General features: G+C 33.0%; 5 protein-coding genes across 6 annotated transcripts; 3 read left to right on the top strand and 2 right to left on the bottom strand.

Annotated features, from left to right (window-relative positions):
• Positions 1–25,369: 25,369 nt before the first annotated feature.
• Positions 25,370–28,742, bottom strand: LOC112281865 (uncharacterized). Of its 2 annotated transcripts, XM_024518836.3 has the most exons (4): positions 28,198–28,742; positions 27,111–28,052; positions 26,522–26,941; positions 25,370–26,412 (listed from the first exon to the last, which is right to left on the bottom strand). In XM_024518836.3, the coding sequence occupies exons 2-4, from the start codon at positions 27,996–27,998 to the stop codon at positions 26,317–26,319; spliced, it is 1,404 nt and encodes a 467-aa protein (XP_024374604.1). In that variant the 5' UTR covers positions 27,999–28,052; positions 28,198–28,742; the 3' UTR covers positions 25,370–26,316. The 2 variants fall into 2 exon arrangements, with proteins under 2 accessions (XP_024374604.1, XP_073389342.1); XM_073533241.2 differs by lacking the exon at positions 28,198–28,742 and having other exon boundaries at positions 27,111–28,179.
• Positions 28,743–51,761: 23,019 nt separating this feature from the next.
• Positions 51,762–57,347, top strand: LOC112281917 (LIM domain-containing protein HDR3). The gene is made up of 13 exons (XM_024518954.3): positions 51,762–52,394; positions 52,995–53,162; positions 53,318–53,524; positions 53,694–53,934; positions 54,081–54,231; positions 54,426–54,561; positions 54,788–54,871; positions 55,014–55,133; positions 55,287–55,502; positions 55,730–55,792; positions 55,899–56,014; positions 56,165–56,223; positions 56,356–57,347. Exons 3-13 carry the CDS (start codon positions 53,339–53,341, stop codon positions 56,625–56,627), a joined length of 1,644 nt encoding a protein of 547 aa, XP_024374722.1. The 5' UTR covers positions 51,762–52,394; positions 52,995–53,162; positions 53,318–53,338; the 3' UTR covers positions 56,628–57,347.
• A 655-nt stretch (positions 57,348–58,002) lies between these two features.
• On the top strand, positions 58,003–59,972 carry LOC112281925 (uncharacterized). Its single transcript, XM_024518966.3, has 2 exons — positions 58,003–58,233; positions 58,583–59,972. Exon 2 carries the CDS (start codon positions 58,597–58,599, stop codon positions 59,287–59,289), a length of 693 nt encoding a protein of 230 aa, XP_024374734.1. The 5' UTR covers positions 58,003–58,233; positions 58,583–58,596; the 3' UTR covers positions 59,290–59,972.
• Positions 59,973–62,196: 2,224 nt separating this feature from the next.
• On the top strand, positions 62,197–63,945 carry LOC112279890 (uncharacterized). The gene is made up of 4 exons (XM_024514663.3): positions 62,197–62,594; positions 62,776–62,844; positions 63,060–63,153; positions 63,506–63,945. The coding sequence occupies exons 1-4, from the start codon at positions 62,571–62,573 to the stop codon at positions 63,634–63,636; spliced, it is 318 nt and encodes a 105-aa protein (XP_024370431.1). The 5' UTR covers positions 62,197–62,570; the 3' UTR covers positions 63,637–63,945.
• Positions 63,897–67,987, bottom strand: LOC112279804 (uncharacterized). The gene is made up of 3 exons (XM_024514568.3): positions 64,762–67,987; positions 64,502–64,633; positions 63,897–64,357 (listed from the first exon to the last, which is right to left on the bottom strand). Exons 1-2 carry the CDS (start codon positions 67,291–67,293, stop codon positions 64,511–64,513), a joined length of 2,655 nt encoding a protein of 884 aa, XP_024370336.1. The 5' UTR covers positions 67,294–67,987; the 3' UTR covers positions 63,897–64,357; positions 64,502–64,510.
• Positions 67,988–72,089: the final 4,102 nt, after the last annotated feature.

The following is a 72,089-nucleotide window of genomic DNA, read 5'->3' as shown; positions in this document are numbered from 1 at the left end:
TTTAATAGAAATTCTACTAGAATGTCTACTTGAAGTTTCTTTTATAGTTTTAAATTTTTTGCTCTCATTCTCTATTAAACCAAAATAAAAAATAAAAATAAAAAACTCCAATATTTTCCACCTCAAGCTCTTTACGTCAAGTTTACCAAATATATCATATTATGTGAAATCTTGCTTAAAAATGTACTTGGCACTTGGTTGTAGATGATAAAAGAAATTTGTAATAAGTCCTAATAATTCTAATAGAATCATAAATTAATTATAATTAAAGCTTAATAAGTATAATTGAATATTAATTAAGTCTAATTAAATTTTTATATAAATTATTAAAAAAATACAAGAAATTCTAAAGAATTCCTAAAAAAAATCATAAAAAATAATAAAGAAATTCTAAAGAAATCTAAAACAAATCTATACAAAAAAAAAAAAAAAAAAAAAAAAAAAAAAAAAAAATCTCTAAAGAAATCTATAAGAATCTTAAAGAAATTCTTATGAAATTTTAAAGAAATACTAAAGAAATATAAAATAAATCCAAAAGAAAAAAATAAAAAATAAAAAATAAAATCTTTAAAAAAATCTAAAAAAAAACTTAAAGAAATCCTAAACAAATCCCAAATCCTAAACAAATCCTAAAGAAATCCCAAATCCTAAACAAATCCTAATTAGAGCCTACATCTTGAATCAACTCTAATTAAATCCTATATCCTAAATCAAATTCTAATCAAATTTTAAATCTTAAATCAAATCTTAATCAATCCGTACAAAAATTCTAAGCAAAATCTAATCAATTCAAATCAATTATAGGATAGTTTTAGAACCTCAATATTTATTGACTAAATCATTGATCTTTCTTAAAAATTTATAAACCTCTTAATCTCTTATTTAATAACAAGCATAATAAATTTTAAAAAAAATCAAACTTACAAAATGGAAGAAATATGTTATAATCCACTTAGGTATCAACCGACCTTCATCTTTGTCCTTAATGTTGTTCTTCTAAAAAAAATAACTCTTAATTGAACCATTAACTTGATTTCAAATTTTAAATAAGTCTTAGATTTAAGTCAATTATTAGTACCAATAAAAATCACCTCAATTCAAATGGAAAATTATTGCAAAACTTAAATAATCTTATTAGACCTAAAAATCTAATTTTTAAGATCCTAATCTACTAGAACTTCAATAACCTCTAATCCAATCATTTTATTAAGCTCAAATTCAAAAAATATATTTAGCAAAACTATATTTATAACTCCATAAAATTTCATTTGTAGATCTGATATAAGATTCATGAAATTTTTCAAATTATAAATCCTATTTTATTTTATAAAATCTAGAATCATCCAAAATAATCCTGATTTTGAAAAGCTCTTACAAAGTTATTACAAATTCAAATTACTTGAAATCAATGCTATAAACAATTTTATAAAGTCTTCTTTCAAATATTATTCATCAATTTACAATAAAATCTTGGAATTTTTATAGATACATGATTTTGTGCTTTGAGATCTGATTTTAATCAAATTGACAATTGGTCCTCTTTGAATATCAATTTTTGATAATTTGAAGTAACTTTTGATTTAATCTATTTTTAATTTTTTAAAAATTTATTGCTATGAATTAGAAGGATATTAGATCTTAGAGGTAATTTAATTGTATTTTATTGATATTAGAGTAAGTATTAGTATATTCTTTAGTAATATATTGATAGCCATCGTCTAGTTAGAAGTCAATTGTTGTAATTATGTTAAGTACTATTTTGAGGCTACCACAAGCTACTTTTAAGAAGTCAATTGAAAGATGAGAAGAAATTATAGTAGCAAAGTTTAATAAGGAAATTATAACATGAAAGACATGGCAAAGCAATCTTATATAGAAACTCAAATATAATACTTTTTAGGCTAGATAGCTACTGCGCAAGGACAAATGCAAGCCTTTAGGATAAGAGAGTTGGCATTTATTAGATTAAAATTAAATAAGCATGATACATACTTTAGAACTTCAAGGCAAGAAGATGTATGCCAATGGCTCTTCAATATCTGACAATACCTCCAATTATCTAAGATAAACACCACCAAAGAAATTATGTATGTTGCCAGCTATTTGAGAGATGCAGCAACCATTTGGTGGCAACATCAAGCTAAAAGCTTTGGAACTTAAGATAGATTTTATGACTAGAAAGAGTTTGAGACCAAGTTTAAGAATCAATTTTGGCCCATCAATGTGAAAAAGATAGCAGACAATCAATTGGCTAATCTTATACAATTCTAATTAGTGCAAGATTATGTCTCCTGATTCAAGTTTCTATATCTCTAAGTTGATAATATTTTAAAGGTAGAGATGATAGATTAATTCATACAAGGAGTGAAACTTATATTCCACTGAGAGGTGGATTTAAGTGATTCTAAAATATTTGAAGATGGAATTAAAATTGCAAAGAAGATCAATACTATAGATTTCAAAAATCATAGAAAATGACTTATAGCACAAAGTCCTATGCAACTATCCAATACTATGACATAACAACCAATACCAATAGAGATTAATGCCTTGCAAAGATTATTGATATTACAAAGATGAAAAATATTGGCACAAGAGGAATTGTGTTTTTATTATTGAGATCAAGGCTACTAGATTGGAGATTGTCTAAAATGTCAAAATTTAGGCACCAAAAAATTAAGGTGGATTTATAATCTTGAGATTCATCAAGTCAATAACAAAATATAGTAGAAAAGTGACGCTTCTTAGTAAAAGCATCAATAGCAAGTACTAAGCAAATTTGTTGAAGATGATTATATCTTGAAGTTGGTCAAGAAGATCATCTATATGTGAAAGTAGATATGCATTCTTCATAGTTTGTTCACTAGTGCCTCAATAATTGATGAAAAGCTTGAGTCTACCATCTTTTTAGATACAAAGAATATAGGTTCTTCCTATGGTGACATATTTTTTTGAATTAGGCTCTTCTCCAAGAGTTCATCTTATGTTTTTTATAACTCTTCAAGTTCATTTGGTACAAGGTGATAAATTTTCCAACTTACAAGTTTGATCCTAGGCAATATTTCTATTTAAAAAGAGGCACTTTAATCATATAGCATGCCATTAGGTAAGTTGATTGGAAAGACATTTTAATATTTATATATAAATTGCTCTGTTTGTTCTATTCCTTTAGTTATCTTTTCCATCAATGATATAAGATTTAAAACCACCATATATAATGGTTGTTTATATAGAAATATCATCACCTCACCGCCTCTTCTAAAATGACTATAGAGTTTAGATCCATCAACACCAACCTAATGCAATACTTCCATCACTTCTCTTTTAGTCAATTTGAGCTCTTCTAAAATTGGCACCCTCTCTTTCTCCTAATCGACAACTTTTTTTTATTGATCTAAATCTACTCTTATGTTCTACAACCAATAACATTATTTTGCTATAATCATCACCTTCTTCATCCTAGATTCTTCTACTCATCTTATAAAATTAAATCATAATTTGATTTTCTATACAACTTTGATACAAATTACTATTCTATCTAGCAATTCTCATTTCTCTCCAAGCACAAACTTTCTAAACAACATACATATCCCCGACCAAATCATCCCTACCTTGACTTCTTTGCTTATTATCTACCACATCTTGTGCTATTTTGCTTCACTACCCTTGTTAATTTCCTTCTGTTCATATTTTGGTGCTTCATACCTCATCCGCCCAATACTATTGACATAACTTACCTAGTCGAAAATTGTCTAGACCAAAACATGTATAGCTTAGACTGGTTTACCAAAATAAGTCATCAATCTGTATCTATGTATATAAGTGTGTTTTTTTTTTTTTTTTTTTTTTTTTTTTTTTTTTTTAAATTTCCAATACATTCTTATGAGAGATTATTAGGAGCTCTTTTTGGAAGTTTTTCTTATTCTATTCTTTCTTAGAAATAATATGTTCAATTTTTTTATTATTTTTAATATATTTTTTTTAATTCTAAAAGTATAAATAATATATTTTTTATTATTTATTCCTTTCTTCACTACTTTATAAATATGACACTACTATCTCATTTAATCTAATTTTAAACTACAATCATTTCATCCACCATTATAATTGTATTCAATTCTTAATACCTATATGAGACTTTCTTTTCAATAATTTATCCTACTTAATTATGTTTAAACTTTTTTTTTTAATTTCATTATTTTATTCTAATATTTATTCTAGTTATATTATGAGTTATAAAATTTGGCTCACAAATAGATTGGATTGATATCCAAGGATCAACTATTTGTAGATAAGGTCAAAATCAAACCTCTAGTTATTAAAATGGCCATCTATGACAAAGTAGAAGAGCATTTGAAGGTTGCTAATAGGAATTTGTGAGTTAGCTTTAAGCTTATTTCAAAAGTGTAAGGTTTTTTTTTTGTAGGATTTAGAATGATTTTGTAATTATTGTTCAAAGTTAGAATTTTTATCAGTGACTTAAGATTTATGCAGTACAATTAGGGCTAGCACTCTCAATTAGTTCGTGCAATTGTTGTTATATTTATTATTCAAAATTTGATAGTACTTAGTTGATTGAATGTGCTAAGTATATGTAAAATTTTGTATTAATCTAATGGTGAAATTGAGAGATATCTAAGTTTTGATACAAGAAAGTATAAGAAGTTGGTAGTTTAGGGTTGGATAGGATTTCTATTATATTTAAAGATCTACAAGTTGGATCAAGGAGAAATCTGGCATGGTAGTAGAAGACTTTAATATCAAGTTATGTACTGATTTTGAATTGAAGTTAATAGTTGGAGAAGGAGAAATCACTATTGGAACATCTACATCAACTTTTAAGTTCGCAATCAAGTGACATCAATACAGTTTTTGGAATTTTTCTAATAATTTGTAAGTTGAATTGAATTGATTTTTTTAGAGCATGTAGAACACTTGTAGTGTCACTTTTATGCAAAATTTTGCACTAAGTAGATGGTCAAATTAAGAGTTACATCTTACTAAAATTCATTTATTAAGATTAGGACTTATAAGGAGAAATCAAAATTACCTAATTGTAAAAGTAATAAGGCAATTGGAATTTGAATATAGTTGAAATTACTAAAAAGAGTGATTTTGAGCACTTTATATTAGCTCTAAGCACTTTTGAATTGAAATTCAAATTGCATTCTTCTTATATGGGTGAAACCGATTAGGATTCCTTTGATATTTGTAAAACACAACTTCACCTTCTACAGCTACGTGCTTGATGCATTCTCAAAAAAGACAATACATATTATATTTATGCTCTTATAAGTCATGCTAACATAAAAAACTATACAACATAATATTACTTAGATTATTGCAGCCAATTTTATTACCATAACTATGAATCTCACTACATGTTTTTTATAGACACTTTATAATTATACCACTGTTGTTATCTTTGTGGACCAACTCTCAAAGCAACTTCACTTAGTTGTAATACGCTTTGATATTGATATCCCAATACTTGCATAGATCTTCTTTGATATTGTCTTTTATCACCATAGATTACGTTGTGTCATCATTTCAAATTAGAATCTACACTTCACAAGAAGTTTTTGGCAAGCTTTGTTCAAGCTACTAGACACACGGCTTGTAATATCAATGGCCTTTCATCCTCAAATAGATGGATAAATAAAGCATACAAATTGAACCTTAGAAGATATGTTATGGATATTTATGGTAGTTCATCATAATGACTAAGATGAATATTTGATATCCTTGGAGTTTTCTTATGATGATAATATTCAAAGAAGTATCAATTATTCACCATTCTTTTTTAATACCAAATAGCATCTCATTACACCAATAACTCTTTATTGTCCTATTGACATCAACAACCTGATAATAAAAGAGTTTATATAATGGCTTACAATGGCCTTGCAAAAGGTACAATATTAATTTTTTATCATACAAAATTGATAGATGCAATATGCAAATAACTACTAACAATATAAGATCCTCTAAGAAGGTGACCATGTATTACTCTCTAATGCCAACTTTCTACTTGCTACATCAACCAAAATCCATAAATTAGCACCTCGATAGGTTGAATCTTTTTACATTTTTGTAGTCATTTTTGATGTTGCATGTTACCTTAAGCTTTCACTACATATTTGGGTCCATCCAATCTTCCATGTTTTGTAACTCAAAAAATTTCATACTCAGCAAAGGTGCTTTTTAGATCAACGCCAACTACCATCACCACTAGTTATAATTGATGATTAACAAAAGTATGGAGTGGATGGCATTTTGAAGCATCACTATCTTTATCGTTGTCATATTATGTTGTCGTGTTGTAACATGACCATATAGTGAAAGATAGAAATATAGATCTTATTATAGAAGAGTCAAGTTAAAAGAAAAAATAGAAAAATATGAATAAAAGATAGAAAGGTAATAAAACTTTTAGTAGTAATGCTGCCTTTTTAGGAAAAAATAGCTTCTACTTACTTTATAGAGCCAAAAATAAGGCAAAATATGGTAGATTGGAAAAATAAATGATATAGACATCTTTAGAAAGAGGTTAAGAATAAATTCTAGCAAAAATTACCTAAAAAAACTAAATATTGATATCCAAAGAGGGTTGGTTATCAACTTGGGTTGAAATCAGACCCTAAGGCACAAAACCAAGTACCTACGGCAATTGAGGGACTCTTTTGTAGGTTGAAGAGTAGGATTAGAGAAAAAACTTAATAAGGTTTCAATGAGCATTAGTTTTGGATGATTTGGATCTGTATTGACTTTGTAAGAGCTTTGCAAAGTCAAGGTTTGTTTTGGATGACTTGGATTTTGTGAAATAAAATAGGATTTATATTTTGGATGATTTCAAGAGTTTTGTGATAGATCTATGGGTGAAATTTTTTGGACTAATGGTTATAGTTGTATTCAATATGTATTGTAAATTTAAACTCGATCTAACGGTTGATTTGAGGATTATTGAGGTTTAAGTGAGTCAAGGTCTCAAAAAGTAGAATTTTAGGTCTAGTAAGGATTTTTAAGATTTCTTGCAATCTACTAGTTGGATTGGAGTGAAATTTTTGAGAGATAATATTAGACTTGTTTTTTTGTGTGAATGAAAATTTTGAGATCAATCGAATGGTGAAAAGAAGAGATATTGGCTCTAGAAGATTAGCATCAAGGTTAGAGAAGGAGGCCAGCCAATACCTAAGCATGTTTTTGAGGTTATCATCAATTTGGTAATTCCGATCCTTTTCAAAAAATTTGTGCTTGTTTTCAACTTAGTTTTTAAGAAGTGTGAAAAATTTAAGTTAAGATCAACAGTTCATTCATTAGTTATTGAGGTTTAATTTTTTTGTAGAAATTACTAGGATTTGGTTATGATATTGATTTAGAATTAGGATTTGGTTAGGATTTGATTTAGGATTAGGGTTTGATAAGGCTTTGATTTAGGATTAGGGTTTGATTTAGGATTAAGGATTTAGGATTTTTTTAGAGTTTGATTTAGAATTTAGGATTTGGTTTAGGATTTAAGGTTTGGTTAGGATTTGATTAGGATTTGATTTAGGATTTAGGATTTTATTTGAGTTTATTTAGGATTTAAGATTTAGTTAGTTTTTGGCCTAAAGTTTGAATGAAGTCCAATAAGATTTCAACTAGGATTAAATTAAGATTGAATTGAGATGTATTTGAGATATGTTTGTAATCATTCTAATATTTCTTTAAGATTTCTTATTTTTTCTTTGGAATTTCTTTGAAGTTTCTCTGAATTTGATTAAAGCTTATTTAGCATTATTAGTGTTCTATTAGAATTAGGATTTTGTTGTTGCAATTTTCATTCTACCTTCTACAGCTAGGTGCCCGAAGTATTACGACAATGTGGCATTTGGCTTGAAAATGCACTAGACACTTAGTTGTAGAAGATAAAAGAAAAATTGCAACAATAAGTCTTAATAACTCTAATATATTCTTAAATAAATTAAAATTAAAAATTAGCAAGTATAATCAAATATCAATCAAATTCAATCAAAATTACAAAGGAATTATGTAAGAAACACAAAGTATTCTTAAAGACCCTTTAAAGGAATTATAAAGAAATAACATAGGAATTCCAAAATATACTAAAATAGAAATCTTAATCAAATATTAAAATAAAAACCTTAATTAAATCCTAGTCAAATCCTAAATAAATCCTAATCAAATCCTAATCAAATCTTAAATAAATCTTAACCAAATCCTAGTCAAATCCTAAAAAAATCCTAATCAAAACCTAATAAAATCCTAAAAAAAATCTAATCAAATCCCAATCAAACTCTAATCAAATTCTAGTCAAATTCTAATTAAATCCTAATCAAATCCTAACCAAATCCTAACCAAATCTTAATCAAATCCTAACCAAATTCTAACCAAATCCTAATCAAATATTAATCAAATCCTAACCAAATCCTAATCAAATCTTAACCAAATTCTAATCAAATTCCAATCAAATCCTAATCAATCATAAATAAACCTTAATTAAATTTTAAACAAATTTTAATCAAATCCTAGTCAAATCCTAATAAATCCTAATCAAATCCTAAAAAAACCTAAATAAATCTTAATCAAACTCTAATCAAACCCTAAACAAATCTTAAACAAATCTTAAATAATCCAAATAATTTCTACAGCAAATTTAAATCTCAATAACCAATGAATGAACCATTGATTTTAACTCAAATTTTGCATAGCACTTCACAATTAAGTTGACTACAAGTACAAAGTTTTGAAGAAGATCAAACTCACCAAAAAGAAGATCGACCCTAATATTTCATTGGATATTGACCAGCCTCCTTCTTCAATCTGAATGTTAAATTTTCAGCATCAATATCTCTTTATCAAACAGTTCAATTGATTTCAAATTTTTTATATATATAAAAAAATAAGTCTACTACCTACATGTATAATTTTTACTCCAATTCAACTAATAGATTGCAAGAAATATTAGAAACCCTAAATAGGCCTAAAACTCTATTTTTCAAGTCCTCGATCCACTTAAACCTCAATAATCCTTAATCCATTTCTTTGATGCAACTCAAACTCATAGCATGTATTGAATACATATAAATCTACAAACCTTCAAATTTTCATTTATAGATCTTTTGCCTAACTTACAAAATTCTCCAAAAAGTATTATCCTTTTTATTTCACAAATCTACAGTCATCCAAAACAAATTTCAACTTTACAAAGCTCTTACAGAGTCAATACAAATCCAAATCACCTAAAACCAATGCTCATTGAAACTCTATCAACTTTGTTTATAGATCCTACCCTCCAATCTCCAAAAAAACCCCAAAATCATTGTTGAGGCTTGGTTTGTGCCTTGGGGTCTGATTTCAACCTTGGTTCATAACTAGCCTTCTCTAGGTATCAATATCTAGTTTTTTTAGATAATTTTTTCTAAAATTTATTCTTAACTTCTTCTTAGAGATATTCATATTATTTATTTTTTCAATCTACCTTATTTTTCCTTATTTATGGCCCTACAAAGTAAGTAGAAGTCACTTTTTTAGAAAGGCAGCATTACTAATGAAAGTTTTACTAACTTCTTATATTTTATCTATATTTTTTTTTATTTTATCTTTTAACTTGTCTCTTCTATAATAAGATCCATATTATCATCTTTCAGCATATAGTCATGTTGCAACATGACACCATGGCAATTGATGTCCACAATTTCAGTACAAAGTCCTCAAGAAAGATTATTCCATCTTCTATACAAACATGGAAACCTGCACAAAACTTCACCTATTGTCAAGAAATAATTTGGAGATACCATCAAGAGCCGAATAAAGATGTTCCATATTAATGGAAGAAGATTAACTATAATGAGATATGGATAAGATATTTGTACTATCAATGCATAAAAATAGGTAGTAAGAACCATATTTGAGGAATTTTTAGAAGAATTTTTAGAAGTTTTTAAAAGTTTTTAGAATTAAAACTAGGTTGTGGTCTATAAAGGATCTAACATAGAATATTCTAAAAAAAATTATGGTGGTTATCTAAGTAGGGCTTACTATTAAAAATATTCTAAAAAATTCCAAGATGGTTGAAAAAAGTATAAATAAGACTAACTAAGGCCATTTGGATAGCCAATCACGTATAGTTTTGGTCCCTTTTTCTTAGTAAAGTTTGATTTTGTACTTTTATATTCAATTCTATTTTATTCTCTTTTGTTCTATTCTACTTTTTATGTTTTATTTTATTTAATTTTTTTTAATTTTGTATTGGTCTATATTTTCCTATATTATAAAAAAATTTATATTACTTTGGATTGGAAGGATCTTAGATCTTAAAAATAATCTAGTCTTGTTTTACAAACTCTATCTATTATGATATTAGTTACAATGAATACGGATTATAAGAACCTCAAGTATTTAATATTGGTATGTATTTTGAATTCTTGTCAAGCCTTTTGGAGCATGTCTTTATTAAGATTTGATTTTAAGATTACTTATCAATCAAAAAAATAACAAGATTTGTGAGATGTCCTTTTTAGATGTTCTTAACTTACACCAAAAAAAAGAGATGCAGCTTTTGATTAACAAAGAATAATTTTTTTGAAGTCATAACATTTTCATCTTTGAGCAATAACATCAATATTGACTATTGATTGAATCTTTGTTAAATAAATTCAATCAAGTATGTCATCTAATCTTTTTGTTTATGATATTAAGAAAAATTCTTCTAAGTTTCATGATATTTTTAGATTTAAGTTTTAAAATAATCTATTCTATTTTAAGAAAAAATTATATATTTTAAAAAATAAAGCATAATTGCATATTTTTCAAGTTCATTATGACTTTTCAACAGTCGGTGATTTTGGATATAATAAGACTTTGGAACTAATGTCAAAAGATTTTTAGTAGCATCAAATGTGGAAGGCAATTAAAGACTTTGTAGAATAATGTGATATTTATTCAAGATTAAAAACTCCTTGGCATCAATCTTATGGACTTCTTCAGCCATTACTTATTCCAAAACAACCATAGTTTTTTATTTTTATAGATTTTATGACAAATCTTTTAATCTCAAGTTTGTATGATTTTATATTTATAATAATGGGTTATTTAATCAAGACGGCTAATTTTTTACTATGTAAAAAATATATCATAGGTGAAGAAATGACTAAAATTTTTTTTAATAATATCTATCTCTATCATAGATAGGAAGATTTAATTTATATCAAGATTTTGAAGAACATTTTTTAAGATTTTAAAGATGGATACAAAGCTCTCTTTGGCTTTTCATCCTCAAATTAATGGACAAAAAAAGCAAGTGAATCATGTTTTAGAGCAATATTTGAAGTGTACCATTAATTATAATTGAGATGATTAGATAATTATTTTTCCATCAACAAAGTTTGCATACAATAATTTGATACATTCTTCTATTCATTAAATATCTTTTTTTGCCAATTATGGTTATTATCCACAACTTAATACTTTTGACTTTTTAAAAGTTAATAATGCTATAATAAAAGATTTGACAAATTATTTGTCAAAACTATATACAAAAATGAAGGCAAAATTAAAAGAAGCTTAAGAATGATGAAAGATCAATGCGGATGCCTATTGCAAGGAACAACCACAATTCAAAGTGAATGACAAGATATGGTTATTTCATTGTAATATCAAGACTACTTATTCTTATAATAAGTTGGACTATTATAGACTTGGACCTTTTCTTATTTGTGAATAAGTCATTCTTATTGCTTATCAAGTATATCTATATAATTTGAATATTATATTCATTTCTTATCGGAGTCTATTAAGATCCAATTCATATTCCACATCTTTCTTTTTGAGCTATATAAGATAGTAAATCTTTGGAGAAGAAGACAAATGCCACCTATTCCTATAAAAATGGATAATAATCAAAAGTTTAAAATAGAAGAAGTCTTAGATTTAAGGGAGTGCCAAAATAGGTTGAAATATCTTATTTATTGGTAGGAATATGATATTAATAAATACACATAGGAGCTAATAGAGAATCTTTCATATGTAACAAAGAGAATTAAGACTTTTCATCCATGACATCTATCAAAACTAAGATAAAGAATTGTAAGATCTATGAAAGATGATAACTACTCCTTGTAGAATTTGTCTCTAAAAGAAGAGGTAATATCATGGACATACACATTTATTCCAATAGTTACTGACTTGATTAGATAGAAATAAGTAAATATAAATTAATTTCATAATATCTTCTAAAAAAGCTTTCAAGAAGCTTCATAGACATAGTTTTGACTTTACACATATTTATAATTGATTGATAGGTTAAAAACTTGATCATCAAGTTAACCACATATCACATATTGTTGTATGGTGTGATTTATAATCTGAAAATATATGAAGTATTTAGCTATAGAAATTTTAGTTTTAACTTATTTTCTAAGCTCTAATAAGTGATTTATTCCACCTTTAACTTGTATATAAAGTCTTGCCTTCCAAAATCTCTTTAATTTTTATAAAAGCTCAAAATATAATAAAACCTTTTTAAAACTTTTTTTTTCCTGAAATTTACAATCGTGTATCTCTTGATTCAATTGTTCAATTTCTTTCAAATTTTTATATAACATAGTTATTATCCTTAAAATTTACTATAAAAAAATAAACTGTAAATTTATTATCAATCTTTTGGCATCTTAAAATTCTAAGTATTCTAAAGCCTTACTTATAAGTATCCAAGCACTATTTTCTTTATATCTTAAAAATCCAAAACTCAAATGCCACAATATTTGTAAATAATATTTATTAACATGATTATATAAATTCTTAAAAATATTTAACCAAAAACTTGTCAAATTTCTCAAGATATAGCTCAAAATACAACCACTAGTAAATTAGATCACTTACTATCCTTAGATTTCAATTTTTGACTTCAACTTCTTATAACTCCTTTATTCCAACTTAGAATTCATCAAGCAATATGCAAAAAGCGTAGCCAAAAAAATGCCTTCTTAAATCCTAGTCACCAATCTTTCATTGCTTTTGAAAGCGCATGTTATGTCCAAAAAAGTGACACTGGATACAAAATCTATACCTTAACTTTAAGCATCTATATCTCATTTATAAAAATTCCAAATTATTCAAAAAATTTACCAAAACCATAGCTAAAATCTTGACCTTACGAAATTTAGCCTCCAAAGTTCAAATGGCCTTGAAAGAGTAATTCTAATTGCTAATATGGCCTTAGATAACTTCCTTGAAGTCCATTGGGTATGATTTTTGGCCAATAGGAATAGAAATTTTCATCATTCATCTCCATTCATTTATATGAATAACCTAACTTTTCTTTTTGCTACCAAGACCTCTCTCCAATTCTTTTTTTAATAAGTTTTATATAATATATATCCTAAATAACAAATAAAAGAAACAAAATAAAACTTCAAAGGTCACCAATGTCTAACAATGGTGACTTTAAATATATAAATATTACTATCAATCAAAATTAATCTTAAAAGCGACTATCAAAAGATAATAAAGTTATGTAAATTCTAATAGTAGTTTTTTTAAATAATATCCTTTTAAAGTAATAATCTAATTATACTCTACAACCAATTAAAATCCACTAATATAATTCTTATTATTTTACTTAGTAAATTATATATCAAATATATAAACACAATATTTTCATATGGTAGCCAAACAACAACTTGAAAACATGTTAATAGCTTATGAAACAAGCTGACTATATGGCACACATATAAATAACTTGTCTTGGAAATTAAGACATATGACTAAAAAAGTCAACACATATTGGAGGTCCTATAGAAGATCATCATCTAACTTCTAATTAAAGAGTATATATAGAGGCAAGAATGAAGCCTTCTTCATTCTTGTCAATACCTTTGTAGTCTTTAGTTTTGTTTTTAAGACTTTCTAGTCTTCTTGTTTTTGGTGATAGCCATTCTTGTTCAATATATTAACATCTTTGAGTGATTTATTAGTCTTTTTGAATAACAAGAGAGTATATTGAGATTTGTTTTATTGAAATTCATGTCCTTGACATCTAACTGCATGGTCATTATTGTAGTTAGAGAAACTCATTTTTTGATACATTCTTCTCTTTGGCAACCAAGCTCTTCATTTTGTAATAACATTGCTTCTTCAAATAATATTGAAGAGTGTGCTTGGATTTTTTAAAATATAGGTAGAAACCTTCTTAGCTATAATGAATCTTTTTTTATTCAAAAAGAAGTTGAAAATGTATCCTGTCAATTTACATAGGCTCTACCTTAGATGAATAAGCTTTTGAAAATTTAGAAGGTATTGCCATGACATGACTTATATCTCTTTACCCAAATCTTTATTTTAAACATCTTTTAAAGAGTCGGTTGTTGCATTTAATGACTTGAGCAATAAACTGCTTCAATGAGTGAGCTCTTTGCATCGTCAACAATAAATCTTTGATATTAACTTTTAATATATATCAAAATTGATTAATAAGAACTTTATCATTCCAATCCATGTCACAAATTAGGTTCTAAAATTCAACAACATACATGGTGGCAAAATTTGACATTTGTTGTAAAAATATAAGTTTGATCTCTATTAACTTTTTTTAATCACTTTTTCTAAATATAATTATAAATATTTCTAAAAATAAATTAAAATTATAGAATAGTTTTGAATCTTTTTTTATCAAAGATACAAGATAAGAAAGAGCACTTCCAAAGAAAAGTGCTCATATAAATCCAACTTAAGTAAATCCATTAAAATATTAAAAATGATGTAATTTTATATAAAGCTTTATTTATTATAAAAATTGTCAAAACTTTGATCTTCTTCCATCAAATTTCTTAGACATACTTATCCTTGCCTCTCTTATACTTATATTAGTAAGACTTCTTAGATTTAATTGTAAACTTAATCTATTTGCTTGTCTAAAATTTCATAATTTTTTGGTGTAAACTTTGAACTTCGAAATTGATATCTTGTATAGGCATAGGAATAATAACTCCATAATTCATATTAAAAATATATGAGATTTCTACTTTAAGAGTATTAAAAAGCTTGTAAAGAGCTACAATTGTTGTAAATATCTTCTCATTTTTATTAAGAATAGTATTTTTAATTTTTTTTTCATAAATAATTCAAACAAATTCAAAAAATAAAATTAAAGGATGATAATTGGCAAACTCTAATATCAAATAAAAATTTTCTCAAAAAAAGTAATCATCTCTTTAAGAAAAAAATTAATGTTAAAAACTATAAGTTAATTTAAAGGTAGATAGTCTTCAACCTTCAAAAATACAATAATAGAAGTAGAATAATCTACTTACTTTTAAAGCAAAATAAGAACAATGAATTAGAATTCTTGTTAAATTTTCAAAGACATGAATCTCAAAGAATTAAAACATCAATACACTCTTATATCACTCAAAAAATCTAAAAAATCACTCAAAGATGGTATATTATTAAATTAGAATGGCTATTCTCAAAGACAAGAAGTCAATAGTTTATAAGCTATTGATTTATCTTATTTTTTGTTTTTTTTTTTTTTTTCTTTTTTTTCTTTTTTTTTTCTCCCAATGTTATTGAAATATCTTTTGTGGACAATTTATATGGAGTCGCCTCATAAGCCTTGTCTCCTTGACTATGCTTCTTAAAAGAATTTTCTTAACTTGTATCATCAAAATTTTTTCTTTTCTTTTCTTCTATCAAGGCTTCATGTTGACTCTTAGCAATATATGTATGAACTAAAATATCTTCTACAAGTATTAGGGACCATATACAAGACAAGAATTTAAGACCAAGAAATGGAGTTAGCTTGACATTAAAACAATAATTAGATTTAAGGCAAGAAAGTCCTTGCTAAATCACAAGAAATGAGTTGTCAAGATTAAGGATTCTCTTAGCCTCAACTCCTATATATACTTGGCCCTAGGAAGCTTCTTGAGAAGTTTTTATGAGGCTTAAGAACAAAGCAAGCCTAAGATCCTTCTTCGGCAACTTCCTAAATCATCTAAAGTCTCCTAAAATCTTTCAAGATTTCCTATGACCTTCTAGAACTTTCTTAGAATCTATTGGAACCTTTTGGAATCCTCTAAGATCTACAAGATGCTTCTTAGAACCTTCTAAAACTATCTAGAATCTTCTCAAACCTTCTTCAATTGTATGTCCATGACATCACCTCTTCTTCTAGCTTTAAGGTCTCTAAGAAGTAATGTTGATGCAAATCAGTATATGCGCAAGAAGTTGAAGATCTATCGCATGATATCCGTAATATATTCTATTTGTTTTTTGTAAGGCAAATGGTTCATAAGTCTATCTAGCCACCAATAGTACCCCAAGCCTTTTACTTATAACCAAGCATGAACTTCAGTATCTTTGTTATAAAATTGTCATATAAACATTCCTTCTGCATGTCCTTCATAGGTAAGTTCTACTTCAAATATAATTATCAGCAACCTATTGCTAGGTATCCTTCAACATCTTTATGGTTCAAGCAGTTCATTATCTTGGACTCATCTTTGCTATTCATGATGTTAGTGATGATAGTATCTATCTCTTAAATATCCATATCACATAAAAATAGGTAAGACCAAAAGAATATAAATAGGCTATGATTATGAACTCAAACTACTAACTTATATTGTTCTAAACATTTGAAAAAATTGCCTCTTCAAAGGTTGCCTCCTCTCCTTCTTTATAAAGCCAAGAATTAAAAATCTTCATAGTAAAGCCATCTTACTAAACTATTGTTCTTTATTTTGCCACTTTTGGTCTAAATTGATGGAACTTTTAAACCTTAATTTATGCATTTATAAGATTGCTAGTTGGTTCCCACGTGCTATTGTTGATATCATATCTATGCTAATGGATCAGATATTCAAGCCTCCCATATCTTATCCTTGAATCTAATACATCTTCTACCTCAAATTCAATCTGATCATTGATATCAACCATAGGAAGTGGTAGTTGTCTTTGATCTCATATATTCGATTCTTTATATCTTTTCAAAAGTAAAATATGAAAGACTAAATGAATCTTTATAGATAAAAGTAACTCCAAGCAATAAGTTACATTATTGATTTGGTTCTCAATCACAAATGGTTTCAACCTTCAGTAGTCCAACTTATTATATGGACTCTTCATTTTTATATTGCGCCAAAGAAGCCACATTTTGTTACCAACTTAGAATGGAGGATATTCCTTCTTTAATTCATCTGCCACTAGCTTATAACATTGTTGAGTTCTTTCTAGATGAATCTTTATGGTTGCTTGAAGTTCGGCCATCCTTGTAGCAAATCCCTCTGCTGTTGGATTTGCCAACTTTGAAGTCTCTATCATATCCAACTTTGGATGATGACTATAATTTGAATAGAATGGAATTTATTACGTAGCTACATGGATTGTGTTGTTATATGCAAACTATGCCAATGACAAGTAGGAAGTCTAGTTTTCTTGTTGATAGTTGATGGTGCATCTCAAATATTCCTCAAGAATTTAGTTGACCTACTCTGTTTGGCCATCAATTTGAGGATGGAAGGTAGAAGAAAGGTTGATATCAACCTTAAGAATCTTGAAGAGTATCTTCCAAAACCTTAATACAAATTGTGATCCATGATTCAATACAATATTATTTGATAACTTGTAGTAACAATAGATATTGTCAATGAAGAATCTTACTATCTTTTTACTAATATTTGATTTCTTACAAGATATAAAATGTGAAATCTTGGTCAATCAATCAATAACTACAAAAATAGTATCAAATGAGCATGATGGTGGTTCAAGGTATGAATGTCTTGATAATACAATTAATAACTTTTGTTGCTTCTTGAGTCGATACGTGATGCAAAAGTCAAAACATGATATAGATATATTTCAACACACTTGGCGATGGTTCAAGACTTAGGTTGATATGAACTATTTAAGATTCTTGTGATCTATATATATAATCATCTGATGAGAGGCACCTTCAAGAAAGTGGTGCTATTCTTGAAAAGAATCGATTATGGCAAGTAGCTCTTTATTATAGATTTTATAGTTGATTTCTACAATTGAGAATTTTCTAAAATAGAATGCAATTGGGTGAAATTTTCCTTCTCCATATTGTAAAAAAACTACTTGTAATGCAAAGTCTAAGGCATTAGTCTCTTTAAAGTAGGGCTTGTTAAAATTTGGATGTATCAAAATTAGAGCTGTTGTGAAAGCATCTTTTAAGCTTTGAAAAGCTTTCTCTGCTTCGGGATCCCAATCTAAATTATCCTTGTATGTCAACCATATAAGTGGAGCAATGATCTTCGACTAATTTCTAATAAAAATCCTATAGAAATTAACAAATCTAAGAATAGATCACAACAAAGTCATCAAGATGCTCGTAAAATATATCATTCATTAAGAATTAGAATATGACTGATATATTGATAAGTCCAAAAGATATGACATTGTATTCAAAATGTCCATACTTGGAGCAAAATGTTGTCTTTGATTCATCTCCTTCCTTAATGCATACTAAGTTATACATATCTTATAGATCAATCTTTATAAAGATCTTTGCTTGGCTAAGTTGATCAAAAAGTCCAGATATCAACTGCAATGGATATTAATTTTTTACCGTGATTTTATTAAGACCTCAATAATTAAAAAACATCCATAAAGATCCATCTTTTTTCTTTACAAATAACATTGGAGCACCAGTTGGTGACTTGGAATGTCAAATAAAATTCTTAGCCAAATTTTCATCAATGTACTCTTTTAAAGTTGCAAGCTCATTTTGAGATAAATTGTAAATGGATCCAAATAATGGTTGAGCATCTTTTTAAAGGTCAATCATACAATCATAAGGGCCATGCTTTGGAAAGATGTCTACATTTTTTTTTCAAATATATTTATAAAATTCTTATATGCCTTTGAAATTATTGTTGTAACAACCATAAGTTTCGATTGTAGATTTGCGTAGACAGCAAACGTAGTGCCCTGTTTCGCCACCCTCATAAATACTTTAGCTTCAATAAAGAAAATATTGTTTAAGTGTTAGAAGTTTTTTTTTATAGATTTAGAGGTTCTATAATCTACTAGAAGAAATTCCAACTTTCAAGATACCCAATTTATCCATAGATTATATTTTTCAAGCCACAAGAGTCCTAAAATGACTAGACTTGATGGTGATCTAATGATGTTAAATACTACTTGGCTACTACAGTTATTGAAGGTTATTTATAATGAAATCATCTCATAAAAGATGTCTCCAAAGGATAAAGGTCGACCATCTATTACTTCTACAAGTATAGCTTTGGATTTTTTGACTGTACAGATTTTATGTGATCTAGAAAATTATTTGTTAATAAATTATGTAGAGGCTTCTGAGTCAAGTAATGCATGACATTCTAGTTTTGTGAGTCCTAATTATACAAGTATAATAAAATAATAGGAAGGGCTAGTATAGAGTACAAGATTTTTTTTGATTTGTGATAGTGAAGAATCTAGCGACATGGTTTCTAATGTGGTTGAATATCCTTATTTTTCTGCAAAGCTTTTGATGATGTGGTCACACTCATCATTTGATATGTACGTTGGTATTTTTCTAAACAATTATTAACCTTGTGGTGAGGTTTTTTATAATATAAGTATAGGCTAAGTTTCCTTTGATGTTTTTTTTTATTCAAAAAGAGGTTTGAAGTTAATGGCATCAATATATATATCTTTTGCTTCCAAATGCTCATTAGGATTGGATAGTGAAGAAGCTGCAAAATAATTAGTGTATATATGTGGCATAATTGAAGAACATTTATCTTGTCATTATTGAAATAAATAGTTATTGTACTTCACAGCTTAACTAATGGCTTTATTGAGTATGTGAGAATTTAACATAGACAACAATAAGTCTTTAACAACGTCTCTTAATCCCCAATAAAATTGGTTCATCAATACATCTTCTTTCTAATTTATATCACATACTAATTGTCAAAAATTTGAAGCATACATTGATGTAAAAAAAATTCCTTATCAAAGGCTTCAAATGCTAGTTATTGAAGAACAAACCTTATCATATTTACCAAATTCTACCAAAAATTCTTCAAAATTGTATTATATATGAGAATTCTTTTCAAATAATAGAGCGAGCCAAGATAAAACTTGACCTGAGAGCAAGGTTCCAACTAAACCAATACGAGATACTTCAATTAAATATTTTTGAGATTAATGCAAGGTGATTAATCATACTTGGTTTATAAAGCCATAAAATTTTGAGTAGGTGCCATCAAACTTTTCTAGAAGGCTAATCCTTAGTTCTTTTGTTATTATTGTTGTTGTCAGAACATTATCTTAAGTAGATGCACCTCCCATGTTTCTTGAAGCAGATATAGTCATTTAAAAATTTGGAACCTTTATTGGCATTTAATGTAGTGATTGAAGCACTTTGACTCTTTGACCATTATGTATGGTTATATATAATTCTTCATTCTGATTCAATAAAGTCTTTGTTCTGATCCTCAATGTATCAAGAGCATTTATAATATAATCTAACTTGATCTCTTTGGAGTCTTTTATATTGACTTTTTCACCTTCTACTATAAAAATCAGAGAAATATATACATTTAAAAGAAAAAAAAACTTAATCTATGGTAAAAAAATAAATAAATAAATAAAATAATATTAAGAAAAGAATAATATTAGTCTAGAAGAGGGTAATCCACAACCTCTAGAATGCTATAGTACTTTAAAGAAGAGAATTAATTTACTCACTACAAAAAAAGACCAAGCTTCCAATATTATTTTATAATAATTTTGACAAACTATTAAGGACCATATATAAGAAAAGGATTCAAGATCAAGAAATGGAGTTAGCTCCATATTTTTACAATAACTAGATACAAAGCAAGAAGGTCCTGACTAGACCACAAGAAGTGAGTTATCGAGATTGAGGATCCTTTCAGCCTCAACTCATATATATACTAGGTCCTATGAAGCTTCTTGAAAAGTTTTCATGAGGCTTGAAAACAAAGCAAGCCTAAGATCCTTCTTTGGCAACTTCCTAAATCATCTAAAGCTTCCTAGAGCCTTTCAGGATCTCCTATGTCCTTCTAGAATTTTTTTAGAATCTACTAGAATCTTTTGGAAACTTTTGGAACCTTTTAGGATCTATAAGAACCTTCTAAGAATCTTTTAGAACCTTCTTGAATCTTCTTCAATTGTATATCCATGACAACAAGATTTTATGAATTTATTATACCATGTATTATAATTATGGCTTTTAAAAAAAAATTAAGGTATTTTTCTTTTTTATATTCTAAAAATGAAAAAAATCTAAAATCCACTTATTTTTATATTTCTATCAAAGTCATTAACTATCTTAGCTCCATAACTTGTACTTTTTTGTGTTGCTATTCTATGTTCTATTAAAAAGTCTTGAATCAATGCCTTCATATTTTAGTTGCTAAAATTGGTTTAAAAGAAGTCTCTTATATTCTTTAATCCCACCTTTCTATCTTTTCAAAAAATAATTCTTTATTGTATCATGTTATTTAATTCATTACAATTCTTCCTAATATGAGAAGCATTATCACATCAAATACATCTTTGTATATACCCTTGTTTAGAAATAGTCTTCAAATTATTTGTAGAAGTTTTTTTTTCAAGTCTTGTAGGTTTGATTTAAAGATCTTACATCCTATGTATAATTTCTTCAATTGTCATATCTTCTTTTTTTGATTTAGATACAAGAGATTAAATAATAAACATTGTTGGTAGTATTGTATGCACTTGAATTTTAGATGATTTTACTATTCTTAAAATATTTATCTTATCTTTTTTTCTTTCTTTTTTTTTTTGCAAGAAAATCTACAACAACTTCAACATTTTTCCATTTTGTTGTCAATCCTTCATCTTCTTCTTTGTTTTCAAAAAGAAATTCTAATTTTTCTTATAATTCTCAATTAAAAAATTGAAGAAATAATTCAACCTTATTTAGCTCTAGTATTAATTTTTCCACCTTTTATAATTAAGAATACTACCATTCAAACTTTCTTAATAGCTCTATTGCTTGTAAATTCTTATTGGGCTACTCAATCCATTTTAGAAATAATTTCTTAGTAATACAATCAATATCTTTTAAGAAATATTTGTCTTTTAATGTATGTAAAAATATCTCCTATAAATTTCTATAATGCTTCATAATAGATATAAAATATTTTCTTATTTTTAGTACTATGACAAGCTCAAATAGCTTAAACATCTTCTTTTCAAAAATCCAATTTAATTCTATTTCTCATACATAATATCTTAAATACTTTGAAATGTTTCTTTCATTAAATTGATCAACTTTTTTAGCCACTACTTATAATGCTTTGGTTGCCAAAGCTTCTTTGCAATTATTGCTTTGTTGTTGCTGTATAAATAATGTAAAAGCTTAAAACTTACTTGTAATGGTTGGATCTATATACTTAGCTTGTCTTTCAATAAAAACTCTATTAGAAGCTCTATTTATAACTTCACTTGAAGCTCCTTCCATAACTCCTTCAAATCTCTTTCTTTCTTTTTCTATTAAATCAAAATAAAAATAAAAAAACTTAAAGACCTCCTATCTCAAGCTTTTATGTTGAGTTCACCACTTATATTGTATTACATGTATTCTTGCTTAAAAATGTACCAAGCACCTAGCTATGGGAGATAAGTAAAAATACTACAATAATTCTACTAAATTCAATAGAATCCAAAATAAACTTTAAGTAATCGTTAGATATCCTAATCAAATTTTAATTAATCCAAATAAAGTTTTTTTAAAAAATACAAAAGAAACACAAAGAAGCTATAAATTAATTTTAAAAAATAATAAAAAAATATTTTTAAAAAAAATCTTTAAAAAATAATAATAATTTTAAAGAAATATTAAAAATAAAAATCTTGAATAAATCCTAAGTAATTCTTAAATAAATCCTAAATTAATCCTAATTAAAATCTTAATGAATCTTAATCAAATTTTAGATTAAATTCTAATTAAACCTTAATGAAATCCTAAATCTTAATCAAATTTCTTACCAAATCCTAAAAGAATTCTAAATCCTAATCAAATTCTAAACCAAAACTTAATAAAATTCTAAATCCTATTCTTAGACCAAATCCTAATTAAATCTTAATCAATTTCAAATAAAATTTGAAAAAAATCCAAAATAAATCTTAATAAATTACTTTAATTATTTGAAATTTCAATAAATATTAATTGAATCATTGATTGTAACTAAAATTTCATCCAAACTTCAATTGACAAGCAATTATTAAATATACAAAGTTTGAGAAGAATCGGACTTACCAATTACAAAAAAAGCTCTCAAAACTTCTTAGTTGTTGATTACCCTCCTTCTTTGACTTGAATGTTGATCTTTCAACAAAGATTTCTCCTTGTTGAACTATTATATTGCTCCAAAAATTGAATTGTGTAAAGGTATTTAAGTCTAAATTACTCTCACAAATTTTTTCATTAATTAAATTAGAAAATATTTCGACATTGCAAAATCCCTCATTGACTCAAAATTTCAATTATCTGAGACTATAAATTTCTAAAACTCTTATATTTTTTAATCTAATTATTTGATTGATCTCAAATTTTTCATATAAATTTACAAAAAGTATAATAAAAAATTACCAAATATTTACTTGTAAATATATTAAAAAATTCATAAAATCTTCAAATTTATAAACTTATTTTTATTTCAAAATATAAATCCATGGAGTATATCATTAATTTTGAAAATCCCTCAAAACCTCAATATCAATCCAAATGATATGAAACTAACTCTCTAAAATCTTTTCACAAGTTTTTTTCCTAATTCCACTCTTTAATTAACAAAAAAATGCCAAGGTGGCTATAGATGTATAAATTTGTGCCTTAAGATCTGATTTCAATCTTAGTTTATAATTGATCCTTTTCAGATATCAATTTTAGGTAATATGAGATAAGTATTTTTTAAATCTAATATTATTTTTAAAGATGGATATATTATTTATTTATTTTATTTACTTTAATTTGAGGCATTAATGCTCTTACAAAGTAAATAGAAGTTTCTTCTATAAAAGATAATATTAAGATTAAAAAATTAACCATCTTCCTATCATTCATCTTTATTTTTCTACTACATCTTTCTACCAAGATTTTTTATAAAAAAATCTATATTTTTATTTTTTACCATGTGATTATGTTATCATATGACTCTACAATCTCTAATATCAAATGAAAATTTTGAAAAAGAGAGGTAGTTCACTTTTTTTAAGAAAAAAATTATTATTATGAAACTAAAATGTTAGATTGAAGGTAGATAGTCTACAACCTTCAAAATACAATAAAAAAAAGTGAAATAGTCTATTCACTTCTAAAAATAAGATAAAAATAATAAGTTAGTAGTCTTATCAAACTATTAAGGATATGAATTTCAAAGAATCAAAAACTCAATAAACTCATATATAATACAAAAAGAATAGATATTTATTCAAAATTAATACAATATTAAAATTAGAATGGCTATTGTCAAAGACAAGAAGACTAAAAAGACTTAAAATAAGATTAAGGACTAAAAAAGCATTAAAAAGGATAAAGAAGGCTTCACTCTTGCCTCTATATATATTATTAACTAAAAGCTATGCAGTGACATCCAATACGACCTCCAACACATGTTCAATTTACAAGATATGTGTCTTAACTTATAAAAATAGGTTTCCTATATGAGTACCATATTATTAGCTTGTACGACAAGCTATCCACATGTACAACACATGGCTAACTTGTTGGCTTAGTTTCTAACCTATCAATCAACTATAAACATGTATAAAATCAAATACACATCTATGAAGCTTCTAAGAAGCATTACCAAAAAATATTATCAAATCTATCTATATTTACCTTCTACCTAGCACTTCTTATCTAGGTATATATATATATATGTCTATGATACTAAGAAGTAGGGCTCAAGCTGTCAAAGTATGAGAAGTCTTTGTTGCATCATAAGTAATTCTATGTATCTATTATATTAATGAGGTAGAGCATTAAGGACCAAGGTCAGTATATAGTCAGTCCACTCCACTTGTACTTATGTGAGTTTATCAACTAGGTCTGCACAAGAAGTCCTTCATACCGATGTCTAGGAATAACCGTGTGTTGAATAGACGGTTCAGGAGGTCATTCTTGCTAAATTGGTTAGTGGAAACCATCATGGTTTTTAGAACTTCCTACAGAGAGTGAAGGTAGCATTCTGATTTGATCTCCGTGAACAAACTGAGATGCAGAGAAAGGGTGAGGATTACCTTGGTGCTCTACCGATTGCTTCGCTCTTTTGGTGATTGTCTCACGACTGAGGGCCACTCTTCTTTGATGTAGCGCCATAGTCCCTCCCTCCTCAAGACATGTTCTATTATAAAGCTCCAGATACTATAGTTTTCTTCACCTGTGAGCCTACATTCAACGGGGATGAGATTGGCATCGCTAGCAATGGTACGAGGAAAGAATGAATGAGGAGAGGTGGTTACCTGCAATGGATCTGCTGGTATCGAGTCAGATTGCAAGGCAGGTGTAGCAGTCCTAGGTGAGGCAGGTTCTGGAAGCTCTGAATCTGAGCTCATGCCCAGAAGTGCACGAATGGGATGTCAGGAGGAGAACCAGCTGACACCATGAAAAAATGGAAATATATTGAATCCAATAGCACCGGGAACTCACGGTGATACTGTGTAGAATCACACACACAGACACTGAGCTCCTCGAGGACTCTCGTTTATACTAGCCATAGGCTATAATTAGTTTACCCTAAGACCACGTCAGCGCTAACTGAATTGTCCCTTGATACTGAGAACAGGGTTATTCCAACAGATTTAGCCTGAAGCAGTACATTCAAGCTGTTGTTACATAATTTTAAACACACAAAATCCTAGCGATTTAATCAGAACTTTACACTTGCGTAGTTTTGCGTCCTCAGATTGGAACACTTAATTTCAGAAGATGTTGGAGCCATTTCCATGCACACTGAATTTCCTGTAGAGGGAAATTACTGATGCGTGTATCTGTTTACTCGACACTACATTCATCACACGCATGAATTTCTGTTTGAGCTAGAAGAGTTTCTAGACACTCCCTGGAAACCTCGTATCTGAAATACAATTGTTCTATTTCCAATAAGATAACTTATGCAAGTGCTTCCGTAATCCAGTCGCATGGACACTGTAACGTTAGACTGGAGAACACACCACATCTCATCCGGTTCGAGGTTCCAGATATGATCCAGTATTCAGTCCGCAACACTTTTGCCTCTTTGGCCAATTCTTGCGTCAAAAGCATAGTGAATGGAACGAGAAAATCTGTCACGCTGCTTCGATTTCGCTGGACGAGAAATTGTTGATAACAATCTGCAGAGCTGTGTGCAGATCGTCACCTATAGCCTCCGCAACCTGACTTGCCTGTCGTTCGAATTCAAACGTTATTTTGCACAATTAGCCACGACGCTTCTATTACAATTTACATTCAGCAAACACAATGACTTCTCTTGAAATAAAAAATAATATTTACCTCCACTGATAGGGAGTATGCGGTTGTGTTGTCCCGGGAGTTAACGGCAATACTTAACACGTTTAAGTTGTAGCTATCGAGAGTCGCAATGATGTGTGTTAGGAGGCATAGCTGGGCAGGAGCAGTGATGGTGACAAAGAGGTGGTGACCGCAGATATGGATGGCCACGTTGTTGCCCAGGAAAGAGGCCAGGCAGGAAGCGCTGCCCGGCGGAGGTAAGGTGGTCACAGCCGTCAGTACAGAGGCATCACTCGTGTGATCCACACAAGTGAGGCCATGGGCTGAAAACGCTTGGGAAGATTTCTGGTGCAAGTTGCGTGTCGTAACCAGTCGGTCGCGTCGCCTCGAGAGCATTTCCAGCTCCGCTTGCAGAGTTCGGATGTAATTTACGATGTCCAAAACAACGGTGGACTTGTCGGTCTGCAACCCACAAAGAAAACGCTCCGCACTCAGTCATTAGACCATGTGCGAGCTCGAGATTCGACACTGAATATAACTCTAAGGATGATCGCATGGATTTCTGATTCACTTCAATGTCTTGAAAGCCTAACAGCCAACTTGTTAAGGGTGCAAGGAGTTGAAGTCTCACTTTGACAGACTGGTGAGGGAGTAGCGCTCGCATAGTTGTGTATAATTGGTTCATGGAGCGGCGTCGCTGCCTCTCTGACCAGATATGACTCTTACGTTGCGAGACTACATTGCTGAGCACGGCTTGAGCGGTTCTCTTCGGAATCATGTGTCTTCTGCCTTTCTTCGGCGCAAGTTCCCTTCGCCTACCACTGGTTGAAATGTGGTGTGCAGGCCGATTACTCTCTCCACCGGATTCAAAGGTTGTCGTTGAGTAGGGATATGTTCGTTTCGGGGCAGGACCTAGGCAGTGATGTCGAGATGCTTGAGCCGGGCCAGAGCTCGGCAAATTCGTGATGACTTGATCAGATGGTTGGCACCAGGTCTGCCTTAAGTCGGATCCATCCTGTTCGTGAACGAAACACGTCACCTTGAAATCTGCCATTTGATCATCAGCTTGTTTAGATGCCTGTTCCATGGGGGGATCACCACGCACAAACGACAACGCTCTGTGTCCCAGAGTTACGCCTTGGTTCAGTTCCAGGGAACCTGGAACAACGTTGTTGGCATTTTGCATTTGTGGTGGAAATCGGAAGGTCGATTCGGCACTTAGAAAATCACCACATGAGGTCCTTCTCCCTGGCTGAATATCCCGATCGATGAGTGGTAGAGGAGGTGTCTGGCTCTGCTGCTGCGGAAAGCAGGGTAGGCAGTTAAGGTGGGTAACATTGTAGCCGACCATACGACATAATGGCTGTGGTTTTCTCAAGAAAGAACCACTGGAACCATGATCACGATTGAAGAAGAAATCGTCACCGACTGGTTCACGCATTTTGCTCTGTTGCTCTAACCGGTCGGGGAACACATATCCAGTGCTGAAACTCTGCATGCCTTGCTGCTGATCATACATCACGAGGCTGAGTCTGCAAGGATGCACTATTCAAATGCAACTTTTCTGCAGAATCTGGAATAGTTGGAAAACCAGAGGATATTTTAGTCGACTAAACATTATCTCCATGAAAATCTGAAACTGCTTCGCGCACATAAATTCAACGACATCAAGAGAATTACTCCGCACTCAAACTTACACTACTGATTGGATGCATTACCGTTGGACATAAGAAACCAATGAGGCTCAAGCCGCAAGACATGCTTTTCCTTCACAAGTGCTTCTGATTACTGTCCAACAGAGGGCCAACCGTTGTCATCCCCAACTTGATAAACCTGCAAGATAGCATCATCATCATAAGTACTCGTGATTTCCATTGTCTTCTATTCGACTTGCAAATTGTAGAGGCGGGTCTATCACATTCACCCTCTTTTGCTTTTCCTTCATGCTGTCTGCAAGGTAATTAGTCTGAAATCATAAACTTCTAGAAAAATGTAACTCAGATTCCTTGTCCAAATCAAGTGATATTTCTGGACGACTATTTCATGCACGTAACACCATGTTCGATCCTTCGCTATTGTCAAATTAGTAGTCATAGCCACAAGTTCGACCTGCATTGTTACACATGATAAGAAAAGTTCAGATAAACGACTGAAACAATGGTTCGAAGGCGGCATGGTGTACGATTTCGCAGTGCTTATACTACACCCAATTTTTCAATAAAGCACAGCTAGAGTTATATTCAGGAATTATAAATTTATTTACTTGAACTATCCATATTATTATTAGCAATCGTATTATTATCATTATTTTTGCTAGTATTACTGCTGTATGAAAATTATTTTAAAATTCTTCACATTCACTACAGCAGAAGCAGAAAAGAGTATAAAATAAAAACTTGTAGTATTACCAGAACGTGCTCTGCAGAAATACGATTGATGTCACCTTCAATTGCAGCTCCTTCAGCGCCTCTGTCGGTAAATAAAAAGCTAAAACTAATAAGCCGTGCGTGCTACTATGTTCACTGCGTCGAACGACTGCAGTAGCATATTCACGATAGAGAGACACCGATGTCGACGGGGCCCAACCATGCATACGCAGATGCTTGTGCTTGACACCATTGGCTCGCAAGCCTTCCAGGTTTACGACTTTAGCCCTGGCCCAGGTCTCTCAGTTGGTTGGACCCTCTTCACTGTATTAAACTCGAAATGGCCAGAAGCACTGTATACCTGATTTCTGGAACTGAAACTTCAAATCGCGCTACCGACGAACTCCAGAGAATCTCTCTTACTGTCTCAAACTCGACTACCTTGTTCCATTCGCTCCACTTCCAAGCTATACAATCTTTTCAAATTGTGCCTGGGCGGAAGCGTGTCCTAAAACTAGCTGATCCAATTCATTCCGAAAGCTACCATCATTGATTAGTGCTACAAATTCCACTGCGCTGGCAGCCGCGTGATGGACGTATCCTAATCTCATAAATTGCGGTTGGGATAAAAATTCTGCAAGCATGTACTAGACTTTCTGGAGCAGTAATGGGTCCAAGTACTGCGAAAGTTCTGGCCATAATTAGTCACTGCAGGTGCAAGTGCTGCTAGTCGACACATCACCTGCACACACTGTGTCCGGAACCGATTCCATAAAAATTTCCCAAAAGCCGGCAATTACTGGATTAATTAAACCTAGCCGACGGCCTGGTCATCGTAACTCCGGACCTTGCGACAACAGCCTGCAATAGAGGAGTGTGTAAGGGGTATAATGGACATGCGGTTGAAATATACTTTCAGACCACAAAGCTGATCACTGTAATGCCTATTAGGCATCTTCCAGTTCCTTCAAGCCGGTTCGATCAGTACCCACATCTGTGTTGCCGCTCTGGGTTCAGATCAACAGCGCTCGGTTGTGCTAATTGACGCTGTACCATGTACAAGCACCGCCGAACTGTAAAGAACCAGTCCACGTGGATCTGATCTGGTGCGATGAGCCTCCACATGTGCTAAGAATTTATTCTAGCAAAATAAGACTATATTAGTATCTTTTTATATAATAGAATATTATAATTTTAAAATATTTTAAGATTTGATAATACATTATAATTGAAACTATGTACATATTGATATGCTTAGTATATTTAGGAGAATGTTAAATAGACCTAGGTTTTTACTAAATCGACCTATCTATCATGAAGAATATGGTAATTATGATAAATGTGGTTTTAGATCTAGTATAAAGAAATAGATGTAGAGGTCATTTGTTTTTCATGATAGTTAAGATGGATGGATTAATTTAATAATAATATAAGTCTATTTAATATTCTCTCATATATATTTTTTACATAAGGCTTATATTAGAAAGATGATTTTTATTATATTTTATAAAAATCATTAGTAATAGATTTTGTAATTTATATATTAAATATTTAATTTATTTGCCTTCTTACATGTCTAATTATTTTAAGACTTATTAAACACATTTGAAGTTTTAAAATCAATTCAATAAAATGCATGTATTTGAGAATAATGAATTTATTTCTTTTTCTACTTAAAATTAAGATTTAAACAAAAACTAATAACTTGTTTTAAAGAAAAAAAAATCTTTCTAGCAAATTAGAATTTCAAGGAAAATTTATTTTTATAAGTACTTCCTAAACTTATAATAAATTATTTATTAAATTTAATTGTTAATTATTAATTTAATCAAAATTTATTTTTAAGTCTAAAAATATTATTATTAACAATAAATTAGAATATAAACAAGTTTACTTTAAGTTACTTAAAATTTAATTATGATTAGTATTATCTTTCCAAAAATACTACTATTATATATCTTTAAACATGTGCATCTATTTGTTAACATTTAAAGCATAAGAATAAATTATATATATATATATATATATATATATATATATATAATTTTATAATTTTATAATAAATATTATAATAAATATTTTTAAAAAATTAATATAATATTATCTAATTATTTGAAATTAAATTGATATTATTAATAAAATTATAATAAAATATTATTAGAATGTTTGTAGGAAAAATAATAAGATATTTTTTGTGGCCACTAATTACTTTGGATAGGTTTGATGTTTTTTATACTTTCTTTAAAGTATTAGAAAAATTATAATTACATACATGTACACAATCAAAAGGTATGTTTAAAGAAAAAACTACATTATATATGACTTGATTAAGAGTTTTATAATTATAGTATTTTTAATTATATATGAATAATTATAATTTAAACTTAGCATGAAAAATATTGTCTCAATAAATTTAAATTCAAAATATATATTCAAATTTAAATATAATTATAATAATAAAAAATAATAATTTATCATTCATTTTCATAAAAAATGATTCATTCTATTTCTAAAAAATAAACAATTTAGTAGGTGAATTGCAACAAATTTAGCATAGGATTTAATTTTCAATCCAATTATTTTTTCAATCCATTAAATTATAAATCATAATTATTAAACCTAATTTATTTATAATATTGATTTATTATAATAATTTTTGTTTTTTTTTAAAAAAAAATTAATGCATGTTTATAGCTTTCAAAATAAAGTCACAAATGATATTGTCATGATTCACAAAACTCACTAATTATTATTTAGATTTGAATATGTAATTATTAAACTTGTTCTTAAGAAAATCAATTTGTGCATGTATACATATTTGACATTTACATGCTCAAATCTAAAATTTTATAGCTATAAAACACTAATAAGTTTAAAAGTTTTTGAAATATTTTGTTTTTAAGAAGATTGACAGAATATAAATTTATAGAAATAATCGCATTAAATTATTAAGACATATTACTAATGTATTTCGATTAATTTTTGACAGTAGGTTTAATTTTTTTCGATTATTGGTCTTCTTATATCAATTAATGACCATATCAAATACTCTAAGAATTATTGTACCTTTATTTTTATATTCATTAGTAATAAATATAATTTTAATTACTAACAGACTTTGAGACACTTGCTTTGCTTTAGATGTAATATCTGCAAGTAAGCTCCCAAACAATAATAATATGCAATTTAAGAATAAATCACATTGCAATGTTGCAAATAAGATTCATTTAAACAATCTCCATTAACATTATAAAAATAATATTAAAACCAATGTAAAAAAAAAAAAAAAAAAAAAAAAAAAAAACACATACATGCAAAACAAATTAGATATAAATATAACATATTTAGTGATATAAAACAGATTTTTTGATCAATTTTTTGCTATAAATAATAAACTTGAATTTAAAACCAAAGGTTTTATTTAAATATTTTTTCAATTTTACACATATTTATAGATAAATATCAAATTTACACTAATGGAATATATTTTTATAGAATGTAACATAATTGAATCATCAATACATAGAAAAAAATTGGTACAAATTTATACTAACAAAATACATTATATTGATTTATGAAATTAGATAAATATTAAAGTATAATTACTATAGTGTGAAAGAGTAGATTTTTTAAAAGTACTAACATACTACATCTGAATTCTAATATTAAATTCGTCTTAAATATGAATAGTTTTAAAATTTTATAAAAACTGTCTGTAAATATTAACAGTTCGATAAAGATGGAATATATATATATATATATATATATATATTAGAAATTATTCGATTAACCCTTGCCCTTGGGAATATTAAATTGACCTAAGGTTCCTTTTGACTGCCATAAATAGTCCAAAAAGATTGATTCTCTAACAAATGAGGTCAGGATCCTTAGTACAACTTTTGTGTTTTATTATTTGATTATGCAAGATGAGCTCTAAATCAAATTGGTGTATATTAAACTAATAATTGGTAAGGAGAAAGATTTGAATGTTGTTGTCCATTGAATTCACATCTCTTTCATTTTATCGAATCCAAGAAGAAGTCCTAGAGATTAAACTATTAAAATTAGCTGTCACCATAAGATTTAGGTGGGTCAACTTAATATTACCATATATATATATATATATATAAATGTTTGAACTACATAAACAAACATATACAAAAAAAATCATGAAAAGACGACTCTTTAGTGTATGTATAAATGGTTTTATTTCATGTTTCAAAAAAAGTATAATTGAATTCACACACAGGTGTTTACATTGTGAAAACCCTTCTTTTGGCCACGAAAATTCCAACTAAGAAACGTTGGGAGCGTTGGAATTTGACAAGGGCGAACAGGCAAGTTCCCGCAGAACAGTTCCTTTTCTGCCATTCATCGACTTATTCATCCATCTATCCACCATTTATTTCATTCGTTAATCCTTGTAGGAGGAGAATAGTCATTTGCTCCAAGACGGGGAGACCACCACTTATTAGAGATTAGGGCCTCCAATCAAGGCCCATTATGGGATGGATAATGACCCCCTGCCCGTGGAATATGGATGAATGAATAAATGGATAATTGAATGAACGATCTTGTCCTTCATTTACGATTTGACCCATTCCAGTGAAAGAATCGTATTCGATGCATAAAGATGACGACCTTATGATTAATTCTTATATCATAGAATCATATCAGTAGTAAAATTCTGATTTGAAGAGTTCAAAAATATTCAAAAGAAAATTTGCATTAAGTGTTGTTGACAAGGTAGTTCACGAGTTTGGTTCCTTAGATAGATAATTTAATGTTTCAGCATCTAAATGTAATGGAAAAAGGAATACTTTTTTGATAGATAGTTTTGAATATTTAGTTAAAAATTGTGCATACGACCAGAAACATGAAGATATTATCAAAAAAACGTAAGAGCTTGAAGCACCATTCCAATGAATGACATTTGATGAATTTTACACTGAAAAAAGAACGTGCTTGTGTATATGTGAATATAAAGGAGTGAAATATATTATACTAACTACTTATTTTTTTAATTAATTTTTTCTTATTAATTTAATTCACTTATTGTATTTTCTATAGAAGGTTTATATTATTAGGTTTGCATTATTAGGTTAGAAATTATACTTATAAGAATTCAAATGTAAGGTGAAATGAAATAATTTATTTTTTTATATAAAAGAATCTAAAAATCATATATATTTTATTATTTTAATTTGGATGGAAAATATATAATTTTTTTTTTCAAATTAAAATAAATTATCATCTACAATAATCAACTTTGACATTATAATTAGGTTCTTATTCTAGTCAAAGTAAGTAAAAGTAGATAGATTATACAGTATCTTATATATAAGTTTCTTAGAAGCTTCATAGATGTAGATTTAACTATACATGTATTTATACATGATTGATAGATTCAAAACTTAGCCAATAAGTTGGTCATGCATTACATATGTTAATCACTTGTAGTACAATTTAACCATATTACATATATTTAAGAAACTTCTTTTGTAAATCAGATATATATCTAACAAGTTTGACATGTGTCAGATATCATATAGAATGTTGCCATGTAGCTTCTAATTAGATAGTACATACAAATGCAAGAGTAAGGTCTTTTACACTCTTGATAATATATTTTTTGTTCTTATCCTTATTTCAATAGTCTCTAGTCTTTTTTTATTTTGTAATAACCATTCTAGTTTTTATCTTATACATATTTTTTATTTGTCTATTTTTTTTAAGTGTCACAAGAGTGTATTTTTTTTATAATTTTTTTGTTATAATTCATGTCTTTGATAGTTTGATAAGAGCCTTAATTTGATATTCTTATTTTTTTTAGAAGCGAGTAGATTATTCTACTTCTTTTGTTGTGTTTTAAAGATTTTTGACTATCTACCTTTAAACTAATATTTTTTTTGTATATTTAATATTGATTCTTTTTTTAAAGAAAGTAGATTTTTTTTTTGTAGAAATTTTTATTGAATATTAGAGGTTGTGGATTATCTTATCTAATTTGACTTAAAGATTTGTTAAAATATTCTATTATAGAAATAAAAAGAAATATTATAGATGCTATATTTTGTGGAAGTAAAAAAAAAAAAAAAAAAAAAAAAAAAAATGCAACTATTACAAATCTTTGAGGCCATGAATTTCACATATTATTAATATCAACCATAAAAGTACTATATATTATGGACATGATAGACAATTTTATTTATCTTAATAAGAAAATTTAAATAGAAGTAAATAAAGTAAGTAAATTTAATAATACTTTGAAGATAAGCTTCTTAGATATAGATACAAATTTGATTATATATATGTCTATAGGTAATTAATAGATTAAAAATATATCAATATGTTAGCTATTCTTGGTACAAGTTGACCATGTGGTACATATAAAAAACTTATCTTACAAGTTAAATACTTCTTTTGTAGATTGGACATGTATTAGAAGTCCTATAAAATACTATTAAGTAATAATTGTTTAAATAATATATATGGAGGTAAGAACAAGGTTTTTTTAAATCTTATTTATTAATTTTTTTTATTTTTTTATTTCAAGAGTTTCTAGTCTTCTTGTCTTTAGAAATAATTATTTTAATTTTGTGTCAAGGACATAAATCTCAAAGATAGAAAATCTCAATACACTCTTATGTTACTCAAAAAGACTAAAAAATTACTTAAAGATAATGTAGTATTAAACTAAAATGACTATTGCCAAAGACAAGAAGACTAGAAAGTCTTCAAAGAAGATTAAGGACAAGAAAGACATTGACAAGAATGAAGAAGGCTTAATTCTTGCTTCTATATATACTCTTAACTAGGAACTATATAGCAATGTCCTATAGAACCTCAAAAATGTGTTGACTTTGTAAGAAACAAATCTTAATTTGCAAGGCAAGTTTTTCATATATGTGCTATATAATTAGCTTGTTCTATAAGCTATCAAAACATGGTTAATTTGTTGACCAAGTTTCTAACCTACCAATCAATTACAAACACATGTAAAGTCAAAGCAGCATTTATAAAGCTTCTAAAAAGCTTATCTAAAAAATATTATGAAATAAATTTATTTTTATCTACTTCTATTTAATTATATAGCTAAATATTAGAATAAATATGTATATTCATGATATTATCTCCTCTTTTAGGAATAAATTCTATGAGGAGTAATTATCATATATTGAAGAAATCCAAGATATGGCAAATTATTTTTGCCACATAGTTTGATCTTTCTTCTATTTGAAGATGATTGATAGGTCCTCTCAACCTTTGATAATTTCTTATAGAAGAATGGGAAGACTATTCTAGTATTTGATTGTTGTTGAAGCCTTTGTAACTCCCTTCAAATAAAATATTTGAAACTCTGTCACAAGTTCTTCTTATTTCTAATAAAATCACAAAATATTTAGAATTTCTTCCAAGGTTGTGATACCAAACATGTTTTATCTCACCATCTATTTGAGAAAAGATATGTCATTCTTAAGGATCTTCATCTTGATTATTTAGTCTTGAAGTTTATAACAATCACAATGTCTAGTGTAGTAAGTCAACAAGTAATAGTTCTTGATTTGAATCTATTGGTTGTTAGTTCTCTATCTTTTTAACATTACAAATATACAAAAGTTATAAACAAGAGTAGAAGGTAGAATGCCATCTTCCATAAAACTTATTTCTTTTATATCAAAGATTTGTTATTCTTCATTTTGGTTTTTATGGATGTCGTCAATAAGAAGCGCCAATCTTCTTTATTGCATTTCTAAGTTTCTTTACTAGCTTCCATGTGTATTCACTAATATCATATCTGCACCAATAAATAAGATATTCTAATCTATTTCAATGCTGCCTTGAATTTAAGACTTCCTCTACTTCAAATACTTAATTATTATCTATTTCTATAGGAAGATGTGGCATTAATCTTCTTCTTGAGATATTCACTATATTATATGATTCAAGAAGAGACATGTGAAATACGGGATGTATACAATAGTCCAACTTGTCACAAGAATGAATAGTCTTGATATTGTGATAAAATAGCCATACTTTGTTACTCACAATGAATTGTAGTTGTTCTTTGCAATAGGCATCTACATTAATCTTTTGTTATTTTTTAGCTTTCTTTAATTGCGCTTTCATTGTTGTATGTAGCTTTCACAAATAATTCTTTTGTCATAAGATTATCAATTTTTAAAAAGTTAAAAATATCAAATCATGGATGATAATTATAATTAGCAAAGAAAGATATTTATTGAGTAGAAGAATGTATCAAATTATTATATACAAACTCTACTTATAGCAAAAGAGTTGTTCAACCATCTTGATGATAATTGATAATTTACCTCAAATACTACTTTAGAACCTGATTCATCTGTTCTATTTATCCATAAATTTGACGATGAAAAGTCAAAGAGAGTTTTATATCTACTTTTAGAATCTTAAAAGGATTTTTTAGAATCTTGATATAAATTGAATCTCCCTATCCAATATAATATCTTTGAACAGTCTATAATAGCAATAGATGTTATAAAAAAAAAAAAACTTTGTTATTTCTTTATATGTAATAGATTTTATACATGATACAAAAAATACCATCTTGGTAAAATGATCTACTATCACATATATAAAAATATATAAATCTAAGTTTGAAAGATGTGTAATAAAATCTATAGGAGCAAAAATCCATAGTTGTTCTGAAATAAGTAATGACTGAAAAAGTCTATAAGGTCAATGACAAGGAATTTTTTATTTTAAACAAATATCACATGATTGTACAAAGTCTTTAATTTCCTTTCACATGTGAGGCCACCAAAAATCTCTAGATATTAGTTCTAAAGTCTTATTGTATCTAAAATATTTGCTTACTAGAAAGTCATGATCAACTTGAAGAATACATAATTATACATTATTTTTTAGAATATATAATCATCCTTCAAAATAGAGTAGATTATTTTTAAATTCAAATTTGGAAGTATTGTGAGACTTAAAAGGATTATTCTCCATATTATAAATAAGAGGATAAAAGAACATATTTGATTGAATTTGCTTGATAAAGGTTGAATCAACAATCAATGTTGATTTTATTGCTTAAAGATAAAAATGCTTTAGTTTCAAGAAAATTATTCTTTGTTGATCAAAATTTACGTCTCTTTTTTTTAATACAAGATAAGAACATTTAAAAAGATATTTCACAAGCCTCATTGTTTTTTAAGTTGATAAGTAATCTTAAATTCAAAACTTTATAAAAACATGCTTTAATGCATTTGGCAATGATTCAAAGCATGTGTTGACATAAAATACTTGAGGGACTTGTGATCTATATAAATAATGACTAGACTAGAAGCACCTTCTATATAATGATGCCATTCTTAAAATAAATCCACAATTACAAGAAGTTCTTTATTATGGATTTTATAATTAATCTTAATTTTAAAAAAATTCTTGGAATAAAAAGCTACTAGATGGAGCTTGTCATCTATTTCTATTTGTTACAAAAAAATATTTATAGCAAAGTTCGATGCATCTATTTCTATAAAAAATACCTTTCAAAAATTGACACAATATAAGATTGGTACAAATATATATATATATATATATATATATATATATATTTTAAATCTTTAAAAGATGCTTCAACTTCTTTATTCCACTTAAATTATTTTTTATATGCAATTATTAGATTGCACTTATTTCACTTATTTTATATATTTCTTTCTTTTATTCTTATTTATTACATCTTTTACTTCACACCATTAATTAAAAGAAATTCTTAATTGAAGCCATCTTATAAGTTGGATTGAAGAAAAAATTTATCTTCATATTTTTATATGGTATAAAATATGTCATCTTGGTAAAATCATCTACTATCTTAAGTATAAAATCATAAATACTTGAGATTAAAAGATCTATAATAAAATCTATAAAAATATAAGAATATGGTTGTTTTGATATAGTTAGTAGTTAAAAAAGTCTACTAGGTTGATAATGTGATGTTTTTGATCTTAAACAAATATTACATGATTGTAAAAAATCTTTAATTGCCTTCCACATTTGATGCTACCAAAAATCTCTTGAGATTAACTCTAAAGTTTTGATATATCCAAAAAGTTTTATAGTTAAAAATTTGTAATGAACTTGAAGAGTTTATAATTTTTCTTTGCTTTCTAAAATATATAAGCATTTTTTAAAATAAAATAAATTATTTTTTAATTTAAATTTAAAAATATCATAAAATTCATAAAGATTATTTTTAATATCATAAACAAGAAGATTTGAAGACATCTTTGATAGGAATTATTTAAAAAAGATTGAATTAACAATTAATTTTGATTTTATTATTCAAAGATGAAATTCCTCTAACTTCTAAAGAATTATTTGATATTAATAAAAAATTGAATTTCTTCCTATAGGCATAATATTATGAAGTTTAAAAATAAATTTTAAAAAAGATATTAAATAAATTTTATTATTTTTGTGGCCAATATATGATCTTTAATTCAAATCTTCACAATGAAATGCTCCAACAAGCTTAGACATGATTCAAATTCCATATTGATATAAAATATTTAAAATTCTTGAGATTTATATAAATAGTCACTAGATTTGAAGTACTTTCTAGATTATGATGCCATTCTTGAAATGAATTTGTAATTAGAAGAAGATTTTTGTTGTAGAACTTATAGATAATCTTTACTACTAAATTTTTTAAATAAAAAAAAATAGAGGTTATTATTTATTTCTATTTTTAATAATATTGAAACTAAAAAATATATTTTAGAAAAACCTAATATATTTGTTTTCAAAAAAAATACTTTAAAAAATCTAATAATAATAATTACCTTCAAAACTTTAAGTATTATTATTTTTATATTTAAGTTTATTCTCGTAAATCAAATGTGTAAATATAACTCTAATTTGAAAAAAAATTATTCATAAAGATTCAATAATAATTAGAAATTTTCAAAAAATATTATATATGTTTTACACTTTGAAATCTTTAAATCTATAATAGTTTGAACTTTCTTAGGATCTATCATAAGACCATCATTTGAAATGATATATCTTAAGAAGTTAACTTCAAGAATGTAAGATGCACACTTTTTTATCTTAATATAGAGTCTTAAATTTTTAAATTATTGTAATAGTCAACAAATATGAAGCTCATAATCTTTAATATTCTTAGAAAAGATTAAAATTTCATTTATATAACAAACAATAAAATCATCCAAAATTTCTTAAAAAACTTCATTTATAAGATGTTGAAAAGAAATTGATGCATTTGTGAGTCCAAAAGGCATGTTACTATATTTAAAATATCTATATCTAATTCAAAATATAATCTTCTATTCATCTCTTTTTTATTGCATATCAAATTATATACTCCTTATAGATCTTAATTTAATTCAATTGATTAAAAAGTCTAAATATCAAAGATAAAAAATACTTATTTTTTATGGTAATCTTGTTAAGCTTTCAATAATCTATATACATCTGCAATGATCCATCTATTTTTTTATAAATAAGATAGAAGTTCTTATTAGAGATTTAGAATAGTATATGAAATTTTTGGCCAAGTTCTTATCAATGTATTTTTTAAATTCAACCGATTCATTTTATAATAAACTATAGATTGATTTTATCTTAGACATACATATATACCCTGATAATTATCTAAATAATAAGAATATGTAGAAGTAAGTCAAAGTTGATAAATATGATAATATCTTGTGGAAAACTTCCTAGAAGTTTCATAAAGACTACTTTGTCTTTATACATGTTTATAGGTGATTGGTAGGTTGAAAACTTGGCAAAAAAAGAGGCCACATGTTAACATGTTGACTACTTGTAGTACAAGTTGGACATATGGTACACACCTAGGAAACTTGCCTTACAAATTAGACATGTGTTCTACAAGTTAGATGCATATTAGAGGTCCTATAGCATGTTGCTACATAGTTTTATGTTAAGTAGTATATAAGGAGGTAAGAGTGAGGCCTTCTTTACTCTTGTCACCTCTTTTCTTGCTTTTAATTTAGTTTTAAGAGTCTTATGTTTTCTAGTCTTTGGCAATAGCCATTTTAGTTTTTCCTTGAATATACATAATTTCTTCTATTTTGTCACTTTTCTTTTGACACAAATTCCACAAGTTTATGTATCTTCTTCTAATTTATGTCTTTGATAGGTTTACATAGTGATTGAGCTTCTTCTTGAAGGTCAATTAAATAATCATATGGATAATATTTTAATTTTTTTTTAAAATCTTTATAATTTCAATGGTGACTTCAAATGCTACTTAAAGTCTTTTCACCATTAGAAACAAGTGTGGCTCAAATAACACAAGATGATCTTTCTTTTGCAACATGCAAAAAAACTCTTATATCTATAAATATATATTTTTTTATTACAATAGACTTATTTTTTTTACTTGATTAATAAAACTCTTAAATTTATTTAAAAAAAAATTAAAACTACAAGAATTCTAATCTATTCAAGGATTATACTTTATTAGCCTTGATAAATCTAAAATAACTTGATTAAAAGGAGATATTATAATATTAAATATCACAAAACTATTATGATCATTGATTTCTACTTCTATAGGAAAGATTTTATGAGTAATATCTCCAAAAGACAACAAATGATCACCTATGATTTCTACATGTATACATTAAATTTTCTTTGTTAAGAATATGTTATATCTTTTAACAAACTCTTTATTTGAGAAACAAATTAAGGCTTTTAAATCTAGCAAAGCAAAGTCTTTATGATCTTTAGATCCTAAATAAACATCTATTATAAAAGAAAGAAAAGATTTTTTAAAAAAAAAAATAAGACCTTCATTAAGTATTGTATCAGATTTTAGCTCCACAATATTGTAATACATGAAGTCTTACTTGAGAATGCTTCAGGCACCTAGCTGTGGGAGGTAGAATGGAAATTGCAACAACAAAATCCTAATTCTAATAGAACACTAACAATGCTAAACAAGCTTTAATCAAATTTAGAGAAACCTCAAAGGAATTTCAAAGAAACAATAAGAAATCTTAAAGAAATATTAAAATGATTACAAACATATCTCAAATACATATCAATTCAATCTTAATTTAATCCTAGTTGAAATATAACTTCATTCAAACTTTAGGCCAAAAATTAATTAAATCTTAAATCCTAAATAAACTCAAATAAAACCCTAAATCCTAAATCAAATCTTGATTAAATCCTAACCAAAGCTTAAATCCTAAACCAAATCCTAAATCCTAAATCAAATCCTAACCAAATCCTAATCCTAATCCTAAACCCTAAATCAAATCCTAACCCTAAATCAAACCCTAATCAGATCCTAAACTTAAATCAAATCCTAATCAAACCCTAGTAATTTCTTGAACATAATTTAACCTCAATAACTAATGAATGAACCATTGATCTTAACTCAAATTTTTCACACTCCTTAAAAACTAAGTTGAAAACAAGCAAAAATTTTTTTGAAAAGGATCGGAATTACCAAATAGACGATAACCTCAAAAACGTGCTCGGGTATTGTCCAGCCTCCTTATCCAACCTTGATGCCAACCTCCCAGAGCCAATATCTCTCCTTTTTACCATTCGATTGATCTCAAAATTCTCATACATATAGAAAAACAAGTCTAATATCCTCTCACATAAATTTTACTCCAATCTAATTAGTAGATTGCAAGAAAACTTAAAAATCCTCACTAGACCTAAAATTCTACTTTTTGAGATCTTGACTCACTTAAACTTCAATATTCCTCAATTCAACTAATAGATCGAGCTAAGATTCACAACACATATTAAGTACAACTATAAACATTAACCTACGAAATTTCACTAGTAGATCTACTACAAAACTCTTGAAATCATTAGAAACATCAACCCTATTTTATTTCACAAACCTCAAGTGATCTGAAAAGAATCTTGACTTTGTAAAGCTCTTACAAAGTCATAAAAATTCCAAATCATCCAAAATCAAAGTTCATAGAAATCTTATCCAATCTACTATCAAATTGCACTCTTTGATTTGCAAAAGAATCCCGGAGTCGTTGTCGAGTCTCAGTTTTGTGCCTCAAGGTTTGATTTTGACCCTAATTCATAACCGGCCCTCTGTAGGTATCAATATGTAATTTTTCTAAGTAAATTTTGCTAGAATTTACTCTTAACTTTCTTCTAAAGATACCCATATCATTTATTTTTTCAATCTACTTTGTTTTGCCTTATTTATGGTCCTACAAAGTAAGTAGAAGTCACCTTTCTAAAAGGCAGCATTGGTACCTTTTAGTTTTTACTACTCTTTTGACTATTAATTATATTTCTAAGATAATTTGCTCTAATACTTTGAACTAAGATCTCCTACATTATAATAATTTCTACACTCTTTCACCTATTAGTCATGTTACATCACAACAACAATCTCCATTGTAGGTGAATAAACTTGATTTTTAATATATGATTTGCTTTGACGGCCATATTTATAATTTTTTGGTTGCATTATTTTTTTGGATAATATTGAACAATTGTACTTAGATTCACCAAAATATAAGTAAAATTCTTTTTTTTAACAATAAATTTTTCATTGTTTTGTAAAAAAATTAAAATATATTGTATCAATTTACATGTCATTTATTTTCAAATGTATGTATTGAAAAGACATTGGTATTGCCATTAAATTGTAAAAGAGTTTACTTGCACTTGTACAACTTTTGGATTAAAATTTAAATAATCAATTGTCATACTTCACAACAAAATCAATTGCTTGATTCAATGTTTGAGAATAAGATAAGTTAAAAAATATTTTCTTTACTTTATATTGTTATCTATAGAAAAATTAGCTAATTAATGTAACATCATCTTATTTCATATTAATTGTAAGTTGTTAAAATTTTAAAACATGTAATGTTAGTAGTTGATTTTCTTATTATAAAATATAAATTTTGTTGGTTGCAATATAAATTATATTATTTCTTCATACATAGATCAAAACTTTGCCAAAAAAATCTCTAAATTATCTAATACTAAATCATATTATTTAAAAAAACTTCTAACAGTAAATTTTTTAATATATATATAGTTAAGAAAGTTAATGGTTATAATACATAAATTCAATTTACTACCAAAAAAAAAGCAAAAAGATTAAAAAAAAAATGAAATAAAAATGATTGGAGCCACTTCAATATCTACACTAAATAATATTCAAAGATTTGGTTGTAGAGGAACAAGTTTAGTGATGAATAAAACTACTAAGTTTTCAAAAACTTAATTTTTGAAGTTGCAATTTTTACAAATTGATACATTATATTTTTAACCTTGTTTTGAGCAAAAAAAGAATTAATATTATTAAGTAGAGTTATGCTTATATTTTAAAGTATCTAATTATATTACTTATCAATATTCAAAGAAAAAAAAATCACAAAAAAGATAATATATTAAAAAATAAATTTATCCAACTATAATATAAATTATGCAATTAGAATCTTATACAAAATCTAAAAAAAGTCCTATTGTTTCTTTAGATCCTTTACTTCATTTAAAAATAGATATTTTATATAATCAAAAATATTTTTAAGCTTTTATCTTATTAGATTCAAAAGCTTCTTATTTTTTAGATGAAGTCTTTATTAAAAAAATATAAAATATCTTTAATAAAGAAAACTAAGTTCATACATGTATGAGTTATGGATAATTGTTCTTTTCTTTTTAAAGAAGTCATACATGATATTTAATCAAGTAAAAACATAATTTTGTATACTTGTAATTTTAAATAACTTCTAATTTTTTTGTAAAAAGAAGTTTTCATAATTTTTTGTTGTGGTTATGAAAACTTCTTTTAAAAAAAAAAATTGCAAGTTAGATTCATGGTTGCAATCAAAGAACAATATACATCATGTAACATACAAAACCACGTTGAACTTATTTTTAGTATCTTGGCACAAGTGTTTTTTTCTTGCAATGCTTTATTTTTGGTAAAAAAGAAAATCCATTACTAAAGCTATCTTTGGAACTGAATAAAGAACACCGTGAACGGGAAAACATTGTAAGAAAAGGGCATATAATCCACAAGACGGATCCGTTTCAAAGACTTATGCATGATGATTGCAAGGGATGCATGCTAAAAAGATTCACCAGACCCCGGATTCTGATTTATTTATTTATTTTTATCAATAATTCAACTCAATGGGGTTCATTCCCCTCGTCCAATGCAAGACCTCCGCTGCTAGAAATGCACTCTCTTAACTGCAGAGAACTGATCGAAGAATGAGCCGAAGGGGTGTTGAGTCTCCACAAGATCTCACTTTTATTCAACGATAATGAAGCTGACAATTGGAGTACATGGTGGGCAGCATCGACGCCGAGAGTCACGCCCATTGATACGAAACAGAGAGAATGGAAACAACACAATAATCTAGAGAGTATGAATTCGATGCTAAACTACGAGGATTTGCGTGAAGAAATGCCGATGCACCGTGTGGGGGTTATGGTGCCGCACCTGGGTGACACAAGAGCGGCGAGAGCTCCTCCAAGGTGCGGGATGCGTGGATTCTGCGAATCTTGCGAGATCTCTTGTTAGGGGATTGCGGCTTAGCTATCAGGGTCCTCAGCTTGTTGCCAGGCAGACGCCTCACCAGCGTGGCGCACAATTGCCGGAATCTGTTGAGGTTGCTGAAGAAGGACGATGCTAGTCTGATTCGCCTTCGGCGAGGTCGGAACCACCACGGTCGTTTCCTAGATCGATTGATCTCGCCTCTGCAGTGCCACTGCGTTGGTCCTGCCTCGCGGCGATCATCCAACACGAGGAACCGAATATTGTCAGCAATCACCGATGCGTCGAGAGGGCTGGGTTGCCGAGGAGCGAGCTGTAAGTCCGACTCTCCCGATCGGCCCATGTTTGAGCTTTCAGGCTGTGGACCGGCTGCGGTTGGTCTGCTGTGTCGAATCGCACCGGAGCATCGCGTGTACGATCTCTTCCTAACCACGGTCGAAATCGCTCTCTTGCGGGGATGTCGAGGAGCATCAAAATCTCAGCTAGCCTGCGACCTACCTACCCTGAGGTTGTCATAAGATCACTCTCAATCTAGGGATGGTTGTCTTGGTTCACTTCGGCAAGACATGAAATTCGAATGGTTCCAAACAGCATTCAATGATTTAAGACGGCAAGTCCACTTCACAGTGACAACAGCCGGGATCGCTGGGTTTTATAGGGAGCGCAGTTATCGGAGGTCCTGTGTTGGCATGAAAAGCACGGCAGACGAAGAGGGCGGCAAGCGATCCCCCTGGTCCATAGCCCAAGGTACATGGTCTCTTGTTTCGTTGCCGGCCAGACCAAGTTGTACCAACGTTACACTGTTGGCGAGATTTGTACCTAAAGGCTGCAGAAAATCAATGACTAGAAGCTTTCAACAAATTCAACGACACGAATGAAGCCCACCGTAATTTACCAGAGGGAAATTCGGACGATTCAAGAACTAACAAAAAGATATCTCCCCCTGCCGTGCAATAGGAATATCTTCTCCACACATTTGCAGGAAAAAAGATCGTGGCAGCTCTAAGACATTGGGAGCTCACGGTGTGACATAGAAGATGCAGTCGCTTTTGTGAACACCCATATTCAACTTGTGCACCAAAGAATGATACAAAGAGAAACAAAAAAAAAAAAAAAAAAAAAAAAAAGTGACTTCACACGCGAGGGTACAAAATGTTAGACAAATGTTGCAATCAGAAATGGTGTCGACTAATGAATGATACGCGAAGAAAGCACCGGCCACACAGACCAAAGTGGTTGGGAGTTGGGACCATGGTACCGGCGCTCACGTGCAGCCCATTGCGACGTTGCGAGAATTGTGCAGTGAGCTCTGACGGGCACGTCTCTGCCACTGCAGACTGTGAGGTGACCTCCACCGATTTGCTGCAGGGTATTGTGCTTTGTGACGTAGTGGAGAAACGACCCAATTCTGTTTGTGGGTTAGGAAACTGGGGAAAACGCATCCGCGACTGCATGAAATCTGCTGGCATACACGTTTCGCTTGTGCCCGACGAATCGGCTCGGATCGAAAAAAGAAAGTTGCTTAAGAGAAAGACTATCAATTCGGTTAGTAATATCCCAACCCCAACCTGAAAAGTCTTTGATTACCGAAGTATCCAAGTTTTCAAAACGATCTCATTTCATAGCTACACAAAGAATCCACATTGCTATTAACACACTGGGATATTTGCTCTTTTATCACAAGAAACTAGGAGAGCTTCCATTTAAGCATTGCTACTGTGGTGGTTTTATCTCGGATTCACATTAATCGCAGAACGTAATTTAGCATCAAACGTTGTGATCAGACTTCAGCAAAGACATCCGAGACTGGTTCATTGGAAGCACATGAAATTCTCATCTAAATTTTGTCGTGAAAAGCATCATGTGACTGCATGGATTCCTGATAAGGTTTACTCCCACAGATCCGCTATTACGGTAGAAGACTTAAATCCACGTTACAGTTTAAACTTCTATAGCTTTTGAAATGCGAAACCACTAACAAAGACGAATCTCTGATAATTCCTTGTGGGGAATCGCGTTTTCTTCACTCATTCACATGAACTCGAATTTTTTTAATCAGGTTGCGGTTGTAAAGAATGAACTCAGATAATTTCAAGGGTAAGACCTTAGGTACTTCATGTAGAAGACTTTGACCATCACACTATTATCATAGGTTCGCATATTGCATCAGTAAGACTTGCTCATTCTTCATCTTCATCAGGGTAACGAGATGTTGGGCTTTGCAGCTTCAACGAGCTAGATCAACCTACTCAAAAGTTTGATGATGATTGATATCACGGTGGAGATAACTACGTTGGAAACCGAAATCAGGCAATTCTAGAATTTGACGCAGTCAAGTCCAACGGCCATGGCAACACATCTTTGCTAGCAGGCAAACTTTCGTGCAAAATTTTGTCAGGAATGAAACCTCTACAGCCTGTTAATCCGACAATTAATTGAAGGATTGGTCGAAAAACGAGACATTGTTAAGAAATGCCGGGAAAATTTTAGAGTCGCCATTGATCCATATTCCACGACGCACAACCAACGAAGTGCGGTGGAAATAAACTCCATTTTATCGTCTGGCGTGACTGAACGAACAGAAGTTGGGGCTTCCTGGAACTACGTACCTTCCCCCCGTTTATTCTGAGATGCTGGGAATGAATTAATAATTTTATACTCAAACAAATATTGATATCATTTTTGTTCGAAGCTGTTAGTGAAGGTCACAGCGACCCAGAGCCATGCGTTGAAGAGTTGCCAGCAGGGTTTGTTGCAGAGAAACATCCGGCTTCTACAAGCCTTGAGCACTTTCCCAAGATTGGCAATGACTTGGCCAATAAGTTAACAACATTGAATCCTTCGATGCGACGAGGTTGTTTATCCAATATGCGTGGTTTAAAGCGCCCCTAACGCCGTGCACAAGCTCAACCAAGCTCGGAAAACAAACAAAAACAATGAGAGAGATGGATAGAGAGAGAGAGAGAGAGAGAGCATCTGTCATAACTCAAAAGCACCGATGACCAAGTCGCTACCTCCGAGGCTTTAGGGTCCACATAGCTCCTAGACACTCTTCTAGATCCAGAAATGCCTGTGGACTCAGCCCCGGCCCATTCCCACGCCCATTCCCTCGCCCGGATCCAACATCCACCATCCGCACCGGGAATGTGGGTCTCTGCTCATCAAAACTGGCCGACTTGTTCACATCCTCCCCGGCATTTCGAACACAGTGTGCCCCTGGGTCGATCCATTCCCTCGCAGCAGGCATCGATCCAGCACCTGCACCATCATTCGCGCCATCGCCATCACCAGGCCTGCTGCTTGTCGCAGTCTCGCAGCACCACGTTTCTCACGAAACGCAAAAACACAGATCATCTACATATGCAAACAAAACACAGACCAACTATATTTGTAAACAAGACACATATCATGTATATCTGTAAACAAAACAAATATATATATATATATATATACGCACACACACACACACAGGGATGTGTAAAGTGGGAGGATGGGTTGGGCTTGGAGGACCAGGCAGCAGCATGGTGCCAGATTAGATGCTTTTCCTTTTCACAATGCTGCGTAACTTTCATGATTCTGCATGATATCTCTCATTCCTGCCTTGGGTCAGTTTGTGGAGATTGGGTGGCACCAAGCATCACTCCCAAATTGTGTATATAGATAAGTATATTCCTTGTACGAGGTGAAATTATTGCACTGGTTGAAGAAAAGTAACCACACAAAGGTATCACAGGCTTTCAACTTGAACTCTCAAAGAACTGCTTTCAAACTCAATTTTGTAGATGAATATTATTCAACAAAATATTATTTGCAAGGGATGGGTTTGGATACGGGGAGTTGCCTCTCAGCCATTATTTCCAAACTTAGATGTAATAAGTAGGCATCATGTGGGGAATATAATCTATTCTTTAAAAAGTAATCCTAAACTTTAAGAAGTAATTGAATGCTAGAGAGACTCTTTAATGTGTTTGAGATGATTCACAACCTATGAGGTCTAAGGTTTCAATCTGGATGGTGGGGTTTGTTTTAATTTCTTCATATGTAGATTTATCTATCTTTCTATTGTTCTGACATATTATATCAACTTTTGGATTACTTTCATTAAGTATGAATATTAATTTCTTTTACCAACCTAACTTTTTTTTATTTGGATATTTATTTCAAATATTCATAATATTTCATACATATTTTAAAAGTTTAATTTTTAATAGCTCTCAACTTGAATATGTAGAGCAAGTTTAAGAATAAAAAATAACACTATTTTATACTAGTATCGTTTCTTTCTTCCTCCCCTGAAGAGATTATAAAACGTTTATAATTGTTTAAATTTTGATGTTAGTCATTCTTATTTTTGATTTTTTATATATATATATATATATATATGTGTGTGTGTGTCAAAATTATATTTTTTATTTTATTTTTTAATAACTACATGGTATATTCTAACTTTTATGTACTTTTATAAGTTCTCAAAATTCAAGTAAAATCAGATTTGTTGTTTATTATATATATATATATATATATATATGTGTGTGTGTGTGTGTGTGTGTGTACATATCTAGAAAAGAAAAAGTAAGCTAAATTTAAATTTGTATGTGTTGATAACTATTTTCTAGTGCTATATCAATAAGACAAGTACTAATCAACTGATTGCTTTATCTAGTTCTATCTTTGAAATATAATTATATGTATTTCCAATTAAAAATATTCACAATCCATTTAATTTTTCTATTTAATTGAAATCAGGTTTTGTATTTTTAAAAACACATATTTTGAGAAGTTTATTTTCAAGTTTTGTTAAATAGATTGTTATTGTTGCAGCTAATGTCTATCTAAAAGGTCAAAGATTTAATTGAAGTTTTATATAAAACCACAAGGCATATAGATTCAATTGAATTATTATTTTTTTGTCTTTTAAAATGTTTATTAAATAAACTATTCGAGAATTATTAATGTCACATTTATTGGAAGTCTTTTTTAATAAAATATAAAAATACAAATCAGTAAATTTTTTTAATATATATATATATATATATATATATGAAAAGGTTCTACATTTGCAATCAGCCATAATGTCATAACATTCACAAAAAAGACTTGTATACACCATATCTATTATAGTTGCTAATATAGTATTGGACACAAAAATAAACTCCAAGGACCTACTATATGGCAAATTCATGATTAAATAGAAATGATATTAGGGTTATCTTTACTTTCTAACTTTTAAGATTTATTTATTTTTATTTATATATATATTTTAGTAATTAAATTGAATGAATTTTTATGTTGTAATTAACTTCGTAACATATTTTTAAAGTTTATTTATTTTTTTCAGATAAAATCATTTTGAATACAATTAAATTCTAAAATGTAAGTAATACAAAATAATAATAACATGGTTGATTTATTTATATTACATATTTATTTTATGATTATTGATTTAGTCACATTAATCACACACGTGTCACGCAATAACTGGTAAGAGAATAAGAAACTTGGACGTGGCGTGCGAGAATGAAGGATCCTTGAGTGCCATCGACAGCGAGAATCGCCGCACGCCGCCCCGCGGTGTGAAAAGAGTTTTAACGAAGTCCTGGAGTTGAGCAGACGGGGCGATGATCGCCGGACCGATACAATCCTTCAGCGCAAAGGCGATCTTGTACACCAGCCCTGCAAAATTAGAATACTAACAAAAATACGCACAGTAATCCAGGTTGCGGAGCCGAGTCATCGATCGTGAAGGGTCCCACAGTTGGAAGAAATTTGGCACTTCTCCGTTAAAATCTACCTCTCGGGAGGAGCCGATGCGGCGGTAGCAGCTTGAATCTAGCGATGAACAAACAACGGGTGCCGAGGATCGTCGAGTTGATGATCCCTCGAGATCGACAAAGAATACCGTAACTCGCGCTCGTAATGCTCGCCACTCGGTGTCGGAGCAGTACAATGCCGCGCTCGACCTCTGTCAGCGGCGTTCAAAACAGGCAGAGAGTGAGTGGGTGGCGCTCACCACCAGTGGTGGATGGGTACAGTTCCGGCGAGAGTGGTGGGATGGAATGGTAAGTCCGTGGGTGCATTTCACCGCGAGTGTGTGCGGATCGAACAGATGCAATCGGATCCGCGTATTCTCCTCTCTGTCGAGGGACTACCTTTCAACGGCGCTGTTGGGGTATCTGGTCGCCTGTGGGGCATGGTGCCGGGCCCACTCGTCGATTGGTGTTGTGAATAATTGACTAGTCACCGGCCTGCTTTTAGCCCCTCCGTCGCATGCACGCAGTTCGACACTCGGTTTTGGGGGGGGAGGATCAGGCTACTAGGGGCAATGATCTGCGATGAGCTTAGTGGAGGTCGATGTCGAGCAGCTGAGTGTGTACTGACCGATGTAAACTTCATGCTCATCGTGGGCTTAGTTGCGTATAATTTTCGTGAGTTGGTGGTGTAATGTTGTAAAGTCGAGAGAGAGAGAGAGAGAGAGAGAGAGAGAGAGAATCTTTCAAGTTTTACACAAAATTTTCCTGGTTTACGGTTTGGGGTCCCACTGGGATGTGCGTTTCGTGATAGGGATGATAATGTTCGAATTGTGTCACATCTGAGTCAGACGCTTGTGATAGAGAATGGAGTGAATCAGACGATAAGACTAGCCATCCTCTTTGCTTCTGCTCTGCGGTCTGAGAATGCGGACGACGCGGAGAATAGTGCGAGTTTATTTTGCGTTCTGTTCCGAGTGTGTCTTAACCGAGTGTGTAAACCCGCTGGTTCCTCACCTCCCTAATTCTGCTCTCAGTCCAGGGGAATTACACAAATAGGATGCTAAAAAGCTTCAATTTGTTTTTCCTGTTAGTATTTTCTGTGGTCGTTGCAGTTCACTGGCTTGCAGAGCTTTTCTGAGCTGGTGTAAAGTGCCCTGACTCGGTTCGCAACTGGGGCGTTGCTACTTCAAACTAAGTGTACTCGGCGAAATTGCCAAAACTTCCTGGCTGGAGGTTTAGAAGAAACGGAACTGAAGGTACATAGCTATGTCCCTACTATGTTGCGAAATTCTAATGCCCATGAGTTAAGTTTTTTCCTCCCAGTCTCTCCATGGGTTCGGAACGGAGACCAGATTCTGTGGTTGAGGGCGATCCCAGGACGGCACTATAGGTAATAAACGGCTCTAAGAGTTGCTGATGATATGGTAATGGCCATGGCTATGGCTGCAAGGCATAAGGGTACTGTACCGACCTGGTCTTCAAGCGTTTTGGAACAAAGTACTCATTTAGCCTGCCTTATGGATTGTTCAGCTTGCTACTCTACTACTAGGTTCATCATCTTCTAGTCTCATGGAAGAGCTCAACCTCTTTCTCGCAGCTTTCATTTCTACCCCACAGACGTCAATGTCGGTCACGAATAGTCAAGTAGGCCTCCCGGGGTAATTTGGTTAATGAGAAGCCTCTGCTCCATGAGAAGCCTGGAATGACGGAACAATGTTTTCCTATTGACGCCATAGCCACAGCAGAATATGTCAATATCTGAGGGCTGTAGGGGTAAAGTGCAATCTTCAGTTTCGTGGCGCCCTTCGAGCAGTTGGACGAAGTATATCGATCTGGAGTGGGTTGTTTTGGTGCAGGGTCGTTTGTTTGTTGCCATGGAGACTCCGAGGTGGGAGGCCTGGATCAACATGCGCAAGCCACCAATGTTGATGTGTTAACTCGGTTGCTACACAAGCAAACCGCCGGCTCGTGCACTACCGCAGAGGCTTGACAGGACCTTCGTGACGGCTTTGCTCTCCTAACTGGTGAGTGTTATGGTTCCAAATGTTTGATGGTTGAGCTCAGCATCTGCGAGTTGCCAAACACACTGGGCTCTCTAGAAAATCTCTCGAAAATCATACCCTGAGGACATCGATCAGTGCGCCGTACTCAGCAAAGAAGGAACCTACTTCTACTGCAGGGAGTACTAAATCCTGCTAGAATGGGGTGGCTTGATTCTATTTTTGGCGCTGGCTCTGGCTCTGGCTCGTTCGAGCATCGCCGCTATGGCGAAAACGAGTATTACGAGTATCCAAGATATCCTTCTGGCTTGTCACACAGCGGTGGCTCTGGATCATATCAGGGAGGCTCTAGTTCTGATTCGTGGCGTGCACCCAACATTTTCGAGGTAGTCACTCCAGCATCTCATTATCCTCTAGACCCAATTGTACCTTTTATGGTTATGACCTCTTGGATGCGAAATCAGTATCGAACTGGGAACTGTTCTTGTGTAGTATTAATACCAGATACATGCCAAATGTAAGCTTTCTCATGCAAATCGTGCAAGAATTTTGCAGGATCCTTATGCGAATAGGTATCCGAACCAAGGCGGGAGCTATCCATATGACTATGAACGCTTCAGTCAAGACTATGGACGCTCTAGTCACGACAATAGACGCTCATGCCAGGATTACAGGAACCCCACCGGTTACATGGGCTCTGCCTATGATTATGGCGCCAGTGAGCCCATCTATCCAGCATGGTGGGGTATTGAAGAGGGCAGGCAAAGCAGGAAGCAGGACACAGTAGATGATGAGAGTAAGGCAACCCTCACACAGTATATTGAGGAGGAATCAAAGCCAGAAGATTTCTTAAGAAATTAACTACGCACGCCTGTTAATTCTCGAAATCATAGTGTTGGAGCACAGGAGTTAATGTTGCTCTTCTTGTGCAATCGTTTACAGGCAAAGCTGAGGCGGAGGATGACTCTGATAATGAGGTTGGAGGCTTAGTCAGTGATATGGGAACTTTGAGTATCCATCACCATCAGTATCCACCACCTCAACGCACATCTGTCATTGCTCCATACAACCATAACTATATGCCTGCACCAAGGTAGGGTTTCTAGTTGTTTAGTACCTCCCAACAGGAGTTTTGTAGCCAATTATTTGAACACTAAAAGCTTCCTTCAAATATACTCTTGGATGATACCATTTTAATGGATCTTAGAGGGTGGCTGGGTGAACAAGGCGTGCTGAAGATCACTCCTTTCAAATTAACACATGATCTGGAATGGTTGCGTGTGATAGATCTACCTCACAGTCAATTTGCGCTGGGTGCAAGCAGACATTAAGTCATGGGAGGTTTCTGACATGCCTCGGTCAGAGTTGGCATCCTGCCTGTTTTTGTTGTCGGTCCTGCCATAAGGCGATTGTAGATCGTGAGGTATGTGACCCTTCAGCCCATCGGAATGGTGCTGAATGTCACCGCGAATTATGCATTCTATTTAATTAGGCCATTGGCTATTCCTTCACAGTACTCTGGCTTTTTGTATTATAAGAAAAACTTGCTGTCTGGAATGGAAGGTCCATGTCTAGTACTTTGGAAGGTACTGTAGGAAACGTAGTCTGCGTTCTCTACTGGGAGACTGATAGTCGCCTTGGCTGTGCAGTTTTCTGTACAGGAAAAACAGCCGTATCATCGAGAGTGTTTCAAAAGGGAATTTCATCCCAAATGCGAAATTTGTTTTAATTTCGTAAGTGACCATATATCTCTACTGGCGTCTAGCACCGTTCTTATATTCTCTGAATTCCTTGGAAGGCACAGAATAGAGAGGATAGGCGACTGGAAGAGTGTACTTTTTGAAAGGACCTACTAAAAATAGCCCTTTTTCGCAGATTCCTCCTAATTCTGAAGGATTGATTGAGTATCGATCGCACCCATTTTGGGACCAGAAATACTGCCCGTCACATGAGCGAGACGGAAGAAGGCGCTGCTGTAGTTGTGATCGAATTGAGGTATTTATCCGCACTTGAATGAGCCCATCGAGCTAGTTTTTTTTTCAGTTGTTTTTGCACTTTCACAGCAAGTTATCAATGTTGACCAAATTTACTGCTAGAGTATCTTGGCAAAAGCAACCCGTTTCTGATTTTGTGCTTCTGTTTTTGCAGCGTGTGGATCAGGGTTATACTCCCCTGGGAGATGGCAGGAAGTTGTGCGGAGAATGCATGGATTCCATGGTGATGCACACAAGGGATTGCCAGCCCCTGTACCGAGAAATCCTCAAGTTCTACAAAAATAATCTAGGCATGTCTATTGTTCAGGAAATACCAATGCTTTTGGTGGAGAGAGCTGCTCTCAACCATGCCAGAGAGGCTGAAAGGGATGTAAGTTCTCCAATTTACATTTTGTTACCGCCTTAAATAGCTATATTCATCCTCTCTAGATCTCAGTGGGGTTTTAGTGTTGAACGTGTAGCTCTCTGTTGTTTAAATCTTATTGTAATGCTGTATGTAAACGGCTCTGCAATGAATTTTTGAATAGTAAGAATAGCGATATTTAGTTCTGCAGTTCTAGGTATTTTCTGATGTATGGATTGATGACATTTACGCAGGAACATATACATGCTCCAGAAACTCGAGGACTGTGCCTGTCAGAAGAGCAAACAATAACTACGGTACGTCTTGTGTGAAGACTCTTTCTTAGTTGCATACAAAAGCGTAGTGTAAAACTCATGAAAGAACATTACCCACGAGTGTGGAACTTTGATTGGAGCAACACAGGTCTACGGTACTAGTCCAGATGAATATGGAGATTATACCCATCACGAGATGCAGACGAGGAAGTTGACTCGTCATTGCGAAGTCACCGCCATCCTTGTTCTCTTCGGTTTACCCAGGTCTGTATTTATGATGTCTCTTCATTTGTGAGATGATCTTTTTGTTTTCATTTTTACTTTTTAACTTTATTTAAATGTGAAGCTAGTTTACAGTTCCATCGTCAATATATTTATAAGGGCACTGAAACAACTATCATCGTCCTCGTGCAGTTTGCTGACAGGTTCAATCTTAGCACACGAACTGATGCACGCCTGGATCCGACTTGACGGTAAGCATAACACACTTTCCCCAAAAGTATTCTCTGCATTCTCAATCGAAACGACAATTTTCTCGTGATTTTAATTAGGGCCGAATAACCGTGTTACACTTGAACTGAACAAGTACGTGTCTCTGAACACAGGTGGGTTTCCTAGTCTGGATAATGACATAGAAGAAGGAATTTGCCAAGTGATAGCTCACATATGGCTCAAAGAAGAGCTTGAGAAGTTAAAGAGAAAGGGTAACGTCTCTGAAGCTACAATACGTCTGGGCGACTTTTTCCTACACCAAATTGAGACCGACTCGTCACCCATCTATGGAGATGGGTTCCGAGCTGCCTATGCTGCATACAAGGAGTATGGACTTTCAAAGACCCTTAATCATCTTAGGAACACTGGGAGAATACTCCGATAAACGGCTTTGAACCAGGTCACGGGCTCTAAGTCCCATTACCTGGTGTAGCGGCTCTGCTTGTGATCAAGCAGACTGTTACAAGTTCGGAATTTAGCTGAGCAGCCTGCATATTCCTGTCAGAGGGCAAGAGCAGCTTTCCCTTGAAAGCTGTTGCCCTCGAGTGACCTTTCAACATGATTCAGTCGACTATTGGTTCCCTCACTAATGGTTTCCACTTGCCACTAGCAATGTAAACTTTCCTTTCTCTCTCGGTTGGAAGGGTCTTTCTCTTGAGATTCTCTTTCTTCCAGGCTTTAGCAGATGGGGGTTTGAGCTCCAGGGGGAAGGGAAGTTGCACACCTAATCTCGTATACAAGTTAAGCTTTACTATCAACTACTAAATCTTTCAGTCTGCATTTAAGTGGGTAGACCAAATTTTTCGGATGGCAATACTGGTGAAGGAGAGGTCGAAAACGTTGTAAAGTAGATAACAAAAGTACGGTGATCTGAGGATGATCATGTTGGAGATATTGAGAAAGAAGTTTTTCAGTGATCTATGTAAGCAGAGTAGGCTTCCACTAGCAGCTGAGCCTTTCGGATGAAGTTAGAGAGGACCGGTGGTGCGACAGACACTACTGTAACCTAGCATTGTAATTGGAGGCGAAACATGATGCTCGAGAGTTGTGGGCAGAAATGAGGAATAAACCAGGCCTGTTCTGATCTCCGTTCCTAACCATACAAGGATTTGGATCTTGTGTTGCTGTTGTGATTTTTCCCGTGTTCTGTGCTGTGATTTATGGGTGGAGATAACCCATAACTTCATATTCTTAAGAGTGGTTCAAAATGATTGTGTTAGCTGGTCGTTTTAAAGCGTTTCCATTTCGTGTTGTCATTCGTTCAACAATACCATTGCCAACTATATGTCTTGCATATTTAAAAGAACTTTCATCAACTAACATGCACATCCCCTTGTTGTAGTTTGAATTTGCAAACATCAATTATATTGCAGTCATACAGTCACATTCAATAAATTTGTAAGTTTGCAAACACACACTCATCAAATATATTGCACTCAAATGTTTGCAAATTTATGTACTGACACACTCATGAATGAGAGTGAGTGTGCGTCGATACTTGTTTGCATTCACGCAACGTGACACGGAAATCCACAGACCAATTCTGCCATGGAATCACGCCCCGATCGATTAAATCCATCCACGTAGATCCTGCCACGACAAATTCCATCGGAAGCCGTTGGGAGCGCAAACCAACGGTAGGGTTCGTTCCCGCACGTTCCCCAGCGAGCGCGCGCATACCCGTTGCGAGGTAGTGACGGAGTGAGGGAGGGCGTGACGGAGGGAGTGGTGCGTGGGGCGCTGTGCATTCTGACCCCTCCCCCCTCTCGGGACAACGACTCTGTGCGCGCGACTCCTTGAAATTACGCCCCTTCACTCTCCATCGCCGTCGCCCACCGCATTCACTCCCTCCCTTATCTCGCCCCCTCTCTTCGCTGCCTTCCTCCCCTTCTCTTCTCTTCCGAGCGCGACGGTCGTTTTCGGTGTTCAATTTTGCCTTGACACTGCATTGACTTGACACTGCATTGAATTTGCAGCGATTGCCGCGACAGGTAAAATTTCTCCGCCGTGTGCTTGTGAACTCAGAGTGAGATGCGTCGGTTTAGTTCGTTGTGGAACTAGGTCGAACTTGTGTTGCTTACTTAATCCCCGTTCGACTTCTGGGGAAGGATGTGTTCCATAGCGACGTGAGATCGTGTTGGGGTTTGCCGCGGATCAGTCTTCTGATCTTTTCTCCAAGCATGTGGCTCCATTGATTGTCGTTATATTATGCGGAGGGACGTATTTCAGGGATCTGCTTGTAAGTGCATTTTCGGGGGTTGTCTTGAGGTTAAGAGGGGTTAGCGTAGATGGGATAGTTTCAGGAGGAGCGTGACTAGTTCGTTGTGTTTTGCATCGCAGATTGTGGAGTTATCATGAAAGGCTTGACGATGCGTCGGGTCTTGAAGAGGTTGGACAGCATTCGGTCGTGCAAATGTCCTGTCAACGGTGATAGTGATAAGGAGGAGTGTCCTCTCACCGCCCCTCCGTCCGCTCCGCTTCTTGCAAAACGGTCGCGCCAACAGTCTAGTAGCAGCGAGGATTCTGCTCGTCCCTCCACTGTATTGATTGCGAAGCGGACGCGTCAAAAACTTAGCGTCGATTGTACTATCCCGCGTGATGATACTAACAGCGCTCTCTCCTCCCTCCCACGTAACACCCTCGGGTGCGTAGGAATTCGCAAGAGGCGAAAGGGCCTGGTAACTCTACTGGTTGGAAAGGAGCGGCAAGTCTTCAAGGTAGAGCCGCAGATGCTAGAGCACCGACTATTAGAGTGTCTACTGGCTCGCTCTAACTGCGGCGCCGATACTCCTCACTCAGACTCGAACTATGAAGCGTTGCGAGATGATCAGGAGAATGTTAAGGAGAATGTTCCCATTAGTCAAAGCTTCTCGGGAAAGGAGAATGCTAGGGAGAATGCGCACAGGAAGGTGTGTCCAACCAGGAGTGGACCCATACGCCTGGACTGTGACGCTATTCTTTTCGAACACATTTTGTGGTTGCTTAATAACGATGACCCAGCTATCCGTCAACTAAACATTGACGAGCTAATGGAGTTCTACGAGTGAATCATCTCGCCATGACCCCATCGTGAACAGGTATCGTACTCTGCCTGAGGGGGCTTTGAAATCAATCGTCTATGATGGTCAGCAGCTCATTAACACTCTCAATTACTTCACATGCCCCTGAAGCTTGAAGGGTAGACTGTGATCTCGTCCACTCTGAAAAGGCGAGATATCATTCCATACTGTGTATATGCAAGTATCCGATTTCGACAACCTGGTTCTCTTCGCTCACAGAGAAACACGGTATACCATGTTTGGCATATTGTGGGATATCCGTGGTGCAATCTTTGACCAGATTAAGATACAGAAGCACATCATGTTAGGAAGAAGATTGCCGCTAGCAATCATCTTGGGTTCACCACTGAGAGGCGGGGGGGCAGGCATTCTAGCTGCCATCCCCTGCAAATGGTGAAATATATCCCTGGCGAAGCTTATGAGGTCTACAGACGAGGCTCTGCGGGACTGCTTCGTAGACGACAGGGTAAATATTTTTGTAGATTTAGGTTGCCAGTGGTCGATTACTTCACAGACTAGAAACTCCCTTGCGTGTTTGAGAGAATCCAGTCGCGAATTGAATTCTAGGATTGCTTTTCTGGGACGTCTCATACGATGAGAGCTTGAGTAGAGATAGACTGGAGCCAAGCACATGTACATTATTAAGCGGAGATAATGCTTTTATTATGGAACTTCTTGCTTGCACCTTGAAACTGCATAGAATCGTCCAAATGCATTCTGCATGCTGGGGCTGCATTTACCAGTTGACTTATAACCTGAACTTCCACGGCATTTCACCGACCATATCTAGACACGCTTGAAAAGACGGTGGAAGTTATGGATTCTCTGCGCCGTGATGCATGAGTCACACCCTTCTATTTGGTAATCACTGCCTGCTATCAGTTACTATTCGTTAGCAGCCCTCTCGACAATGTTAAGTCGACATTGGTAGAATGGATGACTTTCACTCACCCCTCGTTTGAGCTAATCTTTCACATACCATCGTCGACTATCTGTCAGATCACCACAAACCACCTACCACACATTTTTCTTACTCCCCATTTCTACTCATCATCTACAACGTTATACACATGGTTTTGCCAGTAACACGCTCCGCTGCGGGGATACTCAACAGGCAGCGAAAGGTCGTGACGTGAAAATGACGCTTCCCCTGTCTTGTATCGAGGAGCCGAGTACGAATGGGCGCGAGAATCAGAGCTCCAAAGTGGTTTTGCGAGATTCTGGAGAACTGTTACAATGGGGAGAGACGGTGTAGGTGAAGGAAGAGGGGACATTCATAAAGAGTGTCCAAACCTATTATTTAAAAATAAAAATAATATATATATATACATATATATAGATAGACATTTTTCTCTCTGTGGGAGGTGAGGAGGAAGATGGGGTATTTAGGAAAGGAAGAGTGTTTCTGAAGCTCCAGTTCTGTGGCGAGGAACCTTCGATTTCATTCGATAACATACTACTCGTGCGTGAACACATTGGCGCTATTGCTTGGGAGACAAGTTTCAGAAGTGATGCACTATTATGATATTGATTCAAATTTCCTTATCTAAAACATGCTGTTCCGTTTGTTAATCTGATTATTAATTATTGATTTTTTTATCTGTCCACAACCAGCAGTTCAAAATTCTATTCAATTCCATGAAGTGTACCGAAAATGAGTACAAGTGTTGTTTCCCTAAAGAATGATAAAATATGATTTGCCAAGCATTACTTAGCATTATCAAGATCATATCTATCAAACGTCAAACTAGTTTTACTACTAATAATAAAGTCAAACCTGTCTTTTAAAGATTTGTATGAGAATTAGTTTTACTACTAATATTAAAGTCAAAAGTTTCATAATAGTGCTGTCATGCAAAACTTAAAGTTGTAAATTCAATCAATTAATAAAAGCATAGAAAACCAATCCATAGCTTCCCACAAAGTCTTTTTGTGCATTAGATATTAAACCTACTATCAATACACACACACTAAAAGAAAAAAGAAGCTATTATACAGGTAATGCTAAAAATTCTAGTATATGAATTTTACATCATATTATATAAAAAAAAAAAAAAAAAAAAAAAAAAACCAACTTTGCAATATTTTTCTCACTCACATCCACCAAATATCTTGAAATATTGGTTGTTGTGAGAATAATTTATTATCATTACTATTATTATTATTTTAAAGAAAAAGAAATACAGCCGCACTCCAAGGAAGGATGTCAAATTAGAGCCAAACAACGAAAAGCCAAAATTGAACCCTTTCATATTCAAACACTCATGTTTGATTCTAAAACCAAAAGCCTCCAATTTATAAAATCCACTTCTACTCATAAAATTTTTCCTTATACTAAAATGACCATGTTCTCTCATCACATTTATTTGAGTTTTTCTATACAAATATAATTATACACATAAAAATGTATACATATAAAATTTTGGACTTGGGCGGTGGCGGTGGCGGCGGCTTGTGAAGTCACTGCAGCGGTCATATACAGTTAAACTTCATTCATCCAAGAGGGAAGATCAGGGGCTTCCAAACCTTATGAGGAGGTTGGCAGCAGACATTTTCAAGTCGTGCGGACAACTTTCATTCACCCATAATTCGTCCATAATTCATCCATTTTTGCCCAAGTTCTTTAGCCACGGCACTGCACAAGCGTGCGTTTTACAAACTTGGTGACCAAGTTTCATTCATCCATGAACCCTCTGGGAAGAGCGAGCCACCTGGTGTCACCTTAGCAGCCCGCAGCGGCGGAAGAGCGGGAATTGTAGGCATTGCGCAGCGTTGCCCAGCGTGGGTTCCACAGACAAATCCGTGCGCTTCTGGCCATTCTACGACGTGGGTCCCGCCAGCATTGATCGCTATATTGTGTGTAGTCGGGACTTGAAGGGTCTCAGCACTCTTTGCGGTTGGTAAAGTTCGGAATTGTTGTTTTGTTTTGTTTTGTTTCGGTTGCCTCAGAGATCCGTGAATTCTATTGTTGCCCGATCACGTAGCTACATTGGCTGAGGTTGGGCTGCTACGGAGGCGGGAGATGCGCAGGAGCGATGTGATTGCGTGTTGGATCCTTTGCTAGTTTTGTGGGGTGGTGACGCGGGGAGGAGAGGCTGCGAAGGAGCACCGTGATCGTGTGGTGTATTCTTGCCAATTCTGTGGGGTGACGCTGAGGGCGGTGTATACGAGGGAGTTGCGTAGGAGCACTGTGATTGAGTGTTGTGTCGTTGTCAATTCTGTGGGCTGACGCTGAGAGAGGTGTGCGAGGAAACTGCTTTAGCGTTACTATGGGTTCGCGACACCTAAACCAGGTACACGCCGAAATCTTTCGAATTTAACTTCTGACTTCCGTGAGGATGGTCCAACTTAATCTGACTAGTGTCGCGTGTCTTGTCCACGATGCTTCCTTAGTCTGCTTGAAAACTGGGTTTCGTAAATCTGAACTTTTGTAAACAGCAGTATGCTCATCAATTTGAAATTGCTCTAATGCAGATGCTCGGATATTGTCCCGAACCTCAGGTGCCGACGCACACTGATGCTCCCGTAAACTCAAAATACGGGGTATGTGTTGTTTTTCCAAAGAACCAATTGCCGTTGAGAAGTTTTAACTCGCACTACACCAATTGGAAGAGACGCCCACTCTTTGTTCGAGTGGAACCTATCTTTCTAAAAGCTTCATAGAAATAATCGGTGTTTAGATTTTCTTTTTGATTTGTATGATAAACTCACGTCTTCAGATGCGAGATATTAAACTTTTGCTCAATTGCTCTCTGCAGACTCATATGACGGTCAAAGCGCCTAATGTTTCAAATGCTAGCAAGGAGGTTCAGGAGAAATTGATAGTCCTGGCCTCCTACATGAAGAAAAAATGTAAGTGTTCTCAGCTCTCACGAAGAAAGTAAATTGCTTCTTTCTCGTTCTTGGGTTTTCTGAACTGCTCTCGGTTCAAACTCTTCGCGCCGACTCCAATCATACGGGTAGAATTTGTTGTGTTCGAGGCTAAAGCCATGACCTTCAGCAATAGCTTTTAGAATGCAGTCTCCGCAGAGCTTGTGGAAAAAGATAACTCTCTTGACAATCACGCCCCTGAAGGATTCTTGTTCTATTACAGACTGCTGAATGCATTTCAACAAGGGTCAACTGTGTTTTACCGAAGCGCACGTGTCTTGCAAAAAGCATCAGCGTTTGGTTTCTAAGGTGATGATCGCTTTGTGACGTGCAGATGGAGCCACATGTGATATCGACACAAAAAACAATGCTATCTATATAACTTCTTTAGATGGACGCCTGCATATTTCCAACGTTATGAAATACGTGCGAAACCACCTTCATCAATCGAGTGAGCAAGTTTGAACTGGCTGGACAATTTAACATGTCACAATCTGATTATTAGGCTGTGAGCTACGTGAACAAGGCGGGACGTTTTTGGGAATCTTTCTGGTTCTGCGAAGGAAGATAATGCAATACTTCGTTTACATTTTTTAGGGTGGTTTTCAAATATTGAGTGCTTCTGTGGATATTGTAATTAGAATATTTCACAGCGCACTGTTGCACTGAATCGCTGGTGATTTTGAAGAAACATTAGAGATAAACTTGTAGGAGGAAGCAAGAAATGTTCTACTCTGAATGTAAATTTATTTTTTGATTACAAATCTGCACATATGTATATATGAAGAGCTACCTTGTGCCTCGATTCTAGTTTTTCGCCAGTAGTGCATCATAGAACCAACACGTATACAAAAATTACCCATTTGACACAGAAACCAACTAGGAAAGATGATGAGAAGTACGCGGATATGAAAAGGGTCCAATTTCAGGGACTAGGCTCGCTATTTTACATGGCTGTTTTGCAACGTTGACAGAAGACCTATTTCTCCACCTATCCTGCTTAACACCATGGAATTGATCACATTTTATAGACGAAATACCCTCTACTTGGTATCATACATGGCCGTTCCTCATTTGTGGTGTGTTAGGAGGGAAGCAGTGAGCTTCACAGACTCCTCGTGTGTCCCAGAGTAGAAGCTGAGGTGGTAATGATATAGACAGACAGGTGTTGCGTCCTTAAGTTGGCCTGAGACAACAAGTTGACCAATGCACGTGTCAGATTGCGATTATGCGTAGGTTACTTCTCACCTACTTCAATGGATACATCAAAGAGGAAGGTATGCCAACGAAAATATGGACAAAAAGTGAAGTGGAGGAGTTGGGTTGGGACCTTGGTCAATTAAGATTTGGCAGGCGGAAGTATGTCGCTCTTGAGGGAACCCATCTTGGACTTCCACTTGCGAGTGGGGCGCTTCACGGCACATTTCGACAAGATTTTCTTCATGGCCTTGCTGATGGACACCTGGAATGAACCATTCATTCAAAAGTGTGGTAAGAAAAAAAAATGAATTCGCCAAAGCACACCGCCAAAAGATCACAATCGCTACATATTGCTGCTTGTGCAATGCGAGTATGGCGATTGATACTTACCATAACAGTCTGTTCGTCCTCAGAAGAATGCTGATGCTTGGTGAAGTGCAGCTTGGTATCCTTCACGCCGGAAGCTTTGTACTTTCTCTGCTTATATGCTCCAGCAGGGGACAGAAGCTCCAGAGTAGCTGCACAGGTGGGCGATCGATTGCTATGCTCGTCGTTGTGAGGAGGTGAAAGGGTGGTCGCAATGAAACAACTGTGGTTGGACTTGTTAGAGGAAGTTAAGCGTAATGGGGAAAACTTCATGCCGGGAAACGCACTGAATTCGTCTCTCCGAGACCTTGTATTCTGTTCCAAGTTTGGGTGTTCATCCTCGGAGGACTGACAAGCATCTTGTGGAGACGTCGAGCAGTGGGATTTTCTCTCGGTGGCAGCGCAGAAACTGTCTAGCTCTGAGTCGTTATTACAAAAGCGCGTAGAGAACGTTGCAGTCCAAAGCTCTGGGCTATGCATCGGCCCAGGGAGGGAGTGCAATGTGTTCGAGTTGAAGGGGTCATCGGATCCAAGCAGCTCAATGTTTGACGTGGTTGTTCCATTATCTTTTCTACTTGCATCGTCGCAAGCAGGTTTTTCAAGGCAAGAGCTGGGGAATGACAAGCTCACGCATCGTGACTCTACAAAGGTGCGAGCAGCAGTTGAGTTAGGACTGTAACCCGGAGCGAGGGCGTCGCAATCGCCTTCGCCGAGATCAAATGAGACATTGCAACTCGAAATCGACTGCGATCCAGAGGTGACCGTAGGTGAGAATGATGGTGTCCCAGGGTCAGATCTTAGGGAGGGATTCGAAGATGGCAAACTGCCATCGCCTGGTCCGCGGAGGACACTTCTTGGGGAAGATGAATCTAGGAAGTCTCTAGGGCCGTCCCTCTCTGCCATTAAGGACCGAGTTGGCCCAAACATCCCAGGTCGCTTTTTGGTAAACAGCCCGTCTGATGAGTCGTCCGCTCCCCTGCTAGAATAAATTCGCCGAGTGCCTCGAAAATCATGCGAAAATTTCGATTTTGTTAAAATCGAAGTGGAGGTGGTGTCAATTGCGGAGTTTGAGGTCTTTGATAGAATTACAGGAACCCCATCCACAGTCGCACTCGTCAAATTGGCAGAATATTGACGGAACAGAGTTAGATACGGCGAGTCGTCCAGTTGAAGAGTGCTTGCAAAAACCTCTTCTGCTTTAACCTTCCCTGTGGGCGCCTCCCATTTGAAAACAATACGCCCTGACCTCGATGAAGAAGAAGTTTCTTTTCTTTCCAAAGTTTGAGGTTTGGAAATCACTGGTGCAATGAAGTTTACTAGGTCCCCGACACCAATTGATTCAGTTGTGTTTGTATTGTCGCACACTCTATCACTGTGCTCGAGCTCTGGCTCTGTTGAGGATCGACAACTGGCGTACTCCGACCGTCCATCGAAAGCATCACTTCGTAAAACATCGACAGTGCCAGCAATTTCCTCAGCTAAATCCTGGCTGTCTGTTGTTGACGCAGAACCATACATGGATAGCGATGGAATTGCATTCTGGACCCGCTCAATCTCCACAATTTCTCGCGCCTCGCTTAGAGGAACTTCCCATGTCACTCGATTGACTGTGCAATCTTTCTCCGTGACAGGCTCCAGCCCGAATGAGGTCTTCCACGAATCCGCAGAGGAAGTTAACCTCATGTCTTCTTCCGAAATGGAATCTGGTTCTTGTAACCGTGATAAGCTTCCATACTTGCTACCATCCGACGTTACAGCATCGTCCAGGTGCTTGTAGGTGGGCAATGAAACCAAATTGAGCTCTCCACTCTGGCGCGATAAATTGGAAGCCGAAGCGGGACTGCACACTGCTCGATTCTCTGCATTACGATTCTTCTTCACCGAATTGCTGTACAAAGCTCTGGGAGACTCGTGCAAAGGTCGAGTGCTCGTCTTCCTGTCCAGCGAGATCCTTGAGCTATTGGAAGAGGATTTGGGGTGACCTGGGGAGCTTCGCCACGGTGCGTGCTTGACGGTGTCGAACATGGCTTCAAGCCACTTGGGCGTCTGGGTCGTGAACTTTATCCCGCCGTGCTCAGTCGACGCCGGCTGCTCATCCTCCTCCCAAAGCGCTAGACTCTCATCCTCCGATCGAAAGCTGCTCCCCACGAAATCTACATCTTGTGCTGAAATCCTCGTGTCCAATCGCTGCGCGGTAAGCCTCTTCTCATGGACCTGTCTCTCCGCCAAACCATCACAACACGCTGTACTGTGCCGCGAGGGACTGGCATTCACTAGCCCCTCTAAGTTCTGATGGGACACAACACGTTTTGTCCCGAATAACCCAAACCCATGAGTCACTTTAGACTTCGCTGACTTCTTCCCAGAAGTGTGTGATGATCTTGTACAGCCATACGACGAGCTTGTGCTGATTCCGTTTGAGTATGCTCGGCAACTTCCATTAGAGATTCCTCCATCTTTACCACCTGAGCAGCAGGTACTGCCATGAGAGTTCTTCTGGGCAGCTTCTGCCTGCGTGGAGTAGGATCCCTGCAAGCTCAGCTGATATGTCCCCATCGCTTCTGTCCACTGCTAGACTCGAACCTCAGCACATTCCTTTTCAAACACCCTAGAACTCTCACATAATGTTCCTTGTAAACCTCCTAATCTGGATAGGTGTCTGAAAACGTAGCACGCCCCCCGTCAAGAATTTCAGTACATCGTACTCGAGAAAAATGCAACTCCTCAGACTAAGTGCGTCGATTTTCACTACGATGTGTCAATCCCTTGACTCCTACACCTCAAGTTCAGTATCGTCTGACAGGTTTAGGATGGACCAAACTGCCCAAGATATACCTAGCGGGTGCGTGCGAGTTATGTGGCTATATCAACCTCTTTCTTAGATGACATATGATCGGCATCGTCTGTCTTGACCGTGAGAACTTCTAGGTGAGGAGCTACTAGCTTTGAATTCGAAGGAATCCATGGATTGTAGTATTTTTCTGGGAATCCTAAAAATGTGGTACCCAAAATTGGAAAGCAACGAGTATCGTTTTAAATGCTTTGAGGCTGCGCCTCCGCATGACGCCACCTGCTCCAAGCGGGGAGGGCATTGGAAGAAGACTGCAGATTGGAACCCTAATCCTAGGTCCCGGATTTACCCCCCTTCAATGAGAATCAGAGCATTATCAGAAACTCTCGCCTTCACGGTTGGAGGATGTTGCATTGTCGTTCCAAGACTTTTGGGTGGACCATTCTAACGAAGAATTTTAGAAAAAAAAACTCGTTTTGTCATCACCCACTACAAAAACAAGCTGAAATGGGCTGGAACTACAGATAATCATGGGCATTAATGGTCACCTCTTGCTTAATTATCAGGTGATCGAAATTTAAATGCATCACATAATTTTTTCCTGGAAAGTTACGACCACCAACTGATTGCGTCGTCGCACCATTTTGTGGTATGGATCACAGAACATTCCATGACAGTAACTTTACTTGGGTTGAATGCTTGAATCGTCTGACATTATCTATTTTTAACCCTCTGCAATCCTGTAACCAGCGTTTACTAAGTGCTGTTTTAACATCGAGTCCCTATCTTCCTGAATCCCAACCTTGCTATATGAGCACTGTCCGGAAGCCATGCATGGAAAGGTCGATCAACCCGAAGTGGCTATTGCAACCAGAGATACAGTCTTAATGCTTCTACTTTTTATGACACTGTTTGAAGCAAGACCGCTATTGACAACAGCAGGATGAAAATTTCTGCTCCATCCGTCTCTTACCAATTTAATTATCATTATTTCCAACCGTGTGCTTCCCTGCACATCACGTTATCTCCTTAGAGCCACAACAGGGCAAGTTCAAGCAAAAGACACGATGTCACACAAAACGAGAGGGAGAGAGAGAGAGGAGATTAAAGAAACAATAAATCCTCTAAGAAGATATGTTCGGTGAAACAACCGTCTGCGCGGCACGCCATCAAAAGGGATTTGAAACGAGTTGGTGGCTATTGTGCAACCATGAGAGAAAAGACTCAGTCCAGTTCTAAACGCGGTTAGCCGGCGCCCACCCACAGATCCTACTCCTAATTACGGCGGAACCAGAATCACTTCGCTATAAGGTCCGCCCCAAAACCTGCAAAATCATAAAAACATAAAAAAATCTCTCATTTCCCACCCCGCCTCTTTCAACTCAGCGCAGATTTTCTTCGCAACCGACACCCAACTGGAATCAAAAGGCGTAGCTAAGCTGGGCTTCCTGCACACTTGGTCCCGCTGGCAACAGCAGCGGAAGCTGCTAGCGACGGGTCACCCGGGAGTAGCCAAATATAGCGGTGCTCCTGGTTCAGTCCAACGGCGCCAAATATAGCGGCGCCGTTAATAAGGCAGAATCGCTGTCACTCTTTCCCCGCTAAATTTGGTGTGAAAATAATGCAGCCCCAAAGCGGCAATCGTTCGAAAAAGTTTCGTTGCCTCTCCCTTCTATTCGGGCAGGCGCCAAAATTAGGTCTACCATTATTGTTGTTATCGTTACTCAGGTTTGTTTACTTGTTTATTTTATTAGTTTGTTTTCAAATGGAGTGGACTTGGTGAGAGTTTTGACTTTGATCCGCTCTGGTGCATTGTTCTTTATTATTTCTACCTCTCTTTTTCCAAGTTTGAAAAGAGTTTGAAATTGCATGGAGAGTAGTGTTCTACCACTTTAATTGACAAATTGCATTTATTAGTACTGTTACCAAGTTTAGGGTTTTCCATGTATCATGTTAACAAGACTATACAAAACTATACAAAGTATGTGTTGATTTATTTTTAATATAAAAAAATAAAATTTGATGTATACAGAATATGATACTTAAATTATTATAATAACAAAAAAAATTCTAAAACATTTAAACCAAACAATTACAAGGTCATGTTTTTCAGCAAAGATTCAACCTGTTAATTGTAATTAAGATTTTACCTACAAATATATCTCACTGCTACAAATTGCTTTATGAGGTCTTTAATTGTTTGGACTTGATTCTATATTAAAAAATGAAGTATGTAGACTACTTCTAAATGATATTTACTTAAATTTATTCCCACAATATTTGTAAAATAGATTTTGTATAATATAACCTGGAAAATTTATGTAGGGAAGACTTCTTAAGATATATTTGTTTTTACTGAGTATTAATTACATTTTACATTGTCAAATTAAATATATTGGCAAAATTTATGTTTAAAATTCACATATAAATTACATGTCTTTTCAGTTGATATAGAAATTGAAGTCTAGTCTATTCTTTTACTTTGTAATTATCAAATTTTAAAAAAGATATTGACTTAGAAACAATTCTATACCAAGTGTGGCTGTATAAATTATCAAAGTTGAGTAGGAGACTAATAACAAGTTTTTGGATCAAATAAAAGACCTACTACTATCCTATAATAGAATACAAAGTCTTCTTTTGATGACTTAAATTGTATTAATCCTTGAATCTTATGACATCTTATATTATGTTAATAAGTTAAAATACTTAATTTTATAGCTTTTTCCTAAGATATACAACTTATAGTTCAAAATATCTTTGAAAAAAAACAATCTCTTTATGTAGCAGCTCTATAAATTCTCACATTCCCTTCTTGAATGATCTATGCTATTATACCACATGCACCTATGCACTATACCTTCTATTGGTCTTAAATTTCATCTTATTGATATTTGTAATGATTGACCATTTTTTTGAAGTTTTTCAAATTTTATTTATAAATCTTTCATCCCTCATATGATTTTATCAATGTCCATTTCTTCTTTCTTTGATATAGCCATTTAAGATTGAATCATAGATGTAAGATAGATAGTAGGCATTTTTTTGTTAAATGCTTGAAATGATCTTTGAATACCTACCTTATCCTTTTTGACACCTTAAATATTTTATAATATCCTTTCTTTCAAATTGATCAATCTTATCCACAACCACTTATAATGCTTTATTTGCCATACCTTCTTTGCAATCTTTAACTTATTGTTGTTGCATGAATAAGGCAAAAGCCTCAAATATGCTTGTGGAGTTGAGATCAAAATATATACTTTTTCTTTAACTTGTAGCTCCACTTCCAACTCTACTTGAAGCACCATTTAAAGTTCTACAAAAAGCTTCTTCTTCCATTTTCTTGCCTTCTTTCTCCATATTTCAAATAAACCAAAAAAAAAAAAAAAAAAAAAAAAAAAAAATTCAAAATACCTTCCACTTCAAGCATTTCATGTTAGGTTCATGAAATATGTTGTATTATGTGAAGTCTTGCTTGAAAATGCACCAAGCACTTGATTGTACAAGATAAAAGTAATTTATAATAATAATTCCTAATAAAATCATATATAAATTATAATTAAAGCTTAATAAACATAATCAAACATTGATCAAGTTCAATTAAATTTTTAAATAAATTATAAAAGAATTACAAAGAAATCATAAAAAAAAAAAAAAAAATCTTAAAGAAATCTTAAAGAAATCGACAAGAATCATATAGAAATATTTATAAAATCCTAAAAAAATCCTAAAAAAATTCCAAATTCTAAACTAACTCTGATTAGATTCTAAATCCTAAATCAATTCTAATCAGATCTTAAATCCTAAATCAAATCCTAATCAAATCTAAAGCCGAACCCTAATCAAATCCTAAGCCAAATCCTAATCAATTTCTAAACAAATCCTAATCAAAATCTAACAAATTCAAATCAATCCTAGGACAATTTTAGAACCTCAATCTTTATTAATTAAATTCTTGATCTTGTTTAAAATTTTATATACCTCTCAATTTCTTACTGAATAATAAGCTTAAAAAATTTGAAGAGAATTGAATTTATAAAATGGCAGAAAAATCTCATAATCCACTTAGGTGTTGGCCGGCCTCCATCATTGATCTTAATATTGATCTTTTAGTAGCAATAACTCCTAATTGAACCATTAACTTGCTCTCAAAATTTGTATAAGTATTGGAAGTCAAGTCAAATATTACCTTTAATAAAAATCACTTCAATCTAATTAACAAATTGTTGCAAATCTCAAATAATCTTATTGGACCTAAAAATCTAATTTCTAAGATCCTAATCTACTTGAACTTCAATAATCTTTAATTCAACTATTTGAATAAGCTCCAATTCAAAACATACATTCAATACAACTACCTACACAATCTTACAAAATTTCACTTATAGATCTGCTATAAAAATTATGAAATTATCTAAATTACAAATTATATTTTATTTCAAAAAACCTAGAGTCACTCAAAACAACCTTAACTTTGCAAAGCTCTTACAAAGTCATTACAAACTCAAATTGCTAAAAACTCTTGCTCTAACAAATTTTATAAAGTTTTTTCTCAAAT

This window comes from Physcomitrium patens, chromosome 1, assembly GCF_059467195.1.
Source record: "Physcomitrium patens ecotype Gransden chromosome 1, ASM5946719v1, whole genome shotgun sequence".
NCBI lineage: Eukaryota > Viridiplantae > Streptophyta > Bryopsida > Funariales > Funariaceae > Physcomitrium > Physcomitrium patens.
This window is presented reverse-complemented; position numbering and strand designations above follow the sequence as displayed.

Bases quoted from the DNA above. Each gene is read 5' to 3' on its own strand.
- LOC112279804 (XM_024514568.3), bottom strand. From the start codon at position 67,293: ATGGGGACATATCAGCTGAGCTTGCAGGGATCCTACTCCACGCAGGCA. The intron at 64,634-64,761 runs GTAAGTATCAAT...GGTTCATTCCAG, and splicing joins AGGACGAACAGACTGTTATG to GTGTCCATCAGCAAGGCCAT.
- LOC112281925 (XM_024518966.3), top strand. From the start codon at position 58,597: ATGAAAGGCTTGACGATGCGTCGGGTCTTGAAGAGGTTGGACAGCATT.
- LOC112281917 (XM_024518954.3), top strand. From the start codon at position 53,339: ATGGGGTGGCTTGATTCTATTTTTGGCGCTGGCTCTGGCTCTGGCTCG. The intron at 54,232-54,425 runs GTAGGGTTTCTA...TGCGTGTGATAG, and splicing joins AACTATATGCCTGCACCAAG to ATCTACCTCACAGTCAATTT. The intron at 54,562-54,787 runs GTATGTGACCCT...TTGGCTGTGCAG, and splicing joins AGGCGATTGTAGATCGTGAG to TTTTCTGTACAGGAAAAACA.
- LOC112281865 (XM_024518836.3), bottom strand. From the start codon at position 27,998: ATGTATGATCAGCAGCAAGGCATGCAGAGTTTCAGCACTGGATATGTG. The intron at 26,942-27,110 runs GTGAGACTTCAA...TGTGGGTTGCAG, and splicing joins TCCCTCACCAGTCTGTCAAA to ACCGACAAGTCCACCGTTGT. The intron at 26,413-26,521 runs GTAAATATTATT...TTCGAACGACAG, and splicing joins CATACTCCCTATCAGTGGAG to GCAAGTCAGGTTGCGGAGGC.
- LOC112279890 (XM_024514663.3), top strand. From the start codon at position 62,571: ATGGGTTCGCGACACCTAAACCAG. The intron at 62,595-62,775 runs GTACACGCCGAA...GCTCTAATGCAG, and splicing joins GTTCGCGACACCTAAACCAG to ATGCTCGGATATTGTCCCGA. The intron at 63,154-63,505 runs GTAAGTGTTCTC...TGTGACGTGCAG, and splicing joins CTCCTACATGAAGAAAAAAT to ATGGAGCCACATGTGATATC.